General features: G+C 39.6%; 1 protein-coding gene across 1 annotated transcript; it reads left to right on the top strand.

Annotated features, from left to right (window-relative positions):
• The first annotated feature begins 29,182 nt into the window (after positions 1 to 29,182).
• On the top strand, positions 29,183 to 31,629 carry LOC122004323. The gene is made up of 3 exons (XM_042559230.1): positions 29,183 to 29,582; positions 29,624 to 30,864; positions 31,192 to 31,629. The coding sequence occupies exons 1-3, from the start codon at positions 29,183 to 29,185 to the stop codon at positions 31,627 to 31,629; spliced, it is 2,079 nt and encodes a 692-aa protein (XP_042415164.1).
• Positions 31,630 to 72,089: the final 40,460 nt, after the last annotated feature.

Raw genomic sequence — 72,089 nt, 5'->3', positions numbered from 1 at the left:
ATTACATAATTTAGAATTATGTATTATTTTTTGATGGTCATGACCCAAAAGATCCAATTTGATTAGATGTTATGTGTTGTAATTCATAATATGGCCTACGTGTTGTCATGTGATTGTGCGTGTTGTAATTTGATACGTGACCTGCGCGTCGTGCCTTTCTATTTATTTATTCCTATTGTAAATAGTTTAGACTTGAATGTAACTTGAGTTTCACTTTTGTAATGTACAAAATGGAGAGGTGGAAGGTCCACTTGAGACGGAGTTACGAGGAGGGCGCGAGCAACACAAGGTGGTCAAAGGAAGGAGCTTGAGAAGATGTTGACCTTAGGTTGACCATCCGATCTTCTCATTGGCTTGAGAAGATCGTAGTAGGGCCATGACTAATCACAAAATATTTAATTAATTGCTTGTGTGTGTATATGTGATGCATGCTAGATTAGTAATTAATTAGTGCCTTAACGATTAGATTAGATCTAAGTCGCGCACATGATGCACCTCCACGATTAGATTAGATCTAAATCGAGTATATGATATGTATCGTCGATTAGATTAGATCTCAATCGCGTCAACTCAAAAATGTTTACCATGCCGTGATACCTATCACTACCTCGATCGCATGTTGTTGTTGAATCTGCCAAAGCAGAGCAACACATATTATCTTGGTAGGGTACGGAGGGACAATCTTGGTCCCGCCTATCAACGCATGGGTGAGTAAAACTCAATTAGATTGAGTAACTAGTTAACTCAATTGGATCGAGTTTAACTGTAGGCATTTTCCAATGGTTGGTAGATAGGTCAAAATCACGTTTATATTAACTCTTGGGCGTATTAGCCAAAGCTAACTCGAGTTTTAATATAAATGCGGATCTTGATCCTATAAACAAGAGTTGCATAGAGATGTAATTGGTAATTAGTTACCTACCGATCATACTAAGTCTTGGGCGATTTATCCAAAGCTAACTCAGGGCATAGTATGATGTGGATCTTGTCCCACATGAATTATAGAATTCAGTGTGAGCATCATTTAATTAAAGGCCTAATTAGATGATTAATAGAATGTGATATTTATTTTTCTACATTTTTATGTTGTAGATAACCATGACGTCAAACACGAACTCTTTCTCCCTGCATTCTATCCTTGATAAGGACAAGCTCAATGGAGCTAACTTCCTGGACTGGTACAGAAATTTGAGAATAGTTCTCACTCAGGAAAGAAAACTGTACGTCCTGGAGAAGCCCATTCCTGAGGCACCTCATGCCACTACCACGCGAGATGATCGTGATGCTTACAAGAAGCATCAAGATGACGCATTAGATGTGTCATGCCTTATGCTCACGACCATGAACTCTGAGCTTCAGAAGCAACACGAGTTGATGGACGCTTATGATATGATTGAACATCTTCGTCAACTATATCAAGGACAAGCGAGACACGAGAGATTCGAGATCTCTAAGGCACTATTTCAGTGCAAGATGCAAGATAGGACTCCCGTAGGCCCATATGTACTCAAAATGATTGGGCACATAGAAAACCTATAGAGGTTGGGATTCCCACTTAGCCAAGAGCTTGCCACTGACCTGATCTTGCAATCCTTGCCAGATAGCTATAGTCAATTCGTTCTAAATTATAACATGAACGAAATTGACAAGCCACTGCCCGAGCTACTTAGCATGTTGAGAACTGCTGAACTCAACCTTAAGAAGGTTAAGCCCAACTCTATTCTGATGGTTCAGAAACACAAGGGGCAAGGGTAAGCCCAAAGGTAAGGGAAAGTCCCAAGCCAAGGGTAAAGGCAAGGCACTGAAACCCAAAGGAGAGGTTGCCAAGGATGCTACCTGCTTCCACTACGGTCAGACCGGGCACTGGAAGAGGAATTGCAAAGTGTACCTGGAAGATCTTAAGAAGAAGAGAAGTGAGACTTCCACTCAGGTATATATGTTATAGAAGTTAATCTATCTATTTTTTCATCATGGGTATTAGATACCGGATGTGCTTCTCACATTTGTACTAATGTGCAGGTGCTGAGAAATAGCAGGACATTGACGAAGGGCAAGGTGGACCTACGAGTAGGCAATGGAGCACGGGTTACTGCTATTGCTGTAGGAACTTATTCTCTATCTCTCCCCTCAGGGCTTGTACTAGAATTGGATGATTGTTGTTATGTGCCTGCTTTGACTAAGAACATTATATTAGTTTCTTGTTTAGACAAGAAAGGCTTTTCATTTATAATAAAGAACAAATGTTATTCAGTTTATTTAAATGATATGTTCTATTGTAGTGCATCTCTGATGAACGAACTCTACATTTTAGACCTTGAAAACCCTATCTATAACATAAGTACCAAGAGGTTCAAGTCAAATGACATGAACCAAACCTATATCTGACACTGTCGCTTAGGTCATATAAATGACAAACACTTATCCCAGCTCCATAAAGATGGTTTGCTAGACTCATTTGATATTGAATCTTATGAGACATGTGAGTCATGCCTACTGGGCAAGATGACCAAGACTCCCTTTAGTGGACACAGCGATAGAGTGACTGACTTGTTAGGACTTATACATAGTGATGTATGTGGATCTTTCAATGTCGCTGCTAGGGGTGGTTATAGGTACTTCATTACATTTACTGATGATTTCAGTAGATATGGTTATGTGTATATGATGACACATAAGTCAGAATCCTTTGAAAAGTTCAAAGAATTCAAGAATGAAGTACAAAACCAGCTTGGCAAGAGTATTAAGATACTTCAATCAAATCGAGGTGGAGAATACCTTAGCCATGAGTTTTGTGACTATCTAGCTGAGTGTGGGATCTTATCCCAACTCACTCCTCCTGGAACACCACAGTGGAATGGTGTATCTGAAAGGAGGAATCGTACCTTATTAGATATGGTACGGTCTATGATGAGTCACACAGATCTTCCTATGTATCTTTGGGGCTATGCTCTAGACACAACAGTCTTCATTCTCAACCGAGTTCCATCTAAGGCTGTAATAAAGACACCATATAGGATATGGACTGGGAGAGATGCCCAGGTGTCTTTTATGAGGATTTGGGATTGTGAGGCTTACGTTTAACGTCAAGTCTCGGATAAATTGGGATCCAAATCCGATAAGTGCTATTTTATTGGATATCCCAAGGAAACGAAGAGATATTATTTCTACATTCCCAATCAACACAATATAGTTGTGGCTAAGACTGAAATATTTCTAGAAATGGATTTTGTTTCTAGAAAAACTAGTGGGAGTACATTCGATCTTGAAGAAGTTCAAGATGTGAACCATAGCACTGAAGCCTCGATGGAAGTTGAACTGGAACCACAAAGTGTTGTGGATGATGTTGTTCCACAAAGAGTTGAGGAACAACAACCAGTTCAAGTAGACCTACCTCTTCGCAGGTCTGATAGGGTACGTCGTCAGCCTGAGAGATATTCATTTCTCTTGTCTGACCATGATGACGTTGTGCTCATTGAGGATGAGCCTACCTCCTATCAGGAAGTTGTGATGAGACCAGATTCCGAGAAATGGCTAGAGGCCATGAGATTCGAGATGGAATCCATGTACACTAACCAAGTATGGACTTTGGTTGATCCAACTGAAGGGGTCAAACCCATTGGGTGTAAGTGGGTCTTTAAGAGAAAGACTGACATGGATAGACTCATTTATAAGGGTCGCTTGGTAGCTAAAGGTTTCAAGCAAATTCATGATATTGACTATGATAAAACCTTTTCTCCAGTAGCGATGTTTAAGTCCATTCGGATCATGCTTGCTATTGCAGCATACCATGATTATGAGATCTAGCAGATGGATGTCAAAACCGCGTTTCTGAATGGAAACCTGCTCGAGGATGTGCATATGACACAACCTGAGGGTTTTGTAGATTCACAGCATACTAGCAGAGTATGCAAGCTACATAGGTCCATTTATAGACTAAAGCAAGCTTCTCGGAGATGGAATCTTCGATTTGATAATGCAATCAAATAGTTTAGTTTCATCAAGAATGAAGATGAACTTTGTGTTTACAAGAAGGTTGTTGGGAGCACAGTTGTCTTCCTTATATTGTATGTGGATGACATACTACTCATTGGGAAAGACATCCCTTTGCTGCAGTCTGTCAAGACTTGGCTAGGGACTTGTTTCTCAATGAAGGACCTAGGTGAAGCATCCCGCATTCTAGGCATATAGATCTATAGAGATAGATCTATGAGATTGCTTGTGTAAAATACCGAAAAATGTCGAATAAGGATAAGTGAATTTTTCGAAATTTTTAGAAATTTTTCGGGAATTTTTCGGAGCTCGTAAGGACGAGTTTACGGGGATGAAAATGGGGTCGGAAAAGCCTGTTTAGGCTACCCCATTTTAACGAGGAAAAGTTTATTTATTTTATTTCCTTTTCCTTTTACTTTTATTTCCTTCGTTGATACTGTGCCGTTCCTTCTCCTCGACTCGTGCCTGCGCCTCACGCTATTTCTATCCTTTCTTCTTCCCAAAACCGACGGCGCCGGTTCCTTTTCTTCCCTCCTGCATACAATCGCCGGCCGAAGGAAGCCTCCAGCGAATTTCCTCCCATTCTTCTCCTCTCCTGCCCGGTGCTCTAGGATTTTTGTTTTCCCTCTGCCTCCCTTCTGCCGACACTGCCGAGCCCTAGATTGGATTCACCGGCCTCTCCGATCTCCTCTGTGCCAGCCATTGAGATTCCTCGCACCTCTCCCTCACGCTGCGCCACCGCTACTGGATTGCCGCCGTCGATCTCGCCGGTAGCCACCACCACGGACCTGTGCCCTAACCACCGCCATCTTCTCTACTCTTCTTTCGATTTGGATGCACGACGCCGAGAGCCGCTGCCTGGGCAGTGCACATCTGCAGGAGAGAAGTCTGGGGTAAGGTTGTTGGATTGAGCTTGATTAGATTACAAGGTTAATTGATAGATTGTTAAGTTCAGGCATCACCCCAATTTATGGCATGGTTCAATGGCTTTGTTCTTAACAGCACGCTGGCACCTGCACTTGGTCTTCCATTAAATCCACAAGAAGCAAAGGAAGCTGAGAAAGTTCTTAGTGCATTACTGTCATGTATAGATATCTTGGTTGAGTTGGGGAACATTTGATGTAGAGGGCAGCATCCTTTTACCCTGCTTCAGTTGGCATTGTACGCGGACAATCCATAGCTGCAACCACAGACTTTTCAGCAGCTAGATCTCTGGCAAATTAAGGTAAGTTGGCTTGGATATCATATTTACATAGCATGAGGTTTCAGAGTTGGATTTAATTTAGGTAGGAATTGGTACATACATAATTGCTTATGTGTTTGAATTAGGTGATTGATTATGTTGATGATTAATCATGTGTAAATGGAATTAAGTTGGATTCTTGATCTAGTGGTGGATTGAAGATTTGGTAACTAAATCATTGTATCGTTAGACTTTGTTTAGGTGGGATAATGGTTATGTGATAAGGGTTTTTCCCTAAATTGGTTTGGAGGATTTTATTTGGCTATTTTAAATTTATTTGAAGGTGGCTAAATAAAAATATATATATTGGTGATACAGGACTTTGACGCGAGACGAGTATCTCGATTTGTCGGACTGGACCATTTCGATTGGAGGCGGGTACTTTTGACTTTTTGTCTTTGATATGCTTAGTAATGAAATTAACATATTGCATCAATTGTGTTTCTTATCTGTTTCGGTTAATCACTACCCAAATCTTGATACATGTTTGATTGATTGATTTGTTTTGCATCCCATGTATACTTTACCTGTCTATACATGCTTATAGGGGTAGTGATATACCATGCTTCACCATGTTCAGGACCTAGGTTTTTATACCTTCTGTGTACCTTTGATTCGATATGATTCGTTGACCTAGGGTGCACTTTTCTATATATATGGATTAGGTCAGGATGTTTATATGGTTATTGCCATGCATCATTTGCATGATTGCATGCTGTGCGATAGTCCGCTCCATTATTGTTGAGCACATCGCCAGTTACATGGATCTGCACACACCACCACTCATGGGTTAGTGGTCGATTCAGCAGTGTGTGTTGCAGTAGGGATCTGTTAGGCACCGTTGGTCCGCTCATGGGTAGTGTGACACAACGAGTTATCCGGCAGGGATTCCTCCCCGTCATTGTGTACTGAGAGTGCGCTCCCCATCTATGATTTGGGGTAGGAGGATAGGTGTACTCCGACAGCATCCCGTCCACTCGGTCACTCATGGAGTAGTGACGACAGAGTGCAGTGGTCACAACCCTACCCACTCGGCCTCACTTTTGTATGAGATGATCGACTGGGGTGACCAGGGCGCATCATTGGCATCATATGCATGATGCATTTATTGCTTGTGTTTGTGGTTGCTGCATATTGTTTGGATACCTATGTTTGACATGCACACAGGATCCCTATACCACTCGGACTGTTTGACCTTATACTCAGGACCTGGTTAGTACAGTATTCTCCTGTTTACTTCAGATGCATTTTTATCTTTCTTATCAGGAGACTGTACGCATGATTAGTGCTAGGTGTTGTTTCTTTACTTTGCATATCAATTGTACCTGCTGAGTGTTGGACTCACCCCGCCTCCATTGTTGATATTTTCAGGTTGATGCTGTCAGGAGAGAGTTCCAGTTGCTGGTCCCTGCAGACCTCGAGGATGTGATTGGTTTTTTTTTTTCGTTTGGTTCCCTTTCTGTTCTAGACTATTTGAACTTGTTATGTTCTGGATTTATTTACTTATGGACATGGTATAGATTTTATTATATCGATGGATTTGGATTTGGTTTTTATTCTACTACATGCCTGCCTGGACGGCAGAAGAGGTGAGTTCGTCGGTCAGAGTATTATTTTACTGTTTAACTATCTTAACTGCGTGGTTGTGACAGCCAGAGGCTGAATAGATTATATATAACTGCGTGGTGATGTTTTATTTTGTTGTTATTATTCCAGCCGCCTGTGGCTGAGGTATTTGTGAGATGTAGAAAAGTTTCAGATTGTCCACCGTACAGGGGAGATGCTGCCGAAATTTTCTCGAACAGGGACTCCTCTGGGGGCGTGACAGCTTGGCCTAAGTCAGAGTACATACATTGACAAGGTATTACTTCGGTTTGCCATGCATAACTCCAAGAAGGGATTTTTGCCGATGTCACATGGTGTGAGTCTTTCGAAGACTCAAAGCCCCTCTTCTAGAGAGGAGAGAGACCGCATAGATCAGATCCCTTATGCTTCAGCCATAGGATCATCATGTACTCCATGCTATGTACTCGTCCTGATGTCTCGTATGCTTTGAGCATGACGAGCAGATACCAGTCAGATCCAGGTGAAAGTCACTAGATAGCGGTCAAGAATATTCTTAAGTACTTGAGAAGGACTAAAGAATATTTCTTGATATATGGAGGCGATGACGAGCTAGCTGTAAAGGGTTACAGTGATGCTAGCTTCCAAACTGATCAGGATGATTATCGATCGCAGTCAGGGTTCGTGTTTTACATAAATGGTGGTGCTGTGAGCGGGAAGCGTTCGAAGCAAGACACAGTAGCTGATTCTACAACAAAGGCCGAGTATATTGCTACATCAAAAGCAACAAAGGAGGCAGTTTGGATCCGTAAGTTCATTACTAAGCTTGGGGTGGTTCCTAGCATAGCTGATCCTATAGAGCTCTATTGTGACAACAATGGAGCAATAGCACAGGCCAAGAAACCTCACTCACACCAGCGGACCAAACATATACTACGGCGCTTCCATCTCATTCGAGAGATTATCGAGAGAGGAGATGTGAAGATTTGCAGAGTACCCACAAAGGCTAACATCACAGATTCCTTGACCAAGGCTATGACACAGAGAAAGCATGATGGTCACAGTAGGTCATTAGGCCTTAGAGCTTACACTGATTGGCACTAGTGCTAGTGGGAGATGATTAGTTAGAGCCCTAGAGCCAATCATTTGATGATTGTTGTATGGACTTATTGTATCATATTCTTGTATATAAATAAAGATATTTGTTTTTGGTTATTATACTAACTTGTATTGGTGCCAAATAACTAAGTATAATAGTATCCTTGAGTAGAAGGTTCTTACCTATATCAATCGATTGGTTGAATCGATAGTGAGATGATATAGGAGAACACTACTCTTAATCATTCCAAGTCATGTAGGACAATGTTAATGCAACAAGACTAGCATGTAGGTCAACTCGATGACTTGATTTCACAAGTCATGGATATGGAGATATCAAGTTGACACATGGGTATGCATTAGAGAATGTATACTGAATGACCCGCTGTGAGAAAGTATCATGGATCATTATATGAGTGTCATATACTTTCTCATCTGGCTATTAGTATGACTATTAGTCCTTGGACCTGAAGTCACCATGGTTCCCTACATAAGGAGTTACGTACTTTGGCTTCGTCAAACGTCACCCGTAACTGGGTGGACTATAAAGGCGATTACTGGGTATGTAACAAATTATGCGGAGGGATGTGAGTGATGTAGATGAGATCTATCCCTCCTATATGACGGGAGTGACATCGATATTCTTAATAGAGTGAGACCACTAAGTGCATGGCCATGCCCAAATGAGTCAATATGAGATATTGAGCTCATTTGATTGAGTGAGTATACTTGGAGTTTAAGATTTAGATTGATTAGAGGATGACACGGTCTATGCCTCATATTGATCAATCTAGATGTCTAGGATAGAAGGACACTTGTCATATATTGTGAGGAGTCACAATTAGTAGTCACAAGGTGATGTTGGATCTCAACATTCTTATAACTTGGATAGTAATGATGTGTTGCTAGATACCGCTCATTACTTATGCTTCTAAATGGGTTTAGGAGCATTGCCAACGTTATAAGAACCTATAGGGTCACATACAAAGGGCAATTAGATGGAGATTAGGTTCATTTGATGAACCTAAAGGAGTAGGTTCATGTAATGAACCAAATTGGATTAAGAGTAATCCAAATTGAGCTAATTGAGTTGGACTCAATTTGGTTCATGTGTTAAGTGAGTCTAATTTGTACTTAGACTCATTTAATTAATTTAATTCAATGAATAGATATTCATTAAATTAAAATTTACTTGAACCAATGGTTAGATTAGATCAACCAAGGGAGAGAAGTGGTCAAGTTTGACTTGACTTAAGTAGGAAGATGAAGAGTCAAGTTTTGACTTGACTTTGACTTGACCAATGCCACATCATCAAGGCTTCTTCATTTGGTCAAGTTTGACTTGACCAAATGCCACCTCATGGAGGAGATCAAGAGACTTGACTCTTGATATTCCATGGGAGTTTATAAGCCTAAAGTGGCCGGCCACTTGAGAGTTACACAAGGTGAGAATTCATTCTCATTCATTTCTTCTTCTTCCTCTCCTTGCTTCTTCTCTCCCTCTCCTCCTCCTTGGCCGAGACCTTCAAAGGTGCTAGCACACCTTTTGTTTGGTTTCTCCATTTCTTGCTTGTGTGGATACACATAGAGGAGTATCTACTTTGATACTCTCGAGATCCGGTGAACCGTGGACGAGCGGGATTAAGCGAAGGGCTTCGCATCAAGGGTAAATTCTTATCTTGTAGATCTAAAGTAGATCTAGGCTTAGAAAACTCGTACGTGAAAGTTTTACGAAATTTTATTTCTTTGCACGGATCCGTGGCATGGGAATTTCGGGGTTTCCATAACGCAAAAAGCGGTTTTTGCGGCCCGAAAAACCAACATTCATCTAGTCCTCTTGATTATATAAATACTCTTAAATATTAATTTTATCCAATATATTGAGAGCAGTAATTTTTTAATATCAAAATCACTATAATATATTTAATCAATAACTTTTTTTAGTATTTTTACTAAGTCATCAGTTGATTAAAGTCCTGCTAATTGTCTTAGCTATAAAAAAATATATTATGTCAAATTAATATTTGAGATCATGGATATAATCAGGAGAATTCTATTGGTGCAGTAAGCATCAATGATTGAACTTAAATTGTGATGAATGACAAATATATTAAAGTTAGATATTATGTTATCAAACCTTATTACCAAGTATGCAGGACTTGATAGGTTTAGAGGACTTGACACCAAACTAAAATTTAGATAGGTCTGTTACACTTGATAGATGGTGGGAAGTCTAAATAGGTCAAGAAGTGACCCAATATCTGGTGGAAAGTCGGGTTGGCTCTGCGAGATCTGACCGCTGGTTGACGTCCAATTAGGTCTGCGGACCTAACAATTGATAGGAAGACCTGGTGGGTAAAAGGAGAGTCAAGTGATTCTATATAGTAAGTAAGGTAAATCACTAGAGGAGAATGATCCAATGAGGTCGAGTCCTAATTAGGGACTTTAGGTGCTGGTGCAATTTAGGTCAATTTTGAAAACCTAAACTGAGACCATGACTAGATTCTAGTCTAGATGACAAGATCTAAGTAAAATACTTATAATTGTGCTAACACTTTTTTGTAGGTTCTATTATTTTTCTATGCACTAATATATCTCTACAAGAGTTAGAAACAAAAGAAGCCTTAGATATTGTTCACATGAGGCACCTCAGATTAGTTTAAAGGCACCTCGAAGTAATTGGCCGAAGCCTCTATGCTGAAGGCATCGAGGTGCCTCAATGGTAAGGAGGCGCCTTAATGCTGGAGGTGCAGAGGTGCCTCAGGACAAAGAAGGTGTTGGTCCTAGTGCGGCTGGCAAGAGGGGGGGGGGGGTGAATTGCCTGAGAAAAATAAGCATATCCTTTCTTGTTCTTTAGACTTGATTAGTTAAGCATAATTAATTAAACAAAATAACAATGCATGAAATTAGCAACTTCAAAGAGAATAGTAATAAGATTAGATTTACTTGGTTATAACCTAAGTGGTTATTAATCAAAGATGTTGAACAAGCTCCAATTGAAATCTCCTTTGTTAAAGACGGAGTAGCCTCTTACAGACGTTGACAGTTTAGAAAAAGACTAGGAAGTGATTACAGAAGTTGTAGTTCAGTTGTTGTTTAATTCCTAGTTCTAGAGGGCTTTTTATTGTAAAGCCCGAACTCCATGCTTTCTAGAAGTTGGGTTACTTCTTTCTCTTTTACTTCTTCTTTAATTTAAGCACTACTCTACTTGGCAATAATTAAATGAATTTCTTTTAACCTCTAAAATGAATCAACATACAATGCATCAAATTAGCATACCTCACGTGCTAAAAGCATCAATTTGTAAAACTAATTAAGCATTTCTTCATTTTATTACTTTAGAATCTCATGCATATTCCTTAAAAGACATAGAATCATAATATCCAACAAACATTAACTAAAAACTAATCTATTTCATCACTAGCAACAGAAATACTAAACAATATCCAACATATGCAAAATTAACAATTTATAAAATCTTCTTAACAATGAATAGAAAGTAAACTCTCTAAATTTTCTTGGTAATTTAAAGAAAAATCTTATTATGTTCTTAGCAAATTCCAAAGGGTTTCCATAGTCCAAGCATCACACACACACCATCACGCATCCCCTTGTCGCCTTCCTTCACTATTGTTTTCCTTTTCCTTTATCTGCAGTAAGATGAAATGCAACTAATAAACAACAAGGCTTAGTAAGTACTACTTAGCTCACCAAAATCTCGAGATGTGCAAGCATGCTTTTAAAAATACTTTTCATGCTAGAATCTTTACTACTACTTACACTGATGGTACATGTAAACATGCATAAATACTTTTGTACTAATAGAGGAACTAAATCATGTTTAACTCAAGGAAACATGCATATACAAGCATTTAACTCTCTTAAACATATACAAGCATTTAACTTCCTTAAACTTGCTTTTTTCTTAACTTAACTTGAAACTTGGAAATTCTTCAACTTGAAAACTTTGCTAAAGCATATACTTGAAAATAAATAGCTTCACTTGGGATCCCTAAGGCGTAAGTACCATCTTATGCGCGTTCCCTAATAGGTTGGGGTAGCGAGGCACCAATCCTAAAAGAGCAGACCTTGGTCTACCAGGGCCAAGACCTTGGAATTGAACACCTTGATTTATTTACGACAATCTTGGAAGTCGGGTACTGACCTTTCAAAGTAAAATATCTTAATTACTTCTTCTTTAAATATCTTGGCATTTTAACAAGCACCTTGTGTACCAGAATCCCTAAAGTCTTGACTTTGGGATCTACTTAAGGCCTTGACCTTTTTCTTTCTTTTCTTTATCTTTCTTTTCTTTATCTTTCTTATACTTCTCCTAAGCCCACAATACTGATTGGGTATTCTTCCATATGCATCTACAAGTGATATCAACTAGGTAACACACAATCATGCATAGAACACAAAAGAAATCTGTACATATAATATTTCTACGACGAGAAATCAACGAAAAACACCTCTTACTACAGGTGAGCAGTACTTACTGTGTTATCTTGAACTTACTAACGCGAAACCTCTCTAGGATTCCGGTGAAACTTGAGATCCTCACGCTTTGCTTACGTCCACGTGTTCCTCTTGTCGAGACGAGTCGGAAAATATCAAAAGCTCCCTCGAAGCTCATCCTAGCCGGCCACCACAGGAAGCCCTAAGCTTTTTTTGTTTTTTTTTTCGCCCAAGCCAAGGAGGAGTCGGCGCACGGGAGGAAGAGGAAAGATTAGGTCGAGAAAATCCCATTATTTCACTTAAGTTCTTCTATTTATGCCTAGGGACATATTTATTTCTACATAAAATTATTCTACTCTCTTTTTTTTCAGCACACCCTTGTTGGGGCACCTTGTCATCCTAAATATTCTTAAGACTGTGCTTACTAAGGGGTTTCGGGGTTGAACCTTGGCTTGACAACTTTTTTTGCCGCAACTTTATTTCTTTTGGTAAAAATACCAAACGACCTCCGAAAATTCTATAAAAATACTCTAAAAATTTCTAAAAATTTCTAGAATATTTATAAAGCATTTCAAAATATTTATAAGCACTTTTAGAACTCAAAACAAGGAAATTTGGGGTGTTACAATTCCCCATACCTTATAAAAAGTTCATCCTCGAATTTAGAATAATTCTGGATATTTTTGTCTCATACTATCCTCACACTCCCAAGTAGCTTCCTCATGCTTCTGATTTTGCCAAATGACCTTCACTAGTGATACTTCTTTGTTTCTTAATCTCTTAACTTCTCTGTCCACTATTTGTGTAAGTATGCTCTCATAGCTAAAATCCTCCTGGACCTGTACTGACTGTGACTGAATCACTTGGCTGGGGTCGTGGACGCACTTCTTTAGCATGGAGACATGAAATACATCGTGTATTGCTGACATGTCTTGTGGTAAGTCCAGCTTGTAAGCTACTTTCCCAATCCTCTCTGTAATCGGGTAGGGTCCTATGTAGCGAGGACTTAACTTGCCCTTTTAGCCAAATCTCATCACTCCCTTCATAGGAGCAACCTTGAGAAAGACCAAATCCCCTACTCGGAATTCAAGTGGCCTACGGCGTGTGTCAGCATAGCTTTTCTGCCTACTCTGGGCAGTCTCGATTCTCTGTCTGATCTTCTGGATAGCCTGAGTGGTCTCATCTATCATCTCATTCTGAATACCCAACTCTACTTCCATTTCTTTCCTTTCACCTGCTTCTTGCCAGCAGATGGGTGATCTACACTTCCTACCATACAATGCTTCATACGGTGTCATCTTAATAGTGGTTTGATAGCTATTGTTGTAGGCAAATTCACCTAAGTACAGATACTTGCACCAACTGCCCTTAAAATCTAATGCACATGCCCTAAGCATATCTTCTAAAATCTGATTTACTCGTTCTGTCTGTCCATCAGTCTGAGGATGGAAGGCTGTGCTGAACTTAAGTTTGGTGCCTAGTGCATTCTGAACACACTCCCAAAAATGAGAGGTGAAGCGCCCATCTCTATTAGAAACGATGGATTTCGGAACTCCATGAAGTCTGATCACTTCCTTAACATATAGCCGTGCCAACTGCTCTATAGAGTAGGACACCTTGATGGCTAGAAAATGGGCAGACTTGGTCAATCTGTCCACTATCACCCATATCACATCATATCCATTAGTGGTTCTTGGAAGACCCGTTATAAAATCCATGGATATTTCCTCCCACTTCCACTCCGGTATTGGAAGGGGTTGTAGGACTCCTCCTGGTCTCTGGTGCTCCGCTTTGACTCTCTGGCATGTCAAGCAGGTGCTGACATATTTAGCGACATCTCTCTTGAGTCCAGACCACCAGAATCTCTGTTTCAAATCTTGATACATCTTGGTGGAACCAGGATGCATGGAGTAAGGTGTACTATGAGCCTCTTCTAGAATCTTCTTTCTTAGTTCCTCATTATTGGGGACACAAAGGAGGCTTCCCAGATAGAGGATTCCACTATTTGATACTCGAAACTCTGAATTTTCTTCTTTTTGTATCCCTTGCTTGATCTTTTGGATATCTGGATCCTCACTTTGCTTTCTCTGTATATCCTCAAGCAAGGTTGACTCTAAGGTCAATGCAGAGAGTTGCCCATAAATAACTTCAACTCTAAAGTCTGACAATTCCTTCTGCAGTGGCAATGCTAATGACGACAAGGACATCAGGGGTGCATTGGATTTTCGACTTAGTGCATCCGCCACTTTGTTAACTTTACTTGGGTGGTAGATGATTTCACAGTCATAATCTTTAACCAACTCTAGCCACCTACGCTGTCTCATGTTTAAATCTTTCTGGGTAAAGAAATACTTCAAACTCTGATGGTCTGTGAAGATTCTGCACTGAACTCCATACAAATAATGTCACCAGAGTTTTAGTGCAAAGACCACAACTGCCAGCTCAAGATCATGAGTGGAGTAGTTCTTCTCATAGTCCTTGAGTTGTCTGGAAGCATAAGCTATAACCTTCCCCTCTTGCATGAGTACATCCCCAAGGCCCATCTTGGAAGCATCACTGTATATATCAAAACTCTTGTCACTCTCTGGAACAGTCAGAATGGGGGCACTGGTCAGTCTTTTTTTCAGCTCTAGAAAACTTTGTTCACATTTGTCTGACCATTCAAACTTCCTATTCTTCCTAGTTAGGGCTGTTAGTGGAGAGGCTATTCTGGAAAAGTCCTCCACGAATTTTCTATAATACCCAGCTAAACCAAGGAAGCTTCTGATCTCACTGGCGTTCTTGGGCCTACACCAGTTGTTGACTGCCTCTATTTTGGCAGGGTCCACTTGAATACCTTCTCTAGAAATGATGTGACCTAGAAATGCCACCTGATCTAACCAGAACTCGCACTTTGAGAATTTGGCATAAAGTTATTTTTGCTATAGGGTCTGCAGTACTATTCTCAAGTACGTGTCATACTCCTCTGGGGTTCTTGAATATATCAGAATGTCATCGATGAATACGATGATAAATTTATCGAGGTATTCTCTGAACACTCTATTCATGAAGTCCATGAAGACTGCAGGAGCATTAGTCACACCAAAAGGCATGACTACGAATTCGTAGTGTCCGTATCTGGTTCTGAAAACTATTCTGGGTATATCACTTTCTTTCACTTTCAACTGATGGTATCCAGAGCACAAGTCTATCTTCGAGAAAACTGTGGCCCCTCTCAGCTAGTCAAAGAGATCATCTATTCTAGGAAGAGGGTATTTGTTCTTAAATGTTACTTTGTTCAGCGCTCTATAATCTATGCACATCCGCATAGATCCATCCTTCTTCTTAACGAACAACACTGGAGCTCCCCAGGGTGAATGACTAGGGTGGATGAAGCCTTTTTCTAGAAGCTCCTAGAGTTGTTCTTGTAATTCCTTTAGCTCTACCGGGGACATTCTGTAGGGTGCCTTGGAAATTGGGCCAGTACCAGGTGCCAATTCAATTTTGAATTCAACTTCTCGTGGGGGAGGTAGCCCAGGTAGATCTTCTGGGAATACCTCGGGATATTCACCAACCACCCGAACCTCCTCCTTCTTGAGTTCTTTCTGTTCCTCTACTTTCACTATGTATGCAAGGAAATCAGCACACCCCTTAGCTAACATCTAAAGGGCTATTAAAGAAGATAGGAACTTCTTGGTCCTCCTCTTTGGTGCTCCAATGAACTCGAATGGGACTTCACCCTCTGGACTGAATGTTACCTTTCTCTTACGGCACTCTACGATAGTATTGTACTTGCTTAGAAAATCCATACCCAGGATGACATCATAGTCTTGCATAGCAAGTACTACTAGGTCAACATATAGCTCTCGGTCTGAAATTCTGACCGGTACAACCTGGAGCCACTGGTTGGACTCCATGACTTCCCCAGAGGGTAGGGTCATCAAGAACTTGGAGTTCATGCTCTCTGTAGACACCTGGAATTCTTTGGCAAAGGGTACTGATATAAAAGAATGGGTCGCCCCAGTATCAAATAGTACAGTAGCTAAATGTTAAAAAATAACTACTTAACCTGTTACGACCGTGGAAGCACTAGCAACTTCCTCCTTAGTGAGGGAGAATACTTTGGCACTGGCTGAAACTAGTGGGGCTTCCAACCTTCCTTGACTGAGCTGGGGTCCATCCAGAGTTGCAGACATGTAGTGTAGCTGAGGCTTGCCCCCGTACTGCACCATCTGCTACTGGGATGTTTTGTACTAGTTAGGGCAGTCCTTGGACCTATGTCCTTCTTGCCCACAAGTATAGCATCCTGTGACACCCAAAAGACACGTCCCTGGGTGTGCTCTCCCACATTTAGGACAGGGAGGGTACTTGACTTGCTTACTCTCTGAACCCCCCTTCTGGCTGCCTGGCCACTGCTTCCGCTTATTGCTCTTGCCCTTCCAGTTCAGATTACTTGACTGGGGTTTCTGACCCCCTACTGTCTTGTCTTCTATCTTAACTGACTTGAGTTGCGTCTGTTGTACCTTAATGCTGTTCAGATAGTGCTCTGTGATTAATACACTACTGACCAGCTCTTCACCAGTCTGCGACCGATGAGTTCCACTACTCACATTAAGTGTTTTCTCTGGTCTCAGCATTCAGAGCATCAATCTGACTCGCTCCCTCTCTGTACTTACTAGCTCTGGGCAGAGACGAGCTAGCCTATTGAACCTTTTGACTGCTTCTTCCACTGGCAGGTCACATTGTCTGAATTCTATAAATTCTTCATAGTGTTTATTGGTGACCCGAAGATGGAAGAATTCTTCGTAGAACTCTGTCTCAAAGTCAGTCCAACTCATCTGGTTGGCTGCTCTCTTGCTCTTAATTCTCTCCCACCACATACGAGCATCTCCAGACAGGCAGAATGAGGCATACTTGACCTTCTCAACTTCTGGCCAATCAAGAAGCTCCATTGTGCTTTCTAGCGTCTTGAACCAAGACTAGGCATCCCAGGGCTTAGTCGTGCCCGAGAAGCTTTCCGGTTTTAGCTTCTGCCACTGGATAAGGTATGCTTCTTGTCTTTTAACTGTTGTGATGACTTCCGGGGCAGTTGGTGGGACCTCAGTCACCACTGGAGTCTCCACGTTTACAGTTGGGGGAGTGGTAGGAATTGGCTGCTGATTAGCCATCAGATTGACAATCACTTGTTGCTGCTCTGCTACTTATCTTTGGAGTTGAGCAACAACTTCAAAAAGATTGGTCTCAGTTGTTCTGGGCTCCTCGTTCTCCTGAGCTCGGTTCTTAGTACGAGTGATATGGGGACGTCCTCTTCTTTCCATCTAGTCATGCAGAGGGAAAACTTGAAATCATCACTATACTTTCTAGATATATCTTACTTAAGCATGATTCTTGACTTTAAACACATATGAGCAGTTACTTCTAAACATTTCTCTATTCTGCAAGCAATAAAGGAAAAATATAAAAGAAAGTATAAATACATTCTTACTTGAAGACAGCAAGGCTGATGCTGATGTGTGTGATGCTGGAGAATGGGAATGACTCTGATACCAACCTGTAACGCCCACCCTCCTAGTGTTCTCTAGGGTGAACGATACTTATCTATGAACTTTACTTAACCAGTGTTTCTTATGCTAATGATAATAGTACATAAAATTTTCCAAACTTAGATGTAGAACTTTTCCACTAATTTGGTTCTTACGATGAGTGACATCATAACATGCAGTTAAGTAGCATAAGTACCACAAGCTTCTTAATACATTCTTACTAAACATGCAACACATAAAGGATGCAAGTGATTTATTTCAACACTCAACTCATAATTCTAAAGCAGTAAAAGCATCTCTAACTATAATTGCATGCAAAGGGTCATAATGAATTTCTTGCACTCTTTAAAACTAATCTACATACAATGTATCAAATTAGCATACCTCACGTGCAAAAAGTATCAATCTGTAAAACTAATTAAGCATTTCTTCATTTTATTACTTTAGAATCTCATGCATATTCCTTAAAAGACATGGAATCATAATATCTAACCAACATTAACTAAAAACTAATCTATTTCATCACTAGCAACAGAAATACTAAACAATATCCAACATATGCAAAATTAACAATTTATAAAATCTTCTTAACAATGAATAGAAAGTAAACTCTCTAAATTTTCTTAGTAATTTAAAGAAAAATCTTATGTTCTTAGCAAATTCCCAAGGCAAGCATCACACACACAGCATCACGCATCCCCTTGTCTCCTTCCTTCACTATTGTTTTCCTTTTCCTTTATCTACAGTAAGAGGAAATGCAACTAATAAACTAATAAGCAACAAGGCTTAGTAAGTACTACCTAGCTCACAAAAATCTCGAGATGTGCAAGCATGTTTTTAAAAATATTTTTCATGCTAGAATCTTTACTACTACTTACACTGATGGTACATGTAAACACGCATAAATACTTTCGTACTAATAGAGGAACTAAATCAGGTTTAAGTCAAGGAAACATGCATATACAAGAATTTAACTTTCTTAAACATATACAAGCATTTAACTTCCTTAAACTCGCTTTTTTCTTAACTTAACTTGAAACTTGGAAATTCTTCAACTTGAAAACTTTGCTAAAGCATATACTTGAAAATAAATAGCTTCACTTGGGATCCCTAAGGCGTAAGTACCATCTTATGCGCGTTCCCTAATAGGTTGGGTAGCGAGGCACCAATCCTAAAAGAGCAAACCTTGGTCTACCAGGGCCAAGACCTTAGAATTGGACACCTGGATTTATTTACGACAATCTTGGAAGTCGGGTACTGGCCTTTCAAAGTAAAATATCTTAATTACTTCTTCTTTAAATGTCTTGGCATTTTAACAAGCACCTTGTGTACCAGAATCCCTAAAGTCTTGACTTTGGGATCTACTTAAGGCCTTGACCTTTTTCTTTCTTTTCTTTATCTTTCTTATACTTCTCCTAAGCCCACAATACTGATTGAGTATTCTTCCATATGCATCTACAAGTGAAATCAACTAGGTAACACACAATCATGCATAGAACACAAAAGAAATATGCACATATAATATTTCTACGACGAGAAATCAACGGAAAACACTTCTTACTGCAGGTGAGCAGTACTTACTGTGTTATCTTGAACTTACTAACGCGAAACCTCTCTAGGATTCCGGTGAAACTTGAGATCCTCACGCTTTGCTTACGCCCACGCATTCCTCTCGTCGAGACTAGTCGGAAAATATCAAAAGCTCCCTCGAAGCTCATCCTAGCCGGCCACCACAAGAAGCCCTAAGCTTCTTTTGTTTTTTTTTTCGCCCAAGCCAAGGAGGAGTCAGCGCACGGGAGGAAGAGGAAAGATTAGGTCGAGAAAATCCCATTATTTCACTTAGGTTCTTCTATTTATGCCTAGGGACGCATTTATTTCTACATAAAATTATTCTGCTCTATTTTTTTTAGCACACCCTTGCTGGGGCTCCTGGTCATCCTAAACATTCTTAAGACTTTGCTTACTAAGGGGTTCCGGGGTTGAACCTCGACTTGACAACTTTTTTTGCCGCAACTTTATTTCTTTTGGTAAAAATACCAAACGACCTCCGAAAATTCTATAAAAATACTCTAAAAATTTCTAGAAAATTTCTAAAGCATTTCAAAATATTTATAAGCACTTTTAGAACTCAAAACAAGGAAATTTGGGGTATTACATTTATAGTCTCCTGGGATGATGTTACCATTGGCTAACGTGGCTCGAAGGCGCCTTCAACGACATTTGAGGAATCCTGAATTGGATCCACGCAGCAACGATCACTTAACGACTTTGCCACGTTGGAAGCGCCTTCAATGTGCTTGAAGTCGCCTTCGATACTATTTATCCGAGGCACCCTCAAGTACATTGGAGCACCTTCGGCACTATATGTAGCAGCTTCGCTGCTAAAGCTCAAGGTGCCTTCAAAGTCATTGGCGGCGCCTCGAGCATTATCCATCCGAGCATACTTTTATTAATGTTCGCTTGGGTGATGTTCCAATTGTCTGGAATTGAGCTCACCCAAACCCAACTCCAACCTTCTTCTGAAGCAGGCATTCTCCCCGGTTTCTCATCCGTCGAATGTTGCACATGTCCTTCTTGTCTACTTTTGCACTCTTCTGCAGCTTCTCGTCCCTCAGATATACCGAGCCCGTCGACTCCCTTCCCATGTCATCCTTCTCGCCCGCTTCATCTTCTGCTCGACTTCTTATACTCCTAAGATCTAACTAGACTTGGTTGGCCACATTAAAAGTCAACTTGGGATACTAATAATCTTTCTCTTTTTGATATACAACAACTTAAGTTAAGTTAGGATAAACCCAAAATAAAATAAATAGTACTAAGTAAATGAATTTGCAATTATAACAAGAATTTGCAATGAAGTTCAAAAATACTCTCCCTTAACTTACTCCCTATTTCTCCCCTTTTGATCACATAAAAAAATAGGGAAAAATATGAAAAAAAAGCTATAAAAATTTTGAAAATATTTCTAGGGATTTGTGAATAGAATTAACAAGAAACACATATTTTTCAAGAATAATTTTCATAAATTTCTCCATTTTGCTAATTAATTCTCTATTTTGACAAAAATAATTTAAAAATAATTTTCTGTTTTGAAAAATCTTGAATTTTTTTTTTAAAATAAAAAAGAAGTAGTTAGATTAGTGTAAAAATTTCCACTATAAAAAAAATATTAATTTTGAATAGAATAATATGTTTAAGTAGAAATATTTATCATAATAATTAAATTGTTAAAAATAGAATCTAATTTCAAAAAATCATGATAATTTTGTTGAACATGTAAAATTTAATGTTTATCCATATAAAAAATTAAAGTTTTCAAAATTAACGTTCAATAATTTTTAATAATAAAATTTTATTTTTTAAAAAATTGTAATAATTCAAATAATATTAAAAAAATGTCAATTTTTTTTATAGAGAACATTATATTTTATCTTTAAAAAAAAATAAAATTTTCCAAAAGTATATCTGAAAAATATTTTAAATTTTAAAAATATATATTTTTTTAAAAAGTTCATAGAAAATACCTTAATAGTAAAAAATTTTCAAAAAGTTTTCTGTTATTAGATAATATTTTTATTTTGCACAAATAAAACTTTGAACAGAAAATATGACCAGAAAGTTGATGAACTAATTGATTTTACCAGAAATAACAAATTAAACAAATTGATTTTCTGTTGGTGCGGGAAGCATCCGACGATCGAACTCGTGTTTTGATAACGGCAAAGAATTCAAAGTTAAGATGTTTTGTAATCTAACAAGTCTACTTGAGAATGTCAGGAAAGTCCTAGCTGCGGTTAGGCAAAAGGGAAAACCCTAGAGGGTGGTAACCCTAGGTCATAGGGGGTGGTAACCCTATGCGGAAAGTCTTGGCAGGTAGATAGCTTCAGGCAAAAGTCCTAGGGGGTGGTAACCCTAGGTGGAAAGTCCTGGTGTCGCGAACGAGGTGAAAGTCTGGACTAGCCGGGAAGCGGATGTCCAAAGAAAAGTCCGAAGCATGAGCGATAAATCCGCTCGATCCGGAGGATCGGACTGGCAACAAGTAAATCTCCGAGTGGAGTAGGTGAGGACGCTTTCCGGAACAGAGGCGTCGGGTCGACCTAGGGTTTCCGGTAGGAAACCCGAAGTCGGATAGTCCGGAGACTATCAATATCACTTCTATTATGCGTTATGTGCTAACTTTGTGCTGCAGGGTATATTTGGGATTAATATATCTTGCAGGGACCAAAGTGCAAAGGTTAACCTCGGATGAACAGTGTCCGAGGCGCCTCCATGGAGCTTGGAGGCGCCTCGGGTGCAAAAGCTGACCAGGCTGCGAAGCTTCAAAGGAGGCACCTTGAAGGGGGATTAAGGCGCCTTGAGCAGGGTTTGAGGCGCCTTAAGCAGATGAAGTTCGACCAGATCAAGTTTGATCCGTGCGGAAGAATCGGCAGCATGGAGGCGCCTTGAACACCCTTTATAAGGGGGTTTCGACCAGCACTTCAGAAGATCAAGTCTTAAGTGATTCAAGTGCTACGTGCTGCTCCAAACGACGTTCCGAAGTGCTGCTACTTGTGCCCGACGACTAGGAGCTCCGAATCTTCATTTCTTTGTCGTTGGTATAATTATTTACTGTCGTTTATTGTACTTCAACTTGTAATCTTTTATCGAGCTTATAGTTGTTGCCCATCGGAAGCGATCAAAGATCGCGGGCCTTCGAGTAGGAGTCGCCTTAGGCTCCGAATGAAGTAAACGACCGTGTCTCTGTGTTTGTGTTTATTTACATTTTCCGCTGCGTATTTTACTCCGATAGTTTTACGAATCGAACGAAATAGCCACGAGCGCTATTCACCCCCCCCCCCCTCCCCTCTAGCGCGTCTCGATCCAACAATTTCTAGCTTGTATAGAAATTAATTTATTCAGATAAGCATGATTTTAATATGCAAAATAAATTATTTTTGACTGAATTAATTAAAAATTGTATATGATTTCTAAAGATTTTTCTAATTTGGTACTTGTGAAATCTAAAATACTAATTAAGGTCTTCGTAATTCTTAGGTTTTGAATTTCGAAGAATATTCAAATTTTTATATGCATAGTCATTTTTTAATTTTTTTATTTGTACTTTTAATTTTTAATTTTTTATTTTTAAATTATCATATACTATTACAGGACATGAATTTTCTAAGTTTAACTTTAGCTTAATATTTTCATTTTAGTTTTAGCATGTTTTTGAAAAGTATTTTTATAAATTTAAAAGATTCTTCAGAAAGTAAGACTCATAACTCACTTATCTCATTGCCTGATACTCCATCTTCATTGCTGTCTTCTTCTGAAGATCCTCTCCCTTCGTCGATGCTCATTTTTGAGGAGCTTTCATTGTTCCTCTGGTGGTCTGCTATCAGAGCTAATTCAGCATACTCTTCTAACTCTGATTCTGATAACGATGATTCATCCCATGTCATCTTCATGGTCTTGTGCTTCGATCTGGTTGGTCTTTTCTCATTGTCGGTAGGAAATGGAAATGTGGGGAAGCCCACGTTGCCCACTACTCTTAAGGAAAAAAGTCTCTTTTATCTCTCGGATAATTCCCATATAAAGAGTGCGTCCAAAGGTGGTTCACGAAGGGGAAAAAGAGAATGAGAGGAAGTTGAACATCCGAGGCTACAGGATTTGGTTCATGAAATTACGGAGAACTTTCTGATTCTGTGATTATTCTTCCCAAAGTAAGTCCTGCCATTACTGATTGCAAATCTACCAGAGCTCGTTGTAAGTGTTTATCATTTTAATTTATTTTAATTCATACATTTATAATTACCACAATGATATCAGAGCATGTGTTTGTTTTAAATGCATGAGAAATCCTCTTAAACCCTAGCCGGCATACCCTTATGTTCCCGAGATCGGCGACTGTGTGTCACGCCAGTGGAGCGCTGGAGACCGTATTATGATAGAAGAATGCCTATGGGAGAGTTACAGGTAGACCGATGACAGGGTCATAGGGTCACTCGTCGATGACAGCACCGCTGCAGAGCAACGTGCTTTGTCGGGCAAGGAGAGCCAGGCTTGCATCACAGAGGCATGCTGACGATGGCATTTCGGAGTTGGCAAAGGTATCCCGACTAGCTGACAATGTGTCAATGGTCGGGGCACATTGAAGAGCGCTAAAAATAACCTCTAGCAATGGCCGACGACGCGTTAGTGTCTGGGGGACGATGTGTCAGAGGCCGGTGATGCGATAATGGCTGATGAAGTGGCCTTCGTGGCTGGTGATTCGGTCACGGTTGCGTGAGGCGTGTAGCATGCGGTGTGCGAGGAAGAAAGCGGTGAAAAAAAAGGGACATGCTACGGTGAAATAATGAAGCCGTGATTTGAAGAAAAGTTTGATTTTAGAAAATAAAAAAAATAAAAAAAAACGAAATCTTTTGGTTTCAAATACACTAGAAAAAAAATTATTTTTTAATGTATATTTTTTTTTTCGATGTTTAAGATATATATATATATATATATATATATATATATATATATATATATATATATATATATATATATATATATATATATATATATATATATATATATATATATATAATACATTTTGGAATAAAATTACCTCAATTAATTGGTTGTCCAAGTAGACCCGATTTCGATTAAATCATTAATTGATTTAAACTAAACTAGTTTGATCCAAATCAGAAATATTTTGGGTTGATTTAATTGGACTTAGACCAGATTTGTTCTATTGGGTCAAATTTGATTAAATGGATTATATTTGTTCTAATGAGTCAGACTTAATCAAATGGCCATTGATTTGATCAAAATGACCTGAGTTTGATCAATAAATCTGAAATTGGATGAAATGAGCTTAGATTAAATAATAACACAACATAGGTCCAATTATATTAGTTTTAATAATGACAATAGACCGAGCTTAGGATCTGGATTCTTGATCGTCCAATCCGATGGGGCAGTAGACTAAGACTCCCGAAAATCAAGAAGATTTATTTTTCTTGATTGATTATATTGGTACTATGTCTGTATAAATTGAAGTAAGACGATTTTGTACTAGTTAGTCAGTTTTGTACTGACTATTTAATTTTAATTTTTCAGATGGCTAGTCATGATATACGATAATATGAGCTTTGGGAGGAGATTAAGGAGCTTGATTATGATCCAGTTTATAGAGTCGGATGGCTTATTGGTCGACTCGATTGGTTGTTCTAGAAACTCGAATGAAAAGAGTTTCCAGTCCAAGACAACACAGAAGATGGGCTCTGATCTATTCATTGTCGGAAAATCTTAGGCAGGTAATACTCCAACTTTGTGATGATTCTGAAGGGCACATCTTATATTCAGAGATGTATAGACAATTACTTTATTTCGCTTGGGGTCCTGAAGAATAAGAAGAGGATCCAGATGAGGATCTTGATGAATCCGAGGAGGATTTAGAAGAAGATCCCAAAGAATCAGAGGAGGATCCGGAAGAGTGTGTGGAGAATCCAGAGATGGATCAATTGTGGATCCGATGGAGAATCCTGAAGCTGTCTCACTTGAGATTGCCCCAAATGAGTCAAGACTAAAAGGGATAATATTGGGCACTACACTAGTGCCTGTCCTAGTGAGAGTGGTGGTAGCCTATCTAGTTTATTAGAGTTCTGTTATTATTATTATCATTATGTATGAACAATATTAGTCTATTTCAATCATGTTAGCTTGTTATATGTTAACAATATGCAGCATATTTATGTTAATGATATGTTCATTCATATGTTTGTTTATACTGTTTACTCTACATGATACATGATACTCTTTGATTAGTTTATTATGAGTTTAATAAATAATAATTAGTTCATTAGTTTGGATGTGTCTAATAGAATTGATCAATATTGATTTGATTGGTCATATGGATGATGAGTGAAAACATGGTTATCACTTGATTTTGTAAACCAACTCAAATTAATATTGAGTTAATCATAAATTGCATACATATGAATTACAATGAATAATAAATAATGTATTTATTTATGATAGATTATGACAACCAAAATTATTATAGTTAAACTAGATAAGGGTGAAAAATTTAACGGGATAATTATAATATTTAATTTGGCACCTCAGGATACAGTATGTACTTAAGGAACAAGAAGTTCTGAAGGTTGTAAATCAAGTTATGGTAGAACCTGTAGATGGTCCCACTACACAGCACAGACGAGATCTTGATGCCTATAAGGTATGGAAGAAAAAGGACTCCACTACAAAGGACATATTGATTAGTTCAATGATAGATGACCTAGCTTTTGAGTATGAGTCATATCTTTTGGCTCATGTAGTCTGGGCAACCCTTAAGGAGAAATACAGTGAAGTCTGAGCAAGCTTTGACAGCTGACGATCAAGTTTGACAGCTGACGATCAAGTTTGACAGCTACAAGAAGCGTCCGAATGTATCAATGGTTCAACACCTCAGAGAGATGTCGAACATGATTTGGGAGCTTAAAACTACTGGTCATGAGTTGACCGATGAACAACAGGTTCAAGTAGTTATTCATTCCCTTCCAAATTCTTGGGAGACCATAAAGCAGACCCTAACTCACAGTGAGAGTATCAAGACTTTCACTGACGTCTCACGTCATGTAGAATTGGAGGAGAAGAGAGTTGAATCCGTAAGGATTTCTGGACTAGCCTATGTGGTTGTCGGTTCTATTGGATTATCTAGATCCATAAAAAAAGGAATGGTTCAAGAAAGGAAAGGGAAAGAAGAAAGAAGCTATTACTATGAGACAAGGCCTAATCAAGAAGATATGAAAGACGACTAGAAAGAAATCTACAATCAAGTTGACTTGCTTTAACTGCGGCAAGAAGGGGCACTTCGCTCGACAGTGCACTGAGCCAAAAATGCAAATCCAAATATGTCTTCTTTTCTTGAGCATTTTGTTGCTAGTTCAGTGTTGTTAGCTGATTCTTATCCTTTGTGGATTATAGATTCGGGAGCAACCAACTATATAGCTCGGGAGCGAGTTACATTTGTAGAGTACCGTCGGGGTACCAACTGGCAACAAATGAATCTATATAGGAAGCAATGCAAGATTTGAAGTCAAAGAAGTTGGCACTTACAAACTCAACCTCTGTGGTGGTAGTGTTTTGTTTCTACATGATGTCCTGTATGCTCCTGAAATTTGACAGAATCTTATTTTCGTTACGTGTCTTCTTGATTTAGGGTATTGTATTAGTTTTACAGCCGATGTGTTGAACTTAAGATTGACTCTGTGTTAATTGGATATGATTTTTTAACAAATAATTTTATCGTTTTTGATGTAGAACCAAATGTCAATTGTCCAATTGAAGGTTATTTTTTGAACATTGCTTTAACTAGTGATGCAAATATAATTGATGAGGTTTTGCATGCTAGATTAGGACACATAGGATAAGAACGTATGAATTGATTAGCTAGAGAGGGTCTATTGGGCACTCAGGCTAAGATTCACTTATCTATATGTGAGCATTATCTTGATGAAAAAGTAACTAGGAAACTATTTGGTAAGACTATTAGAGCTAAACCACCATTGTAGTTAATTCATTCAGATATTTGTGGTTTAATGAATGTGAAGGCTAGATATGGAGCTTCCTATTTCATTACATTTATTGATGATTTATCTAATTTTTATTTTGAGTTATGAGTGATATAAATATTTTATTTGTTGAACTGGACTTGTATCCAAGTCCAAATTTATTGTATACAACTTTTTGGGTTTTAAGAATTAAATCCAAGTTCTTAGTGTTGGTACCTTAAGGTTGTTTTGATGTATTCAAACAAGTTAAGTGATACAACTCCGGATCAGCTCCAAGCCAATGAGACAGGACTGCAAGTCAAGATGTACGTCCCGAACCACGAGGAGCATGAAGAGGACTTACACGTGCTAGCTGAGCTGATAATGAAAACAAAGGTCAAGCAAGTTCAACATGTTGTACAAGCATTAACATCTCGTATCTTGGAAGGGCAGGCTATGGAGTTATAGTCGATGTCATGCTGAATGATCAACTTCATACAAGTCGACACTAAAATGGGCCAATTAGCTACGAAAGAATGGAATATCATGATGCAACATGTTCCTAGCCAAATACCATACTAGAATGGTGGAAAAACTCACCATTCTGGTTGGAATTGGTGTGCCATTTAATGCCACCTACATTTTGGACGAATTCCCAAGTTGGAGGACAGCTAGAGGGAGTGTGCATAAAGACTTGCATTCATCATCTTCTCTTTCCATGCATTGAAAACTACCATTTGTTGGAAAGGGAGTGTGCATGAAGACTTGCATTACTTGCATTCATTATCTTAGATCTCTTTCCATGCCTTGGAAACTACCATTTTCAGTTCTATATAATGTCTTGAGTAGATATCAAAGAGGGTAGCAAACATTATATTTTGAGAGAGTTTTCCTCCTTGTTGTTCTTCAGCAACTCTGCAGGGATTACGGGTGAGCACTTGTAATTCTCAGCACTTTTATAATATCGGTTCTTGGTTTTATTATAATCATTGGGTCGATATTCTCCATTGTTCTCATAATATTGGTTCTTGATTCTCTATAATCAACGGGTCAATATTCCATCCCTCCAAAATCTCCTTTGGACGATCCCGGAACTGAGTTCCAATCTTATTGTTGCTGGGTCTCGCGGCATTGTTCGTCGAGGTTCGCATCATCTTTGGTATCAGAGCCAAGTTCCAAATCAGGTTTATCTATCTTTCCTAGTGTTTATTTTGTTTTTATCATCACAATCTTGTTATCTTCATCTACTTTCTAGTATTGTTGCAAAAAAGAAAAGAAAAAAAAAGAAAAAAAAAAAAGGAAGAAAAAAAAAAAGAACAGAAAAGAAAGACAAAAAAAAAAGAAAGAAAAGAGCAGAAAAGAAAAGGGAGAACAAATATCGTTTGATTTGTTTTGATTGCATCTCGTGACGTGATTCTGTTTCCATTTGCATGTTTCTTTTCAACTCCGTTTACCATCTCCATTGTGCTGCTTTGATTTGATTTTCTCTATCATATCATCATTTCTGTTTGCTTCATATCTTCTTTCCATCGTTCCTTGATTGATATCGTAACCTCGATCCAACTGAGCCTAGAATCGGTATTCTGAGTTTGTTGGGTTGAATAAGTGTTTGCTTGTTTTGACTTAATTAGTTTCTCTAGAACTTTTTGGAGGAAAACAAGTGAGCAGAGAGAACTCAATTTTCTAAGCGAAACGCGAGTATTTTTGTGACATCCAACTGAGTGCAAATACGTGAGGGAGTGAGTGAGGATCCTCCTTTGTTCATAATATTTCAGTTGCAGCTCACTATGTCTCGAGAGCACGGTGGCAAGGTTGATCCAAGTGATGGAGGAGGGGCTGATCAAACTACAATCATGCGGGCTATGCAGCAACAATTTGAGCGCATGAATGTCGTGTTCAATGAGATTCAAGATCGGTTGGATAGGCATGAGGATCGGCTCGAACAACTTCAGCAAGAGCCATTACCTAGGCATCGGAGACCTGACCAGCGGCTACATTTTGCTCCAAATGTCCCAGATGATGACTATGATGATGGGGCGAGCAATGAAGTGGTCTCCAATGCTACTTGGAGGAGGTCTAGGGCTATCAGACCCGAAAGGCCAAGGCATGTTCAAAGGCAACACCGAGAAAGGGAAGCCGTAGATCGTAACATGGGCACCATCAAGCTGTCCATTCCTCCATTTCAAGGTAAAATGACCCTGATGTTTATATTGAATGGGAGAGGAAAGTTGAGCTGATATTCGATTGTCATAATTACTCGGAGGAGAAGAAAGTGAAGCTTGCTGCGGTGGCTTTTACCGACTATGCCATTATATGGTGGGATCAGCTGACCCTGAGTAGACGTCGAAACCGTGAGCTTCCCATCGACAATTGGGAGGATATGAAAGCCATTATGAGAAGAAGGTTTGTTCCATCTCACTATTATCAGGACTTACATTTGAAATTGCAAAGTCTGAAGCAGGGGTCCATGACTGTGGAAGACTACTACAAGGAGATGGAGATAGCCTTGATTCGGGCTAACATTGAGGAGGACCGAGAGGCGACCATGGCTCGGTTCATTTGTGGCCTGAACCATGAGATTGCCAATATTGTTGAGCTGCATCACTACATGGAGCTTGACGATGTGGTACACATGGCAATGAAAGTTGAAAGACAACTCAAGAAAGGAGTGCGATCATCTTCCAAGTATGAGGCTGCGAGTTCATCCCCTTGGAAGCAGAAGTGGGGATCATCAAAACCAATTGAGAAAGCAGTTTCAAAATCAAAGGGAGAGACGAATGTGGCCAAGGCACAACCTAGCAACAAAGATAGGGGTAACTCATCTTCCCAACCTCAAAGAAATCGTGACATCAAATGTTTTCGTTGTTTAGGATCAAGTCATATTGCTTCTCAATTCCTAAACAAGCGATCAATGATCATATTGGATAATGGGGAGATCGAAACTGAAGAGGAAGATGAAGGAAATGAGTCCACTCCATCAGTTGAAGATACTAGTGATATTGAGCTTGCTGTTGATGGCCAAGCTCTTGTTGTGCTAAGAGCTCTCCATATGCAAGCCAAAGAAGATGATGACGGGCTGCAAAGGGAGAACATCTTCTACACCCGCTGCCATGTGAAAGATCGGGTATGCAGTTTGATTATTGATGGTGGCAGCTGTGTTAATGTGGCAAGCAAGTTAATGGTGGACAAGCTTAGTCTACCTACCTTGAAGCATCCAAAGCCATATAAACTCCAATGTCTCAATGACAGTGGAGAAATGAAGGTAACCAAGCAGGTCCTTATTTCATTTACGATTGGAAGGTACACGGATGAGGTTCTGTGTGATGTTGTACTCATGCAAGCTAGCCATTTGCTTCTTGGAAGACCGTGGAAATTTGACAGACGGACCACACATGATGGGTATAAGAACCGCTACAGCTTCAACAAGGATGGTAGGAACATTACACTTGCACCTTTGACACCTCGTCAAGTATTTGAGGAACAACTCCAGATAAAAAAGTCCATTGCAGCAAGAGGAAAAGGTGTGGCTGAGATAGAAAAAGAAAATGAGAGTGAAAATGAAAAAAAAGATGGTGGACTAAGAATGAAAAAAGAGAGTGGAAAAAAAGAAAAGATTGAGAGTTCGGCCTTGAAAAAGAAAGAAGAAAGAAAAATGAGCTTCTATGCAAAAGAAAGAGAGATCAAAAGTGCTTTGAACTCCGATAGACCGATGATCTTGTTTCTATACAAGGAGGCCTATCTTTCTTTGGCTGACCATAATGTTTCTTTGCCTAGTGCTGTGATGTCTCTTTTGCAGGATTTTAAGGATGTCTTTTCCGAGGATATGCCACCTGGGTTACCACCCAAAAGAGGAATCGAGCATCAAATTGATCTGATTCTGGGAGCTTCCATTCCAAACCGACCAGCTTATCGAAGTAGTCCAGAAGAGACCAAAGAGCTTCAAAGGCAAGTCGAAGAACTTATGACCAAAGGACATGTTCGTGAAAGCATGAGTCCCTATCCTGTGCCTGTGCTGCTGGTTCCAAAGAAAGACGGGACTTGGAGGATGTGCGTGGATTGTCGAGCTGTAAGCAAGATAACGGTAAAGTATCGTCACCCTATTCCTCGCTTAGATGACATGCTTGATGAATTACATGGATCCACTATATTTTCTAAGATTGATTTGAAGAGTGGGTATCATCAAATTCGAATTAAGGAAGGAGATGAGTGGAAAACAGCTTTTAAGACAAAATAGGGGCTATATGAATGGTTAGTGATGCCATTTGGATTGATGAATGCTCCTAGCACATTTATGCGTCTCATGAACCATGTGCACGTGCATTTATTGGAAAATTTGTTGTTGTTTATTTTGATGACATTCTTATCTATAGCAAGAGTTTGCATGACCATATTGATAATTTAAAATGTGTGCTTGAAGCTTTGAGGCGTGAAAAAATATTTGCTAACCTTAAGAAATGCAACTTTTACGTAGATAGGGTTGTTTTCCTTGGATTTGTTGTTAGTTCCAGAGGCGTGGAAGTTGATGAGGAGAAGGTGAAAGCTATCAAGGAATGACCTACCCCTAGCACCATCACTGAAGTAAGGAGTTTTCATGGTTTAGCCGGGTTCTATAGGAGGTTTGTGCCAAATTTCAGCACCATCGCTTCCCCTTTAACGGAAATCATCAAGAAGAATATTGGATTTAAGTGGGGAGAGGCACAAGAGAAAGCCTTCAACGCATTAAAAGAAAAGCTAAGTACTGCTCCTTTACTACTTCTACCAGATTTTTCTAAGGTTTTTGAAATCGAATGTGATGCTTCTGGTATTGGTATATGTGCTGTTCTTATGCAAGAAAAGAGGCCAATTGCCTACTTCAGTGAGAAGCTCAATGGTGCAGCGTTGAACTACTCAACATATGACAAGGAGCTCTATGCATTGGTGCGAGCTTTGGAGACATGGCAACATTACTTGTGGTCCAAGGAGTTCATTATTCACACGGGCCATGAGTCACTGAAGCATTTGAAAGGCCAAGGTAAATTGAATCGTAGACATGCTCATTGGATTGAATTCATTGAAATGTTTCCTTATGTGATCCAATACAAGCAAGGAAAAGAGAATGTGGTAGCAGATGCTTTGTCACGCAGGTACACCCTTATCTCTACCTTAGGATCAAAGTTTCTTGGATTTGAGCACCTGAAGGAATTGTATGTGAATGATGCTGACTTTGCTGATATCTTTAAAGCATGCAAAAAGGGTGCATTTGATAAGTTCTATATGCTTGATGGTTACTTGTTTCAAGAAAATAGACTTTGCATTCCCCAAAGTTCTTTGCGTGAGTTGCTTGTCAGGGAGTCACATGGGGGTGGATTAATGGGGCATTTTGGAGCTGTGAAAACCTTGGACATTTTGAAAAAACATTTCTTCTGGCCTCATATGAAAAGAGATGTTGAAAGGATTTGCATTAGGTGCCTTGCATGTAAGAAAGCCAAGTCTAAGGTGCAACCACATGGACTTTATATGCCTTTGCCTATACCTAGCCACCCTTGGACTGATGTGTCAATGGATTTTGTGTTAGGTTTGCCTAGGACTAGGAATGGCCGAGATAGTATTTTTGTGGTTGTGGACCAATTTTCGAAGATGGCACACTTTATCCCTTGCCATAAAACTGATGATGCTACACATGTGGCAAATTTATCCTTTAGGGAGGTGGTCCGTTTGCATGGGGTCCCTCGAACAATTGTTAGTGATCGAGATGTGAAGTTCCTCAGCCATTTTTGGCGAGTCTTGTGGGGAAAACTTGGGACAAAGTTGTTATTCTCTACCACTTGTCACCCACAGACTGATGGGCAAACCGAGGTCGATAATCGAACCTTGGGAAATTTGTTGCGTTCTGCCATTGCGAAGAATTTAAAAGCATGGGAAGATTGCATACCATTTATTGAATTTGCATACAATAGGATTACGCATTCTTATACTAAGTATTCACCTTTTGAGATTGTTTATGGTTTTAATCCATTAACTCCATTAGATTTAATTCCATTACCTGTGGATGAGATTGCTAGCCTTGAAGGTCAAGCGAAGGCTGATTTGGTGAAAAGGATCCATGACAAGGCAAGGCAACACATGCTGATTGCAACCCGTGCCAACAAGGGACGAAAGCTGATTACTTTTCAACCTGGAGACTAGGTCTGGGTTCATTTTTGAAAGGAGCGATTTCCGAAACGAAGACAATCCAAGCTGAACCCACGTGGTGATGGACCATTTCAAGTACTGGAGAAAATCAACGACAATGCATACAAGTTGGATCTTCCAGGTGAGTACTAAGTGAGTTCAAACCTTTAATGTTTCTAATCTTTCCCCTTTTGTTGTTTTAGATTCGAGGATGAATCCGTTTGAGGAAGGAGGGGATGATACAACTCTGGATCAGCTCTAAGCCAATGAGACAGGACTGCAAGTCGAGATGTACGTCCTGAACCACGAGGAGCATGAAGAGGACTTACACGTGCTAGCTGAGCTGATAATGAAAACAGAGGTCAAGCAAGTTCAACATGTTGTACAAGCATTAACATCTCGTATCTTGGAAGGGCAGGCTATGGAGTTATAGTCGATGTCATGCCGAATGATCAACTTCATACAAGTCGACCCTAAAATGAGCCAATTAGCTGCGGAAGAATGGAATATCATGATGCAACATGTTCCTAGCCAAATACCATACTAGAATGGTGGAAAAACTCACCATTCTGGTTGGAATTGGTGTGCCATTTAATGCCACCTACATTTTGGACGAATTACCAAGTTGGAGGACAGCTAGAGGGAGTGTGCATAAAGACTTGCATTCATCATCTTCTCTTTCCATGCATTGGAAACTACCATTTGTTGGAAAGGGAGTGTGCATGAAGACTTGCATTACTTGCATTCATTATCTTCTCTTTCCATGTCTTGGAAACTGCCATTTTCAGTTCTATATAATGTCTTGAGTAGATATCAAAGAGGGTAGCAAACATTATATTTTGAGAGAGTTTTCCTCCTTGTTGTTCTTCAGCAACTCTGCAGGGATTACGGGTGAGCACATGTAATTCTCAACACTTTTATAATATCAGTTCTTGGTTTTGTTATAATCATTGGGTCGATATTCTCCATTGTCCACATAATATTGGTTCTTGATTCTCTATAATCAACGGGTCAATATTCCATCCCTCCGAAATCTCCTTTGGACGATCCCGGAACTGAGTTCCAATCTTATTGTTGCTGGGTCTCGCGGTATTGTTCGTCGAGGTTTGCATCATTAAGTTAGGTCATGTTGTGTTTAACCTTGTGTCTAAGTGTGCAGGAACTTAGGAGCACAAGAAGTCGAGCAAAAGATGCAGCTAGCGAGAAGGACGACATGGGAGAGAGCCAACGGGCTCGGTGCGTCTGAGGGATGAGGTGGTGTAGAAGAGTACGCGAGCAGATGAGAAGGAGGCGTGCGGCGTTTCCGAGGGACGAGAAACCGGAGCGAAAGTTTGCTCGAGAAGGCCGGAAGTTGGGTTCGGGTGAGCCCTATTCTGGATGGATGAAATCATCCAAGCGAGCGGAGTCGAAGCGGAAGATCCGGACCGAGGCGAGCAGCACCGGAACAGAGGGCCTGAATCGAAAAAAGTCAACCTTGTTGACTTTTAAGGTTCGGGTGCCCGGAACCTCTTTTTATCCACATTTGACGTGGATGTTGACTATTGCATCGGGGATAGAATTCTATCCCACTCCAGTCACCTGGAACCCTTCCAGATGCCCCAACCACAAGGCTATAAATATAACCTTGGTCTAGAAGTTAAAGAACAACAAACATTCTTGCATCAATACTTTTACACATCTTAGTTTTCATTTAGCTTCTCATTTTTTGTGCTTACGCTGCTGTAAAGAGGCTTCTCCACCTGAAGGAGAAATTAGTGGTACTCCATTCCATGAATTAACAACCTCCCCGGTTGTAACCAAGTAAATCCTCTGAGCCTCTGTCCTTTTGTTTATTTAATTGTTTTATGCAAGTGTTCTTTAAAGTCTGAGAAGGGTTCGTTTGTTTTGATTTTGTGCAGGGCTATTCAACCCCCCTTCTAGCCGGCCAACGGTCCCAACAAGTGGTATCAGAGCCAGAACACTTCAGGAGGACTAACCGCCAATCGAAGCACCAAATCAATGGCCGGACAGAGCATATACCCACCGAAGTTCAAGGGGGAGTTCGCTAGATGGAAAAAATGAATGTAGGTATTCTTTAAAATCGATTTTGAATTACTTTCAATAATGAAATTTGATTTTGTAGCACCCGAGGATAAGGAAGAATACCACTGGACGAAGAAGGAGCAGGTAAACTACGTAGCAAACGACAAAACAGAGTTTATCTACTGAGCGTCCTTCTGCCACAAGAAGTCAACTAGATCGGCACCTACGACTCAGCAAAGGAGCTTTAGGAGAAGTTCCTTGAGCTACACAAAGAGACGTCTGAAGCCAAGCTCACGAGACGAGACTTACTTCACAACCAACTCCCCAACCTACGATTTGAAGAAGATGAAACGATTGCACAACTTCACTCGAGAATTAAGGAGCTCATCACCGAACTTTCGAATCTCGGAGAAAAGGTAAGCAACCGAGATTCTCTAAGGTACGCTCTTAATACATTCCCTAGAAATACAAAATGGGCATCACTAGTAGATGCCTTCCATATCTTTAAGGACATAGAATCTATTACTGTAGAAGAATTTTTTTCAACTTTTGAAGTGCATGAATCGAGATGTGCAGGTATGAAGGAGCCGAAGCACAACATCGCCTTCAAGGCAACGAGAGACAAGCATGAGCCAGAATCCTCTCTGGATGACGAAGAAATGGTAATGATGGTAAAGCTTTTTAAAAAATTATTTAAATCAAGAAAAACTAACCATCCGTATAGTAGAAAGAAAAGGACAATCAGATGCTACCACTGCAATGAAGAAGGGCACATTAAGGGAAACTGCCTAAGTTGAGAAACAAGGATAAGGACAAAGGAAAGAAGCCTGTCCAAACGAACAAGTACAAGACTTTAAAGGTGACGTGGGATGAAACATCGTCCGAATCAGAAGTTGAGGCTTTCTCAGGCCCTGCGTTGATGGAAAGTCATCAAGATGAACACGAAGATGTTGGGACCGAAAAGTAGCTAGAGGGGGGGGGGGGGGGGGGAATAGCTCGTCGCGTGCTAGGTGCTCGTCGTTGCTTGTTTCTTCAGAGATATGCAGCGGAAATACAAGAAACAAAAACACGCAACGCTAACAAGGATGGTTTACTTGGTATCCACCTCACAAGAGGTGACTAGTCCAAGGATCCACACCTACTCACGCACCCTCCACTATGAAACACTCCTTTATGGTAACTACCAAAGGCGGAGAAGCCCTACAAGACTCTCAATACAAGAAGAAAGGGAAAGGTAATGGAATACAAGCACAAGCTTACAATGAGTACAAAAGCCCTAACCCTAGCTTCTTCTTCTTGCTTTTGTTCCACCTCTTGACTTGGAAGAACCTCTAAGAACCTTCAAGAACTGGCGATCTGGAGCTTAGTGAGAGCTGTGGAGTTGCTGGTGAATATCGTGATTGAACAGTAGAAGTTGTGCTGAAGAAGACGCACGCCAACGGCCTTTATCTGCGCTAACGGTCGGATCCCGATCGATTGGATTTCTCCCAATCGATTGGGGAGGCTTTGGATCGATCCACGGATCGATCCAGAGTGCCTCTGTGCTCTGGAAATTCACCTGGATCGATCGGCTGATCGATCCAGGGCTTATCGCGACATACAACACCTTCTCAATCGATCCACTGATCGATTGGGACCTCTGGATCGATCGGATGATCGATCCAGAGGTATTCTGTGCGCTCGCGACTTCCTCCCAATTGATCCACTGATCGATTGGGACGAAGGCTTCTCGCAGGGACACCCCAATCGATCCACTGATCGATTTGGCTCCAGCCAATCGATCAGCTGATCGATTCGGCTTCTAGTTTTTGCCTAAAACCAAGTCCTAAGCCTCCCAAACAAATATCCGGTCAACCTTGACATGTTGGTCCATCATGCCTAGCATCCGGTCACCCTTGACCTGCTAGGACTCCCTCACCAAGTGTCCGGTCACTCCCTTTGACCCACTTGGACTTTTCTTCATCTTGCCAAGTATCCGGTCACTCCCTTGACCTACTTGGACTTTCACCAGATGTCTGGTCAACCTTGACCCATCTGGATCTCTCCGTGCCTGGCTTCACTCACCAGGACTTCCAATCTGCCTAGCTTTACTCACTAGGACTTCTCTTCTGCCTGGCTTCACTCACCAGGTCTTTCATCTAACTTCACTCACTAGGATTTTCACCTGGCTTCACTCACCAGGACTTTCACCTAGCTTCACTCACTAGGATTTTCACCTGGCTTCACTCACCAGGATTTTCTTCTGCCTGGCTTCACTCACTATGTCTTTCCTTCTGCCTAACATCCGAGTTAGGACTTCCCAGTCAAGTATTCAGTCATCCTTGACCTACTTGACTCTTCTTCAATCAACCTTGTATTATCAAACATCGAAACCCAAACCAAGACTCAAGCTTGGTCAACCAGGTCAACCTTGACCTGAGGGATGTTGCACCAACAATCTCCCCCTTTTTGATGTTTGACAATACCAACACTATCACTTACAATACTACATGTAAGTTAGGCTAATCCCATAGCCTAAACCTTCTTCATGCTACTAGGTAATGAATACATAAGTTAAGCCCTTCATTCTCCCCCTAAGAGGGCAAACTCCCTCTAGGTAATGAAAGCCTAACTTACTCCCTTTCATTCTCCCCCTATTGGCACACATCAAACCATGCTCCATTTTTGGGCACACATCAACAAATTTACTTGTTGAAAACTCTCCCCCTGAAGAGTTGCTCATCGTTGTTCACAACTTCACTCGTTGTGATCAATACGATAATGAAGGTCCCATACCCTTCATTATCCTTAACCCTACATTCTCCCCCAATGTAGGCAAATGCCCATCCTTGAGCATTATCCACTTGTAACCACTTGAACAATGAGGATATTCACTCCCCATTAAAGTTCAAACGCTCAACCTTGAGCATGTTCTTAACGGAAGGTTAACCACCTTCCAAGGTTCATGAAAAATAATTTTCATGTCTTTAAAGAGTCCCTCCCCCTAAAGACATGGTGGTAACTTCTGTCATTGCACCAACAATGACTTGGAATCCCTAAAACTTTAGGAAACCCAATTTTAGAAGTTTTGAGGTTCAAATATTCAAAATTTGAAACAAACCTCAACCTAAACTTCAACTTAGCCTTCCTTAACCAATCCATCCTTGTTTTCCACATGAAAATACCCTTTTTATGTATACAAATGTATTTTCAGGGGTTTGGAATGGTTACCTTGACTAAAATAGGTTCAAAGATGCTGAAATCAGGCCTTCCCAGCCAAACTCAGCAACTTGGATCGATTGGAGTTGGGTTCCAATCGATTGAACCTTTCTGAATCGATCCACTGATCGATTCAGGAGGGCTGGATCGATCGGTGGATCGATCCAAGAAGTTTCTGTTCGTGAGAAGCTTGCTCTCAATCGATCGCCCGATCGATTGAGACCCTTCAATCGATCGGGTGATCGATTGAGGTCTGATAGTTACTGAAATTCACTTTCTGTGAATTTCAGAAGCCCCTAGAAAAATCTACAAAATTCCAAAAATCGTAAAAATTTGTGTAGACATTATTTAGGGTATATACTATCAAGGGAAGAATAGTTTTCTAAGGAAATACTTCATATTTTCAAAGATTGACACAAACTTGAAACCTTGTAAAAACTTTAGTGTTTTCTTCAAGTTTGTGTCTAACTATTCAATGGTGATTATTCTCAAAAGATAGCCTTCACCAAGGTTTTCCAAAATTATTTTAAAAACATTTTCAAAACCAATATCCCACCATATTCCTTGGGCTTAATGCACATGACTTGTACATTAGCTTTCCCAATGATGGGAAAACACATAACTATGTGTTTTGATGAACTTAAAACACAAAAGAATGCACTAAATCAACATCTTGAGTTTTTTTCATCATCCTAACATCTCACTTGTATCTAATGTGCACTAAAATACATACAAGTCATCTTATTGGTCTTTGTGAGATGTAAAGTTTTGTTTTTCCCTAATTTAGGGATCATGCATATCTATCTAGGCATTTTGTGGATATTGAACATCCACTTAGGATGTTACTTGTTAATACCACTTATTGACAACACTTGTTGAAAACACTTGTTGAAACACTTGTTGATAAATGCCATTTGTCCTTACTTTTAAGGAATTAAACATAATGCATGATAATGTTATGGCATACATCAAAATGAAATAGCTTTCAAAAGAAGGATTCCTATAATTACATGATGTATGTATGACATAACATGGTATTTTTGTATTTTTCATAATAAGTCATGAATAAAAAAATACAAAACTAAATATGGTGTCATGGCATGTGATGGGCAAACATAACATGGCAAGGTTTAGCATAAATAAAATTACCTAGATTACCTATCTAAGTATCCTTAATCTTAGCTAACTTAAAAATTAAACCTAGATTGCCCAAAAGTGCTTCAAGAAAATGCCAAAACCTATATTGGCATTTCTAATTCTCTTGATTAATTTTTGCCAATTGAAATTAAGCGTATTCCTCAAATATTGACAAATTTCACTTTTCCACAAGAGTAGCACTTTAAATTAAGGCTTAGCTTGCCTTTAATTTCCTAAGAACATACTAAAATCTCAACTTGGTAGTTCTTATGTTTTTTCAAATTTTGCCAATTTAAAATAAAATCAATACTTCTCCAATTTGGCACATTTTACTCTTTCAAAGAGTAAATCATAAATCCATTTCATTTTCAAAGGTTAATAATAACCTTGAAAATTCTCCTTGAGTGTCAATTTCTTCAAAGTTGGGTTAACTACCCTTCTTCTTAGAGTTGACACTCTCTACCCATCTATGGGGTAGAGAAGATGCTCCTAGGAACCCAAAACCTATTGGTGCTCCTTGGATGCTCTAGGTATTCATTAGGGATAACTTCCCTAGATAACTTCCTAGTGACCTTGTTTGGCTTCTTAGAAGCCTTGGTCACTTTTTCTAGGTCAACTCTAGGGATTGCTTCCCTTGTGACCTTGTTTGTGACTTTCTTAGACTTCTTAGAAGCCTTAGTCACATTTATTGCAAAAATACTCTTAGGGATGACCTCCCTAGTATTTTTGACTTGACCACTAGACCTAGGGTTGGTTCCATAGCTATATGGAACCCTATGGTATGAAATTTCATCCTTCTTAGCATTTGGTTTGTATCCCAACCCTCTATGGCCATTGGATGACTTTGATACTCCTAGACCTAGATTTTTGCTCTTGGACCCTTGTGTCATATTTGTGATTTTTCTAAGGGTCTTCTCTAAATTATCAAGTCTTGACCTCAAGACTTGATTTTCCTTCCATAATTTTTCAACCTTAGGTTTTTCACTAAAACCTTGATTTTTCTTCTTCTTAGGCAAATACCTAGAATCCCTAGGGTTCTTGCCTAAATTTCTATCTACCTTTCTAAACCTAGGTTGAGAGGTTTTAGCATGATAAGCTATATGTTTTTCCTTAATCCTATCATGCTTCCTATTTTCATGGTAAACAACATTAAAATGATATAAGTTAGACCTATCATGTTTTTTACCATGATTTAAAGGCGAAGGCTCAATAAAAGTTACCTTTCTTTTTACCTTGGAGGCTCCCCCTTGACTTGAGCTTCCTCCTTAAGCCTTGATCACCTTCTTCCCCTTAGGGCATTGACTTCGGTAATGCCCCTTTTTATTGCACGAGAAGCACACAATGTGCTCCTTGCTCTTCTTTGTTCCGGGGATAGTCTCATTGGGCTTCTCCTTGCCCTTTTGTGCCACTTGGCTCTTCTTCTTGGCCAATTTAGGACATTTACTTTTGTAATGCTCATGTTCCCTACATTCAAAACATATGATATAATTTTTATTATTTATTGAAATATTTATACCTTTGCTTGTAGGGGTGGCATCTTCTCCATATGATGTGGATGTGGAGGCTTCCTCTTGATCCGAAGATGATACTCCTCCATTTGATTTTGCTTTACTTGTGGAGGTGGAAGCTACATCATCCTCTTCTTCTCTTGACCCAGATGTGGAGGATTCTTCTTGCTCTTGTTCCGGTATCAATGAAGATTGCTCCCCCTCAATCCTAGAGGTGGAGGCTTCACCTTCTTCTTCATCTTCATCCTCTTGGTCTTGATCCAATGAGTCACCCTCTTTGGATTTTTCTTGAGTTGGTACAGTGGAGGGGATCTCATTAATTGATGCCAATTTGCACCAAAGCTCCTTGGCATCCTTGAACTCTCCAATTTGCTCCAAAATGTGACTAGGCAATAGATTGACCAAGAGCTTGGTCACCTTGTCATTGACCTTGCTCCTTTGAATTTGCTCCGAGCTACATTTGCTTTTCTTGAGGACTTTTCCCTTGGAGTTCTTTGGAGCTTCGAAACCTTCCATAAGAGCAAACCATTGCTCTATCTCCACCATCAAGAAATTCTCGATCCTTGATCTCCAAAGATCGAAGCTTGTAGATGTGTATGGTGGAGCCACCCTCGTGTCAAATCCAAGTCCATCTTGGAATTGCATCTTGAAGTTGGGCTTCTTGAATTCTTTGACTTTTGATGAGTTTGCTCCAACTTCTTCACCCTCTAGCTTTGCTTGTTTTGTTTACCCCTTCCGGCGATGATTCCGGTGAAGAGCGACCTCGCTCTGATACCACTTGTTGGGACCGAAAAGTAGCTAGAGGGGGGGTGAATAGCTCGTCGCATGCTAGGTGCTCGTCGTTGCTTGTTTCTTCAGAGATATGCAGTGGAAATACAAGAAAAAAAACACGCAACGCTAACAAGGATGGTTTACTTGGTATCCACCTCACAAGAGGTGACTAGTCCAAGGATCCACACCTACTCACGCACCCTCCACTATGAAACACTCCTTTATGGTAACTACCAATGGCGGAGAAGCCCTACAAGACTCTCAATACAAGAAGAAAGGGAAAGGTAATGGAATACAAGCACAAGCTTACAATGAGTACAAAAGCCCTAACCCTAGCTTCTTCTTCTTGCTTTTGTTCCGCCTCTTGACTTGGAAGAACCTCCAAGAACCTTCAAGAACTGGCGATCTGGAGCTTAGTGAGAGCTGTGGAGTTGCTGGTGAAGATCGTGATTGAACAGTAGAAGTTGTGCCGAAGAAGACGCACGCCAACGACCTTTATCTACGCCAACGGTCGGATCCCGATCGATTGGATTGCTCCCAATCAATCGGGGAGGCTTTGGATCGATCCACGGATCGATCCAGAGCACCTCTGTGCTCTGGAAATTCACCTGGATCGATCGGCTGATCGATCTAGGGATTATCGCGACATACAGCACCTTCCCAATCAATCCACTGATCGATTGGGACCTCTGGATCGATCGGATGATCGATCCAAAGGCATTCTGTGCGCTCGCGACTTCCTCCCAATCGATCCACTGATCGATTGGGACTAAGGCTTCTCGCAGGGACACCCCAATCGATCCACTGATCGATTTGGCTCCAGCCAATCGATCAGCTGATCGATTCGGCTTCTAGTTTTTGCCCAAAACGAAGTCCCAAGCCTCCCAAACAAATATCCGGTCAACCTTGATATGTTGGTCCATCATGCCTAGCATTCGGTCACCCTTGACCTACTAGGACTCCCTCACCAAGTGTCCGGTCACTCCCTTTGACCCACTTGGACTTTTCTTCATCTTGCCAAGTATCCGGTCACTCCCTTGACCTACTTGGACTTTCACTAGATGTCTGGTCAACCTTGACCCATCTGGATCTCTCCGTGCCTGGCTTCACTCACCAGGACTTCCAATCTGCCTAGCTTTACTCACTAGGACTTCTCTTCTGTCTGGCTTCACTCACCAGGTCTTTCACCTAACTTCACTCACTAGGATTTTCACCTGGCTTCACTCACCAGGACTTTCACTTACCTTCACTCACTAGGATTTTCACCTGGCTTCACTCACCAGGATTTTCTTCTGTCTGGCTTCACTCACTAGGTCTTTCCTTCTGCCTAATATCCGAGTTAGGACTTCCCAGTCAAGTATCCGGTCATCCTTGACCTACTTGACTCTTCTTCAATCAACCTTGTATTGTTAAACATCGAAACCCAAACCAAGACTCAAGCTTGGTCAACCAGGTCAACCTTGACCTGAGGGATGTTGCACCAACAGAAGAAAGCTCTTTCGAAATGAGCATTCAGAGAGTCGATGAAGGGGGAGCGATATCGGAAGAAAGCAGCAGTTCAAGGGGAGCCACGGACAATGAGATCAACAAGGTATGTTAGGTACGATCTCTTCCTCCTGATAAAATGTTTAAATTTGTTAAATTGTTATCCAAATGTTGTTGCAAATTATAAAAAAAAATTAAAGAATTAAAAGTTATTCTAGCAAAATCTTGTCCATTAGAAGATTTTGATAAATTAAAGCTAGAAAATGATAATTTACAAAAAGAAATAAAAAACTTGAAAAAACATAGATGCACATATAGTATAAGTATTAGAAAATATAAATTGAACTGGTATTTTAGATATCATAAAGGATAAATTAGAAACATTTCAAAGAAATATGTCCCTAAGAAATTCCTAATTAACCCAGTTGGAAGGAACCTTTATTGAGTTCCAAAGTCTTATCTTAATTAAAGTATAATTGGACTTAGGGCTTTCAGAGAGTACATTAAACATTTAATTTCCTTATGAGGCTTTGTCTAGAAAGTGGTTGTTGCTCCAATAATCAAGAAGGTCTAGTGTCTCGCCATATCCTGGAAGCCAAATATTGAAATAAAATATTTAATTAACTAACTGATAAAGTATTAAAATTGAAATTAGATAATGCTTTGAATAGTTACTCAATTTGTTTTGGAAAATTCTTAAATTTTTCTATGTAAATCTGTTTAAACTTAGAAAAAAAATTCTCATTTTTTTAACTTAAAGTTTTTTAAGTTATTTTATAAACTTGTGCTTTACCAAAATGTATTTTATATGTTGCACAATTTTTTTTAAAAAAAAACTTAGAAAATTTTTTTCTCACTTAGAATTTTTTTTTTTACTTAAAGTTTTTTTAAGTATCAGATTTACTTTACCAAAATTTCTACAAAAAATATTTTTTAAAAATTTATTTAACTAAGGAAATTATTGATTGTTTCACAAAAATTTTTACTTAGATTTTTTTTAAAATTATTACATTTTTAGAGATATCAAAATTATTTTCAATATTTTTAAAATCTTGATAAATTTTTCAAAATTTGCAAATCAGAGTTTTATAAAAGTTACCCTTAGATTTTTTTTGGTATCCTATTTTTTATGTGATCAAAGGGGGGAGAGGGGAAGATTAAGTCTAGCGGGAAGTAGATTTTTAGATTTTTTTTTAAATTTTTGCACTTGAATTACAAATTTATTGTTTTTATTTTATATTTATTTACCCTAACTTAATCTGGGTTGCTCATATCAAAAAGGGAAAGATTGTTGGTACCCCAAGGTTGTTTTGATGTGTTCAAACAAGTTAAGTTAGGTCCTGTTGTGTTTAACCTTGTGTCTAAGTATGCAGGAGCTTAGGAGCACAAGAGGTCGAGCAAAAGACACAGCTCATGAGAAGAACGTCACGGGAGAGAGCCGACAGGCTCGGTGCATCTAAGGGACGAGGTGCTGCGGAAGAGTACGCGAGCAGACGAGAAGAAGGCGTGCGACATTTCCAAGGGACGAGAAGCCGAAGCGGAAGGTTACTCGAGAAGGCTGGAAGTTAAGTTCAGGTGAGCCCTATTCTGGATGGCTGAAATCACCCAAGCGAGCGGAGCCGGAGTGAAAGACCCAGACCAAAGCGAGCAGCACCGGAGCAGAGGGTCCGAATAGAAAAAAGTCAACCTTGTTGACTTTTAGGGTCTGGGTGCTCGGAACCTCTTTTTATCCAGATTTGATGTGGATGTTGACCATTGCATCAGGGATAGAATTCTATCCCACTCCATGCGCCTGGAACCCTTCCAAGCACCCCGACCAAGGCTATAAATGCAGCCTTGGTCCAGAAGCTAAAGAACAACAAGCATTCTTGCATCAACACTTGTACACATCTTTGTTTTCATTTAGCTTCTCATTTTCTGTGCTTACACTACTGTAAAGAGGCTTCTCCACCTGAAGGAGAAATTAGTGCTACTCCATTCCTTGGATTAACAACCTCTCCGATTGTAACTAAGTAAATCCTCTGAGCCTCTGCCCTTTTGTTTATTTAATTGTTTTATGCAAATGTTCTTTAAAGTTCAAGTAGGGTTCATTTGTTTTGATTTTATGCAGGTTATTCAACCCCCCTTCTAGCAGGCCAACAGTCCCAACACTTAGATCTAGTGGTAAAAGTTTCTAACCGTCCTTTGAGTTTGTTAATTTCATTCTTTAATATTGTGTTTTCCTCCTAAAGTTTTACATCTTGATTTGGATTTGTGCATTCAATCTGTTCCTTGAGGTGTTGATTTTTCTTAAGGAGCATTTCATTTTGTTTTTCATATTTAATTAATTTTGTATTTAAACATGCAATAATTTTAAAGAATCTTTTGTTTAAAGTAAAGTATACCTCATCGGAACCTTTGGAAACGAGTGCAGACTCGTGGCTTGATTCGGATTCTGACCCGTCTTCCGATTCGCTCTCCGATTCTGATTCGTAAGCCATCAGTGCGAGGTAGTTGCTATGCTTCGGTTCTCCATCGTCTGATTCATCTCTGGATGGCTCATCCCACGTCTCTTCTAGGGCCTTCTTTTTCTTCAGATTTGGGCAGTCAGTCTTATAGTGCCCCTTCTTGTTGTATCTGAAACAGGCCACATTCTTGTTGTTAGAGTTGGAGGTGGAGTTGGTCTTCTGCAGGTACTTTTTGCTAAAATCTTCTTTCTCCTGGTGAACATCTTTCTTACCAAGTTTTCCAGGTATTCTTCATCCTCTAAGTCTTAGTCAGACTCAACTTCAGGTTCAAGTTTGGTTCTAGACTTTTCTTTTGAGGAACCTGCAAAAAGAGCAACACCTTTCTTGACCTACTTTGAGATGGTCTATTCATGGAGTTCAAGTTCACAAAGAAATTTATCCAATTTCAATTTAGATAGGTTCTTCAAAATTGTGTAGGAATCCATGATGGATGTCCATACTGCATTTCAGGGAAACATATTTAGGGCATACCTTATCAGGTCACGGTTCTCCATCTGGTAGCCGATGGTGTGAAGTTCGTTGATAATGCCCTTTATTCTTGCATGAAGTTGACTTGTAGATTCTCCTTTCTGCATTTTTATGTTAAATATTTTGTTTAAATAAAGATCCCTTTTTGTTACATTAACATCGTTGGTTCCCTCGTGCAATTCGATGAGTTTATCCCACATCTCCTTCGCATTTTTGTGTGGACCAACGCGGTTCAGTTCTTCCTTTGTTAGCCCGCACTGGAGTGTGTTGAGAGCCTTGAAGTCGATCTGAGACTTCTTCTTCATTTCAGGATTCCAATGTTTCGGGTCCATTGGGATTCCAGCGTTATCGACGGGAGTCTTGTAATCTTTGGTGATGCTGAACCACTAGTCGAAGTCGGTCTTCAGATATACCTCCATCTGCTTCTTTTAGTACGGGAAGTAGTCATCATTGAATAGGGGAAGACGAATGGTGTTGTATCCTTCAAGTTGTGCCATTTGAGTGATGAAAAGATAAACTCAAGAAGGTACCGAGACTTGGTCTTAGATTAGTAGAGTTTAAGATATAAATATAGAAAAATTTGAGAGGTGTTGCACCAATGTCAAATTAAAACCGAATGAAAAAAATTATCTAAATAGGTAAAGTTTTACCAATTCAAAATAGAATACGAAAAAAATGATTCCCCCGGCTTGATTGGTGTTGCACCAATTCAGAGCAAAACCTGCTCTGATACCACTTGTTAGATCGATAGCACGTGAGAGGGGGGGGGGGGGGGGAATCACGTGGTTTCCACCACTTTTCTTTTTATTTCAAAAACAGAGTAGAGTATACAATGAAAAATTAAAATGAAAAGTTAACACCAGAAAACGCAAGTGGTTTACTTGGTTTGGAGCCTTCAGCGACTCCTACTCCAAGACTCAGGTCCCACAGACCTATCGATGGGTAATCTACTAAAGACCTCTCTCGGTACCCTCGGAAGAGGGAATCAAATATAGAGAGTAATTCGGATAAGTGTAACAGACTACACTTTCCTTTTGTAGAATGTAAGTACAACAGTAAAATTTGTTATCGACACTTAGAGTTTAAATGTGGAAGTGTTTGTGTGTTAATGTTGGTCTATCAGCCATGATCAGAAGTCCTTGGAATAGTCATCAGGCACAGTATCTTTGCAGCAGAGTCGTAGAAGAAGCCTGGAGCAATTGGAAGCTTAAATGAATGCGCATTAGCTCGTATATCCGTGTTGTTGTGAAGGCTTCTTGAGACTGCCTTATATAAGGCATGGAAGGCGCCTTCCATCACCATGGAAGGTGCCTCCAATCATCATGGAAGGTGCCTCCAATGAGGCAAACTTGATCCTGAATTGTTTGACATTTATCCGCTACGAAGTCAAAAATTCATCTTGCATAAGGTGCCTTTCATAGCCACGGAAAGCGCCTTCTATAAACAGTATGAAGGTGTCTTTCATTTTCGTTGAAGGCGCCTTCGGACATTGCTCATCCGAAGGTAATTTTCTCCTTTTTGCCTTACAAAACAATGTTAGTCCAAAATAACCTGCAAAACAAGTATTATGACAATAATAATGAATAAAAAGTGTAGTAATTAGTTCTTGTCCTCCCAAGACCAGGAACTAGTCAATGTCTCAGTTTAGGGATCCCAAATGAACCTAAATTGGACCAACGCCTACTATTCCTTCAATCGGGATACGTCCTCACTTGGTCACTCTCCTCCATTGACTTTCCTTAATTTACCATCTTGCCAGACATCCAGTCAGCCAGTCGATCTGTCTGTACTTCATGCTAGTTATCCGGTCGACGCATTGACCTAGCTAGACTTCTCGCCAGATATCCGGTCAGCCCGTTAACCTATCTAGACTTTGTACCAGCTATCCGGTCGGCCCGTTGACCTAGCTGGATTTATCACCCGATATTTGGTCAACCCGTCGACCTATCTAGACTTCGTACCAGCTATCAGGTCGACCCATTGACCTAACTAGATTTCCTGCACACTTAATCAAGTGGTTAGATCACAACAAAACCTAACTTAACTTACTTGTCATTCATCAAAACCTAAGTTAGACCGTTAGTACAAAACTGCACTAACAAATTGTCCGGTCTAGATTTTGAGTTTCATTGAAACTCTAGGTTAGACCTACACCTATTGTTCCCTCTTCAAGGAATGTATCCTCACCTACTCCTCTCAGGAGAGATTACCTTTTCCCAAAATGATCATCTAGACCGTTTGGACTTTTACTCAATGTCTTAGGCATCAAGACTTCATGCTAGACGTTCGATCCCCAACCCATCCAGTCTTAACCCTGGTCTCCACGACCCCTTGGATTTTCACCTAACGTCCTCAACTCTAGGATTTCGCCGAACATCCTCAACCCACCAAGACTTTGCCAATCCCCCGGACTAGGAATTCCTTATCTAATCATAGCTAGGACTTTTCACCTGCCTAACCGCAGCTAGAACTTTCCATCTATCTAGCCTCAACTAGGACTTTCCTTTACCTAAGATAACTTAGAGTTTTCCAGCACACTCAATTTAACTTGTTAGACAACAAGAAACCTTAACTTTGAACCCTTTTCCATAATTAAAACATAGGTTCGATCAGTGGTGCTTCCTGCACCAGCAACCTCCCTCTTTTTTATTATGACAACATAATTCAAAATTAAGTTAAGCATAACAAGAAATAATGTAACATAAGTAAAGAATTTGATCATAAATAAAAATATTTGATAATTTTAATAAAGTAAAGATGCTCTCCCTTAATTTAATCCTCAATCTTTTGAAAAAAAAAACATATGTTTAACTTAACTTTTAACCTTTCTCTCCCCCTTTGACATAAATAAAAAAGAATACTAAGTAGAGAGAAAATTGTTTAACTTGTAAAGATAATACTTAATTTTAAAAAAACTATCTTTTAATCTTTTTAAGCTCCCCCTAAAATCTTCACTTTAACTTTCTTTTCAAAAAACTTAGTTTTAAAAAAAAAATCTTTGCTAAAAATTTAGCCAATTACTTAAAAAGAATTTCATTTAAAAAAACTTTAGCTAAATACTTAGCTTTCAAAAAAGAATTTTCTTTGGAAAAAATACTTAGCTTAAACTTACTTAACTCTTCTTTACATCAAACTGATCAAATCTTGACCAAAGAGGAACTACACCACAATCTCCCTAAACAGACAATTGCAACTACGTTCTCCATACATTGTCAAACACTAAAACTCAAACATAAAGACTCAATCTTAAGCCAATTCAAGCTTGGTCAACCTGGTCAACCTTGACATAGGGAAATTGCATCAACAATCTCCCTCTTTTTGATGTTTGACAATACATTTAAGTTAAACTAATCTCATAGCCTCAACTTCTTCTTCATGCCAAAGCATAAGAGTTTCCTTCATCCTCCCCCTTAACATGAGGGTTTCATAATCTCCCCTTGTGAACATGGAGAATTTCCTAACTTAAATCATACATTCTCCCCCTTTGGCATACATTAAAAATTCTCCCCCTGAAGAGTTATCCACACATTGTTCAACAACCTCATTTGTTGTTCACAACACCACAATGAAGATCTCATACCCTTCATTGTGTCCAATGCTCACCCTTGAGCATTAATCCATCATTCAATGCTCATTCCAAAGCATTTATACTCAAATAATGAAGATATCCAATCTTCCATTATTTTCTAATGTTTAAACTTAAGCATTCATAATAATGAAGGTTTCCAACATCCCATGGTTTTATTAAAGATAATTACATGTCTTTAAAGAGTAGCTCCCCCTCAAAACATGCTCTAAGTTTCTATCATTGCACCAACAATAACTTGAAAATCCTAAAACTTTAGGAAACCCACAATTTGAAATTTTGAGGTCTAAAATTCAATACTGAGACTAAACCTCATCCTAAACTTTAACTTAGTCTCCTTTAACCAATCCAATCTTATTTTCATCAAGAAAACTACCGTAAATGATTATAAATAAATTTCTTAGGGTTACAAATTGTTAACATGACTAAACATAGCTTATTCAACTTAAATAAACTTATTTAAGCTAAAAACTAAATCTTAAGCGCTTAAACCAAGCCCTTAGTCACTTAAGACTAGCCGTAATTGATTAAAGTTGGGATTTAATCTATTCCCGAGTGTTAATCGATTGCTGTAATTGATTAAGACCTTTAATCGATTATTGTAATTGATTCGGTGAGCTACTATCCTCATGGGAATTCGCTTAATCGATTGACCCGATTGATTAGGTTGTGGTAATCGACTAGCCTAGTCAATTACCATTTTTGATTTCTGAAATTGATTTCAGTCAAATTTCATAAATGCCCCAAAAATTCTACCAAATTCTAAAATTCATGAAAATTTATGTATACATTATTTAAGGTATATACTATCATAGAAAAATAGTTTTCTAAGAAAATACACCCCTTTTTCAAAAGATTGACACAAAATTGGAAATCCTTGAAAACTTCAATGTTTCTTCCAAGTTTGTGTCCAACTCTTCAATGGTGATTGCTATTAAAAGATAGACTTCACCAAGGTTTTCCAAAATCATTTTGAAACGATTTTCAAAATTAATTTCCAACCATGTTCTTTGGGCTAAATACATATGACTTGTACATTAGCTTTCCCAATGATTGGATAACACAAAACTATGTGTTTTAATGAAATTAAAACTCAAAAAGATGTACTAAATCAACATCCTGAGTTTTTTTCATCCTATTAACATCTCACTTGTTTCTAATGTGCACTAAAACACATAGAATTCACCTTATGATCTTTGTGAGATGTGGATATTGATTTTGCCATAATCTAAGGCATCATGCATATCTATCTAGGCATTGTAGAATTTGATCATCCACCTAGGACATCACTTGTTGATAAATGTATTGTCCTTAATTGCAAGAAACTTAAATAATGCATGAAAATGATTATGACATACATCAAAATGAATAAGTTTCAAAAGAAAACTTACTATAACAATATGATGTATGTATGACATGACATAGTATTTTTGTGTTTTTATTTTTTATAATAAATATGAATGTAAAATATGATATCATGGCATATGATAGGCAAACAATCCTAGTAATTTAGCATATATATATATAAATTAATCCTAAGTTTCCCTTTCTTCCCAAGAGAATGCCAAAATCCCAACTTGACATTTCTTTGACTCTATCTATTTGTGCCAATTTTAATTAAGTCTAATTCCCCATGTTTTGGCACATTTTACTATTCAAAAGAGTAAACACTTAGACCTTTTCATTTTTAAGGAGTACAACTACCTTGAAAATGTCCTTCAAGTGTCAACTTCTTCAAGGTTGGGTTAACTATCCTTCCAATTAGAGTTGACACTCTCTAGACCCATCTAGGGTGTAAAAAACACACTCCTAGGAACCTAAAATTAATTGGTGCTCCTTGGGTGTTCTAGGTATTCACTAGGGATAACTTCCCTTGATACCTTCCTGATGACCTTCCTAGGCTTCTTAGAAGCCTTAGCCATGCTAGACTCCTATAGGTCAACTCTAAGGATAACTTCCCTTGTGACCTTCTTAGTGACTTTCTTAAACTTCTTAAAAGCCTTAGTCACATTGGTCCCTTCAAAGTTAACTTTAGGGATAGCCTCCCTTGTAGCCTTGACTTGACCACTAAACCTAGAGTTGGTTCCATAATTATATGGAACTCTATGGTATGAAGTCACATCCTTCTTGGCTTTAAGTTTGTATCCCAAGCCTCTATGGCCATAGGATGGATCTTGCTTTCCTAAACCTAGATTTTTATTCTTGGACCCTTGTTCTTCATTTGTGATTTTTCTAAGGGTCCTTCCTAATTTATCGAGACTTGATCTCAAGACTTGATTTTCACTCTTTAATTCCACAAATTTTGATTTTTTTTTATTAAAACCTTAAGTTTTTTTTTCTTAGGCATATATCTAAAATCCTTAGAGTTATTACCTAAGTTGTTATCTACGTTCCTAACCTTAGGTGATGTAGTCTTAGCATGATATGCTACATATTTTTCCTTAATTCTATCATGCTTTCTATTTTATTGATAAATTACATTAAAATGATATAAATTATTTCTAGCATGCTTTTTATCATTACTTGTGCTTCCTCCTTTAAGAGCTCCCCTTGACTTGTGCTTCCTCCTTTAAGCATAGTCAGTTTCTTCCTGTTTGGACATTGACTCCGATAATGTCCATTTTGATTGCAAGAGAAGCACACAATGTTGGATCGAGACGCGCTAGAGGGGGGGGGGGTGAATAGCGCTCGTGGCTATTTGTTCGATTATCGGAATCGTAAATCATTCGTAGAGTAATTAAAGCAGCGGAATAAAGGAAACAAACACAAGAACACAGTTGTTTACTTCGTTCGGAGCCTAGGTCGACTCCTACTCGAAGGCCCGCGATCCTTGATCGCTTTCCGTGGGCAACAACTATAATTTCGTATGAATATTATAGATTAATTACAAAATGTAACTGCAATTAAAATTATACCGACAACAGTGGTAGAAAAGAAATCTGAGCTCCTGGTCGTCAGAATGTTGCAACAGCACTTCGGAAGCAGCACTTGAGCAGAACACAGCAGAATGGAAGCTTGGAAGTTGTGTCTTTAAGCTGCTGGTCGAATCCCCTTTATAAATAGTGTTCAAGGCGCCTTAAACCCCTCCAAGGCGCCTCCAGGCTGGCCGCATCACCCGCGTGGATCAGAACCGACCTGGTCGAATTCTATCCTGTTCAAGGCGCCTCCAACCTCTCCAAGGCGCCTTCATCAACTTGTTCAAGGCGCCTTAAGCATATCCAAGGTGCATTGAAGCTTGCTTCGCAGCCAGCTTAGGTTTTGCACCCGAGGCGCCTCCAAGCTCCATGGAGGCGCCTCGGACACTGTTCATCCGAGGTTAATCTTTGCACTTTTGTCCCTGCAAGATACATTAATCCCAAATATACCCTGCAGCACAAAGTTAGCACATAAACAGAAATATTTTACAGTCTCTGGACTGTCCGAGTCTGACTTCAGGTTTCCTACCGGAAACCCTAGGTCGACCCGACGCCTACTGTTCCCTCTACGGGGAACGCGTCCTCACCTACTCCACTCAGGAGATTTACCTGTTGCCAGTACGATCCTCCAGATCGACTGGACTTTTGCTCGGCACTCGATGCTTCTGGACTTTCTGCTGAACATCCGCTTCACCGGCCAGTTCAGACTTTCACCTGGTTCGCGACACCAGGACTTTCCACCTAGGGTTACCACCCCCTAGGACTTTTGCCTGAAGTCATCGACCTGCCAAGACTTTCCGCATAGGGTTACCACCCCCTATGACCTAGGGTTACCACCCCCTAGGGTTTTACCTTGCCTAACCGCAGTTAGGACTTTCCTGAAACACTCAGCAAAAGCTGTCAGATAACAAAGCACCTTAACTTTGAATCCTTTGCCATTATCAAAACTTAGGTTCGATTGTCGGATGCTTCCCGCACCAACACACAATGTGTTCCTTACCTTTGTATACCGAGGGACCGACTTCCTTGGCCTTCTCCATGCTCTTGGGTGTCATTTGATCTTTCTTCTTGGTCAATTTTGGACATTTACTTTTGTAGTGTCAATTTTCCCTACACTCAAAGTAAATAATATGACTTTTATTTTTACAAATTGGAATAGTTATACCTTCTTTGCTTGTAGGGGTGACACATGATCTTCTTTTTAATCTAGATGTAGAGGTTTCTTCTTGATCCAACATTGATCATCCACGCTCCCCCTCAATCCTAGAGGTGGAGGTCTCTTCATCTTCATCCTCGGAGGTTGAGCATCACTCAACTTTTGAATCCTCATGCACTTCAAATAAGGATTACACTCCTTTGTCTTTGCCCTTGTGCTCTCTTGAGGATGGATGTTCTTGAATTTCTTCTTCTTCTGATGTTGAGCACCTCTCAACCTTGGAGTCCTCTTCTTCTTGGTCAAATGAATCTTCCTCTTTGAATTCTTCTTGATTTGGTGTAGTATAGGGGTCTTCATGGAGCTTGGCCAATTTGCTCCAAAGCTCTTTGCCATCTTCAAATTCTCCTATCTTGCTCAAGATATTGCTTGGCAATAAATTGACCAACAATTTGGTCACTTTGTCATTGACCTTGCTTCTCTTAACTTGTTCCTCACTCCATTTGCTCTTCTTGATGAGATTGCCTTTATCATTTTTTAGAGTTTGAAAACCTTCCATTAGAGCAAACCATTGCTCTATCTCCATCATGAAGAAGTTTTTGATCCTTAATTTCTAAGAAACGAAGCTCGTTATTGTGAATGGTGCACCCTTGTGTCGAATCTGAGTCCATCTAGGAAATTCATCTTGAAGTTGATCTTGTTGAAATCTTTGACTTGTTGGCTTTAGTGCTTCAACTTCTTCTTCCTCTAGCTCGTTACCCTTCCAACGATGAGTCTAGTAAAGAGCGACCTCGCTCTGATACCACTTATTGGGTCACTTCGGATCTAAAGGTGGGCCACTTAGTGCTTCAACTTCCAACGATGAGTCTAGTAAACAGCTTGTCGCACTTTGATGATGATGATTTATAGCGGAATAGGCTCGAAGCAAGCTCCCAATTCTAACACAAGGATTTACTTGGTATCTACCTCAAGAAGAGGTGACTAATCCAAGGATCCACAATGAGCACACTCTCCTCTAAGAAACAATCTTTCTTGGAACAATCCAGAGGTGGAGAAACCTCGTACAAACTCACACAAGCACACAACTCAAAACAAGATGTAAATACACAAGTATATAAATGAAAAACCTTCTTTCTTAATCTCTTGTTGCTTGTAAATGTCGCTTTCTTATGTTTATGACAGGGGATACAACTATACTGTAAAGAAATCTACCCCAATGCATCTTGCATACATATAGTATAAAAAACGGAAAATTATGTACAATTTGAATCGTTCTCAATTAATCCTCGTTACTGTCCATAGAAGAAGTAATAGGTAGGGATAACAGATTTGAACCCGTGACATTTTGTACCCAAAACAAACGCGCTACCAAGCTGCGCTACATCCCTTTTTTTCAATTGTCGGGCAGTCTCATTCTACAAAATACCTGTCTTGTTTTACATATCTTCTTGTAAGCTTGGAAGTGCAGCAACACCTTAGCCCTAAGCTTCCAAGAACTGACGGAGAAGATCGTGTGAGCGCTACTGAGAACAGTGCTCGAAAAACCCTTTTCTAGTGTTTCCGTTGGCGCCTTAATTGATTAAGAATCCCCTTAATCGATTACCATGTCAGTAACCTACATAAATGACTATATTTTCAACCTTAATCAATTATCCTAGTCGATTAGGTATTGCTGAATTGATTAGCCAGATCGATTCAGCAACATTCTATTAAATTGTGAGACATATCTTAAGCGATCAACTTGATCACTTAAGCTTCAAACAGAACCATTCTATTCGAAGTATAAAGGCACCTCACTTACTGTGTCTAATCGATTACACCAATCGATTAGGAAGTCTTTCTCGTGATTCCAAGCTTAAGTGATTACCTTAGTCGCTTAAGTATAGTAATCAACTAACCTAGTCGATTACCAAACTCTAACTTCCCAACTGAAGTCTAGGGTTCGTTTACCCAACATCCGGTTAACCTTGATTGGTTGGAACTCCTCTTTACCTAGCATCTGGTCAACCTTGACCTGCTGGAACTTCTTCATCAAGTGTCCGGTCAATTCTTTGACCCACATGGACTTTTCTCCTTGTGCCAAGTATCCGGTCAATCTCTTGACCTAGTTGGACTTCCAATCACAAGGTATCCGGTCAATCTTGACCCACCAAGATTTCTACGTGTCTGGCTTCACTCACCAGGACTATCATATTGCCTAACTTCACTCACCGGGACTTCTTGTTAGAGCCCTGGCAGTTGGTTAGAGGGGGGTGAATAGCTTGAAATAAAAAAAACGAATAACACCTTCCTTGAACTTTATAGATTTATTAAAATAAACACTTGCATAAAAGGAATTAAGAAACTAATTAAAGAAAGAAGAGGCATATAGAGGTTTACCTAGTTTGCAATCAGAAGATTACTAATCCAAGATCCTGAAAGCCCACTAAAGTCTCCTTTAGGCGGAGAAGCCTCTTATAGCAGTCAAAGCACATAGTTACAAAGTTAAACTCAAATGTAATTGTTTACAAGTGTTCTGTTTAGCTTCTGGGATCAAGACTATATCTATAGCCCTAATCGGGGTGCCTGGAAGGGTTCCAGGCACCTGAATGAGGATAAAATTTTATCGACATCACACCGAATCGTGACAGCGTGCATTTAGATAAGTTTTTTGTTCCAAGCACTTGGACTGAGCTGAATTAGCTTGCAACCGCGGGCTCACACTCGGGGCGCCTTGGCTGCCTCAGGTGATCAAGTTCAAGCGCTCGGAATAGCTTCGGGCGCTCGGACCAGGGTCAACTCGGAGTTGACTTCCTGTCCGGGTCTTCCACTCCAGCTCCACTCCGGGTGATTTCGGTCATCAGGAATAGGGCTCACCTAAACTCATTTTCTGGCCTTTTTGAGTAACTTTCCACTCCGGCTTCTTGTCTCTCGGAATCGTCACACACTTCCTTCTCGTCTACCAGCGTACTCTTCCGCAACGCCTTGTCCCTCTGATGCACCAAGCCCGTCAACTATCTCCCGTGTTGTCCTCGCTAGATACATCTTTTGCTTGACTTCCTATGCTCCTAAGTTCTGCACACTTAGACACAGGACATCAAAATATAACAGGACCTAACTTGACTTGATTGATCACATCAAAACTACCATGGGGTACTTACAATCTCCCTCTTTTTAATGTGAGCAACCCCAAGTTAAGTTAGGTAAACCAAAAATAAATAGTAATAGAACTGGCAAGTACACATTATGTTGCATTTAAGAAAAAAATGTGCAAAAATTAATGTACCCTCCCCCTAGACTTAACATCTAGTTCTCCCCCTTTGATCACATTAAAAATAAGGTATTTCATGAAAATAATTTTAAAATAAATTTAAATCATAGTCTAAGGGATAAAAATAAGGTGATTATTATCCAGAAAAATCATGAACTTTATAAAGCTAAAACAAATTTCAAAAAATCTGGATTTTTTTTTACAATTTATAAATCATTTATAAAAAATAATTTTAAAATTATTTTTATTATATAAAAATTCTAAGAATTTTTTTAACTATTAAGATTAAATATAAAAAGCTGAAATAAAATTTTCAAGAAAAATTGAATTAAATTGAAGCCGTAATAAATTCTTTTCTATATAAAGTTTCATTTTCACTAAAATTTCCTTAAAAATGGTTTCTTACCTCAAAAAATAATAAGAAATTTTATGATAATGGAATAAAGGAAGTATTTTTACAAACAAAATGAACTTTCAAAAATTTAATTTTCAAGAATTTTTAATATTAAAAATTTATATTTTGATAAATAATTCATAGAAAATTCAGTAATAGTCAAAAAATTTCAAAAATATTTTTTAGATAGAAAAAATGATAAAGTTTTATAGAAAAATAAATTTGGGGGAAAATAGCACTATAAGATATTTTTAAATTGAAAAATATAAATTTTGTTAAAAATTAAAAGAAAAATAATACAACAATCAAAAAAATTTTTAAAAAAATTCATAGATGAGTAATAAAATTTTCTTTCTCAAAAAATTAAATTCTAATTAATTTATAACAAAAATCATGAAAAGAAATTTATTTGATAGTTCTAAGCAAATAGAAATTACGATATGCAAAAAAAAAATTAATTTATGCATGATTTTGGAACCTAAAATAGGTTCCTTCCAACCGGGTTAATTAAAATTTTTTTAGGAATATACTTTAGTGATAATTTCTAATTTGTCCGTGATGATATCTAAAATACAAATTTAATCTATTATAAATTCAAGCTGGTTGAACATGTGAGCATGCAAGATTTTTATTTCAATTTTAAATTTTTAATTTTCATTTTCCATTTTTATCTTCTCGAAATCCTCTAATCGACTATACATTGCTAAAGTTCCTTTTAACTCATTATTTTCTTTTAATAATTTTTTATTTTCTATTTCTAATTTACAAGAACTTTTTGACAACATTTTTATAAATTTAAATAATTTATCCGAAGGTAGAGATCGTACTTGACTTACCTTATCGATCTCAGACGCCCCCCTTGAAGAGCTTCTTTCTTCTGACATTGCTCCCCCTTCCCCCTTTATCGATACTCTCGATGCTCATTTTTGATGAACTTGCTTTGTCTTCTTCTTCTTGGTAACTTTCCATCAGCACAAGTCCAACGTATGCTTCGATTTTTAATTTTGATGAAGCCTTTTCTGGATTGGTCTCTTGTCTTTGCTTGTGTCCTTGTCCTTGTTCTTTAGTTTTGGGCAGTTGTCTTTCATGTGCCCTTCTTCATTGCAGTGATAGCATCTTACTCTTCTTTACCTTCTTTTACCCTGCACTTCATAAAACTTATTAGTTTTAAATAACTTTTTAAATTTTCTTACCATAAAGACTATTTCATCATCATCGAGAGTCGTTTCGAATTTTGATTCGTCCATTTTTGCCCTTAAGGCAATGTTGTGCTTGAGTTCCTTCTTCATATCTGCACATCTAGTTTCATACACTTCAAGTATAGAAAATAATTCTTCTAATGTACTTATTTCTAGATCCTTAGAGATGTAATAATCATCTACTAAGGTTGATCATTCAAGATTCCTAGGAAATGCCTTAAGGGCGTACCTTAGCGAATCTCAGTTGGTTACCTTTTCTCCGAGATTTGTGAGTCCAATGATGAGTTCCTTGATCCTTGAGTGAAGGTGTGCGATGATTTTGCCTTCTTCTAGCCGAAGGTTGCTGATCTGGTTTCAAAGCAGGTCTCGTCTCGTAAGTTTGGCTTTGGACGTACCTTCATGTAGCTCCAGGAATTTCTCCCAAAGCTCCTTTCCTGATTTGTAGGCGTTGATTCTGTTGACTTCTTGCAAATGTAGCATGCTCAGTAGATGAAATTTAGCTTGTCCATTTGCTACGAAATCTGCTTGCCCCTTCTTGGTCCATTGATATTTTTCTTTGTCTTTTGAAGCTACAAAACCATATTTTAATGTTAGTAATAAATCAAAAATTATTTTGAAGAATACCTCCGTCTTTCTTTCTAAATCACGAATTCCGCATCGAACTTCGATGGATAAATACTTGGTCTGGCCATCTATTATGGTTTGGTTGGCAGTTAGTCCTTCTGAAGTGACCTGACTCTGATACCACTTATTGGTCCCCTGGCGGCCGGCTAGAGGGGGGGGAATAGCCTGAAATCAAAAGGAATGAATAACACCTTCCTCGAATTTTACTACTTTATTAAAATAAACACTTGCATAAAAGAAATTAAGAAACTAATTAAAGAAAGAAGATGTACAGCGAGGTTTACTTGGTTTGCAATTAGAAGATTATCCAAGACGTTGAAAGCCCACTAAAGTCTCCTTCAGGCGGAAACCCTCTTACAGCAGTCAAAGCACACAATTACAAAGCTCAACTCAAATGGAATTATTTATAAGTGTTCTATTTAGTTTCTGGGATTAGGACAGTATTTATAACCTTAATCGAGGCGCTTGGAAAGGTTCTAGGCATCTGGACGTGGATAAAATTTTATGTGCATCACACCGGATCGTGACAGTGCGCGTTTCGATAAGTTTCCTACTCTGGGCGCCTGATCGGGCTTAACCAGTCTGCGACTGCAGGCTCACACTCGGAGCTCCTTGGCTGCCCTAGGTGATCTAGGCTCCCGAAGTTTGGGCGCTCAGACCAAGGGAAACTCAGAGTTGACTTCCAGTCTGGGTCTTCCGCTCTAACTCTGGTTCAAGTGATTTCGACCATCTAGAATAGGACCCACCCAAACCCATTTTTTAGCCTTCTTGAGTAACCTTCCTCTTCGGCTTCTCATCCCTCGGAACTGCCACACGCTTCCTTCTCGTCTGCCAATGTACTCTTCCACAGCACCTCATCCCTCGGATGCACCCAACCATCGACTCTCTCCCGTGTCATCCTTTTCGCTAGTTGTGTCTTTTGCTCGACTTTTTTTGCTCCTAAGTTCCTACACACTTAGACACAAGGCATCAAAACATAATAGGACCTAACTTGACTTGGTTGATCATATCAAAACTACCACGGGGTACTTACACTTCTCATCTGCCTAGCTTCACCCACTAGGGCTTTTCACCTGAATTCACTCACCAGGATTTTTCAACTGTCTGGCTTCACTCACCAGAACTTCTCATCTGCCTAGCTTCAATCACTAGGGCTTTTCACCTGGCTTCACTCACCAGGACTTTCCATACTAAGTGTCTGGTTAACACTGACCCACTTGGATTTTCATCTTCTGCCAACCTTTCCATTGGACTTGCCCTTGCCTAACCTTCAGTTATGACTTTCCCAATTAAGTATCCGGTCAACCTTGACCTACTTGACTTTTCTTCACATCAAATTGGTCAAACCTTGACCAAAGGGGAACTACACCACAATCTCTCCAAATGGACAATTGCAACTGCAATCTCCATACATTGTCAAACGTCAAAATTCAAACATAAAGACTCAAACTTGTGTCAATTCAAGCTTAGTCAACCTGATCAACCTTGATCTAGGAAAATTGCACCAACACTAGGTTCACGAGTTTGGCGGTAATTTCATTATCTTCTTTCGAGTCAGATTCACCTTCAGACTCATGTTCGATTTGGTACTTCTTCCTAACTCCTTTGTCTTGCTTATACCTGCAACCAACGCAATACCTTTCTCAATCGGAAGTGCATTAGTTTGTTCGTGAAGTTCAAACTTAGAAAATAATTCATCTAACCTAATTAAAGAGAGATCCTTAGAAATTTTATAAGCATCCACTATGGATGCCCACAAAGTGTTCCTTGAAAAAAATATTAAGGGCATACCTTATAACGTCATGATTTTTTACCTTATGACCAATTGCGTGGAGATCGTTGAGAAGGTCTTGAATCCGAGTGTGTAGTTGACTCACCAATTCACTATCCTATATTTTAATGTTGTATATTTTGTTTAAAATTAAATATCTTTTGCTTACCTTTGTGTCAGAGGTGCCCTCGTGCAGCTCGATTAACTTTTCCGGTAACTCCTTGATGTTGTTGAAGGGGACAACCCGGTTCAACTCTTCTTTAGTTAAGCCACATTGGAGGGTCTCCGTTGTCTTTGCATCGGCTTCAATAATCATACAAGTTGGTGTGTCCCATTTGTCGTAGGGGACGAAAGTTCCATCTTCGGTGGTATGTGTGAATCCCATTTGGGTGATTATCCATATTTTCACCTGCGTTGCGAGGTGGTACTCCATTCGACTCTTCCAGTAAACAATATCTTCGTCGGAAAATAGTGGTGGGCGTGTGGTATTGTAACGTTCTTGGTATGCCATTTTAAAAGAATCTTGCACGTAATAAAACAAGGAGACTTGTCCCAAAACTTAGTCTTGGATTAGCAGTGTGGTATGAAGAACTTATGAAAAACTAAAGAACTAGTGGTGTTGTACCAACTTCGAGAAATAATAAATTTGAGTGAGAAAAATTATCTGAAGGGGTGATAGCACAGATTTTGATTGACTCCAAAAATCTCAAAATACAAAAAATCAGAAAAAAGACATAAGAATATATTCACTATCGAAAAAATAAAATTTTTTTTTGCTCGAATAGTGGTTTCACCAATTCAGCCCGTCTCTACTCTGATACCAATTGTAGGATCATTGTGCTAAATGGGAGTGAATAGTGTTCATGACTTTCACGTTCATTTTAAAGAACTTTGGAGAGACAAGATGCAGCGGAATAAAGAAAATAAAAATAAGACAATGCTAACACGACCAAAATTTACTTGGTTCGGAGCTTGTGACGACTCCTACTGCAAGGCCCGCACGTGAAAGCACTTTCATTGGGCAATCACTAATCAATCCAGAAAGTTACAAATGTAATTATAATGTGAATAAGTAACTTCAACAATAATAAAATGATACCGATAACTTGGAGAATCATATCTGTAGTGTAGTCATCATCGGAGCAGTTTTTGGGCGTCGTAGAGGTCTTTTTGAAGTAGCGAGCAGAAGCGAAAGTTGTTTGCGTTGATGTGTTGAAATTGCTGGTGAAGCCTCCTTTTATAGAACCGTCCAAGAGCCTGGAGCCCCTCTCGGGCGCCTAGACTGTGTTAACACGGTGAGACTTCATCCCTAAAGTTATCTACGTCTAAGCACCTAGACTGCTAACGTGGGTCAATCAGTCATCGCGCTCCAACTCAGCGTGTCAATCAAATTTTGATCGTCCGGGTGCTTGGAGCACCTCTAGACTCCCGGAGCGCCTCTAGACTCCCAGAGCACCTCTGAGCGCCCGGACCGCCTGGGTGCCTGGCTAGGCACCTGCCCAGGGCTTCCTCTTCGATGAAACCTGTTCGAGTGCCCGAAGTAACTCCGAGTGCCCAGAGTCCGGGCGCCGGGACCAACTTTTTGCCAACCTCTTTTTCTTGCAAAATAAAGTTAGTGCAGGCAATAACATATGAAGCATAATAAGTTTTGACAACTTTCAGACTGTTCGGTCCTGACTTTGAGTTTCATTGAAACTCTAGGTCGGACCGATACCTACTATCCCTTTTTCGGAAAACATGTCCTCACCTACTCCTCTCAAGAAATTACCTTTTGCCATAATGGTCTTCTAGATCATCTGCACTTTTGCTCAATATCTGAGACATCAGAACTTCATGATGGACGCCGAATCCCTGACCTGTCCAATCTTCTACCTGGTGTCCGCGACCCTCAAGATTTTCACCTAACATCCTCGACTCTAAGATTTTGCCCAATATCCTTGATCCACCAAGACTTTGCCTAGTCTCCTGGACTAAAACTTCGTTGTTTAACCGTAGCTAGGACTTTTTACCTGCCTAACCGTAGCTAGGACTTTCCACCTGCCTAACCGTAGCTAAGACTTTCCACCTATCTAGCCTCAACTAGGATTTTCCTTTGTCTAAAATCACTTAAGACTTTCTTGCACATTTAGTTCAACTTATTAGATAACAAGAAATCTTAATTTTGAACTCTTTTCTATAATTAAAACTTAGGTTCGATCATCTAGTGCTTCCTACATGAACATTATCCGCAATAGATCTACCCTTGATGAAGGCTACCTAAGCTGGGTGAAATATATGTTGAGCAACATCAGCAAGTCTGAGGATAGGATCTTTGAAATTATCTTGTAGAATACTGTGCAACATGATATAGGCCAAAAGTCCTCAACCCTACTTGCTTGTGGCACTTTAGGGACTAGTGATATAAGGGAATGATTTCATTGCTTGAGTAATTTGCTATGCCTGAAAAATTCATTAACTGCTGCAATCAGATCATGTTTAATGGTGTCCCATAGAGTGCTTAAAGAACTTTGCTCCATATCTGTCCAGTTCAGATGCATTCCTATCACTAATGCTAAAGAGGGCCCTTTTGATGTCATCTTTAGTTGGCATTTGCTGCAATGCTTGCTGCTGGTCCGGATTCAAAAAATTCCCAAACACAAGGCAGGCCGGCTAGAAAGGTGCTCTTTGAATGCTGGTGCTGAGCAAGCTCTGAAAGGTTTCAACGAACTCTGTCACAATCTCATTCAAACTGGTTGTGTTGCCTCCATTTCTCTTTTCCAACGCTACAATTTCTCTACGCCTATTTGTCCTCTTCACTAATGCATGGAAGTATGTTGTGTTCCAGTCTACCCCTTAATGTATTTGTACTTAGTTTTTTGGGCACAAAATAGCAAAATCAGCTCTACTTAATTGATCAGGACGCTTCCGAGTAAGTTTATAGTTAATTTCAAATGTGCCAGATGTATAGTCCAGCTGTTGCATTTAGTGGAGCTCCTCTTGTGCTTGGCATGCTTTCTCCTTAATATGCTGAAAGTGGAATCTGTTGAACTGCTTGAAAACTGCCTTTATGCACTTCAGTTTTTGTTTGAGCCGGCACTATGTCGTGCCACCATATATGTCTGAATTCAAGCTAGCCCACTTCTCATCAACCACTGTGTTGTATTCCTCATTCATAATCCACATATTATAGTATTTAAAAGGCTCATTGGCATGTTCCTGTTCTCCCATAATGGTCACAAGGAATGGTGTATGATGTGATAAGTGTCCAGGTGTAAGAAATTCAGCCACTCCTCTCATGCCCTGTCCTGCTCAAGCCACGTTTTGTTGACCATGCACCGATCCAGGTTTGTAAGAGACCTCAGTGTTTGACCAAGTATATGTGCATTTGATCTGTGGAAGATCCTCAAGCCTGTTTTGTATCACAGTCCTGAAAATCAGCAATCTGATATGAAGTGATTGGCATACACCTTGTTTATCCATAACTGAAAGGGGTGAATTAAAGTCTTCAAGTAGGATCCAAGGTGCTTCAAGATCAGCTTCGTTCCCATTCAGTCCTTCCCATAGGCTCCTCCGATTATTTATTGTGAGCAGGCCATATAAGAAGGTAACAACAAGAGATTGTTGAGTTTTAATTCACATTATTCTTTATACTTTTAGTCCCACATTACTAAGCCAAGAATGTTGGAAGGCCTTATATATGGAGTTCTTCCATCCATGCTTAGCAATGTTAAGCTGAGCCCAAATCAGGTCGTTTCGGAGGATTCGAGCCGAAATCCATAAACCGGGCGCGACGCACGTGATCATCGCGCGCAGGAGGGGGGGGGGTGCAAATCCCCAGCTTGTGGGCCTCGCGCTTGCGGGTGGCCTGGCCTGTTTTTGCCAGTTTGGTGACCTAGTTTATTTTTGTTGGTCCGGTTTGGTTCTGTCCCTCGCACCTGGTGGTTCGGTTCTTTCCGCGCGAGGAAGCGAAGCAGCGCGATGACATCTGTTCGGTTCTGTCCGCATCGCGTGAGGATGCGAAGCAGCGCACCCGCGCGTGAGATGAGGAAGCAGAAGCAAAGCGTGCGTCGCTTCCTCTGCACTGCTTCAAGTGTATAAATACACTTCCTCTGCTCCTTCTCAACTCACTCCGAAAAAAGCAAAGCATTCCTCTGCTCTCTGCTTTCTTCTTCTTCTTCTTCTTCTTATTCTTTCCATGTTCTGAGGCTTGGTTCTGCGATCTGAGGTTGAGTCCGAGTGCAGCGTCGTCTTGGAGTGCACCTACGAACGGCGCGAACGGTTGTCGGATCTTGGGAGGATTTTGCTGGAGAGCCTCTGCACCATGGGCGGCAATAAATTCTCTAAAGACAGTCGGCAAGCCCAACGCTTCAACCGGAGATACACAAATTCTTAACCCTACTCTTATTACCGTTTATTGCATGCTTGTCATTTATTGGTGCAATTATAGATTACTGTGTTAGCGTAATCATATCACAACAATTTTAGAGAATTTATTGTAGCATCAATAGACATGTAGAATGATAGGGTAACGGGGTCTGATGAGACTAGCGCCCGACCTGAAAGATTTTTCGAGCAAAGCTTCAGACGTTAGCAACAACGGATGAAATTTTGGCTTACTACGCTAGGGCTATTCTCCGTTATAGAAACAGATCCTCCTTCACCTGATGAAGAGGAACCTGCCTATAGTGCTGCCTTACAGAGGTTTAAGCAAAGAGATTATCTCTGCCATGGGAGGATCCTGTCTGCCCTCTCAGACGCACTATTTGATGTGTACTGTTCAACCTCTTCAGCTAAAGAGCTGTGGAAATCTTTGGATAAAAAATACAACTCCGAAGATTCTGGTTTAGGAAAGTACATTGTGGCAAAATTCCTAAACTTCAAAATGGTTGAAGGCAAATCTGTAATTGAGCAGACACATGAATTCCAAGTTCAAATTCATAGTCTTGCCGAAGGAGATATGCCATTACCCGAAAAATTTCAGGTCTTATCAATCATCAAAAAATTGCCTCCGAGTTGGGATGATTTTGGCATGACTCTTAAACATCGGAGAGGTAAAATATCTCTAGAAGATTTGATGATTGCCTTAAATATCGAAGAAGAACATCGGAAGTAACATAAAAATGATGATACAAGAATGCCTATGGATTTTATTCCAAAGGCAAATGTAGTAGTCTCATCTGATAAGAAGAAATTCAAAAATCAGAAAATGAAGAATAAGATGAAACCCAAACCAAAGGTTCAAAAGAAAAATGTAACCAAGCCGTGCTGGGCATGTGGACAAATTGGACATTATGCCAAATTCTGCCTTAAGCGAAAAGACAAGGAGAAAAACCAAAGCAATACGTCCAACATCAAAGCACAAGCAAATGTCGTGACTGCTAGTGATGACACCTGCAATAGGTTTGTTACCTTCAAACCCGAACTAAACTTGATCTATCAACCTAATGAATGGTTAGTTGATACAGGTGCAAATGTGCACTGTTGTGCTCATCGCTCTACCTTCCTTACTTATCAGGTAATTGAAGGCACTTCCGTAACCATGGGGAACCATTCTGCAGCCAGGGTGTTTGGGATAGGACAAGTTGACCTGAGGTTCACCTCTTGAAAAGTCGTGTCACTGCATGAGGTGCATCATGTTCCAGCGGTCCATCGGAATTTGATTAGCGGGTCAAAGTTAGTCTGTGCTGGTTATGAGTTGAACTTTAAATGTAATAAAGTTGTACAGAACTGAGAAGAAGCAAGAGGCAACGTGTGTCTACGGATTTAGGTCAGGACTTTATCACCTATAATATAGAAGGTGACCCTGTGACATATAGAGATGTTATGGCTTCTCCTGAAGCTAAGCACTGGAATGAGGCCATTAAAAATGAAATGGACTCTATTATCTCTAATGCCACTTGGGAGTTAGTAGATTTACCTCCTGGATGTAACACTATAGGATGTAAATGGGTGTTTAAAAGAAAACTAAAACCTGATGGGTCAGTAGATAAATTCAAAGCCTGCCTAGTTGCTAAGGGATTTAAACAGAAAGAAGGGATTGACTATTTTGACACTTATCCTCCTGTTACTAGAATTACTACAATCAGAGTGTTGATAGCATTGACATCCATATATCATCTTGAGGCTCATCAAATGGATGTCAAAACGGCATTCCTTAATGGAGATCTTGAAGAAGAGATATATATGGACAGCTTGAGGGACATGTAGTTTCTGGAAATGAGAATAAAGTCTGTAGGTTAGTTAAATCTCTTTATGGTTTGAAGCAAGCCCCAAAGCAGTGGCACGAAAAATTTGATAGTGATATGCTATCGTTTGGCTTTGAAATGAATGACTCTGATAAATGTGTGTATGCTAAAATGAAAGGTGATAGTTGTATTATCTTATGTTTATATGTAGATGATATTCTACTTTTTGGTTCTAACCTTTCTATTATTAATGAGACTAAGGCCCTCTTAAGTGGTAAGTTTGATATGAAGGATATGGGTTGTGCTAACATGATTTTAGGGCTGAAGTTGACTCGATCAACTGATGGAATAGCAATTTATCAGTCACTCTATATTGAGAGAGTATTAGATAAATATGGCTATAGCCAAGTTAAATCTGTAGTCACACCGTATGATCTTTCAAAAACTCTCCACAAGAATAAGAGTGGTGTGGCAGTGTCTCAATTAAGATACTCACAAATAATAGGTAGTCTAATGTATTTAGCAAATTATTCTAGACCTGATATTTCTTTTGCTATATCGAAATTGAGCAGGTTTACCAGCTGTCCGGACAGAACGCATTGAGATGCATTAGACAGAGTACTCAGATACCTAAAAGGTACTATATCCTTGGACTTGTGGTATGGGAGATTCCCTACAGTCCTGGAGGGATATAGTGATGCTAGTTGGATAGAGGACACTGCTGAGTGTAAAGGCGTTACTGGTTATGTCTTTACACTTGGAGGCGGTGCAGTTGCTTGGAGGTCTATTAAACAGACGATTATAACTCGTTCTACATTTGAGGCAGAATTATGTGCTTTGGATACCACAGTAACTAAAGCTGATTGGCTGAAGGGTCTTCTTTCTGAAATTCCCTTGATGATGAAGCCAATACCTTCTATTTCAGTACACCGTGATAATCAAACAACAATAGCTCAGATTAGAAGCTCCAAGTATAACCAGAAATAGAAGAGACATGTACGAATACGATTAAGTCTATTCGTGAGTTAGTGTCTCTTGGAGTGGTGTCATTGGATTTTGTAAGTTCAAAGGACAATATTGCTGATCCACTTACTAAAGGGCTTGATTCTGAGAAAATCAAGAGATCCAGTAAGGGAATGGGACTGAGGCCTGTCCTGGATTCATCTATAGCAGCAACCCAACCTATCTGATTGGAGATCCCAAGAAGTAGGTTCAATGTGGTATAAACAAGTTATAAGGATGAATCATAATCATCAAATTGATTGAGATGTAATCTCATAGACTCTTCCCTGGATAGATGCTTGACTGCTAGTAAGGATGAGCTTAGGAGCTCTTAATGAGTTCAAGGTCTTAATGACAAGATGCTTGCAGTACATCCTTGAAGAACTCACCTATGTAAGTGTAACTGTGGGGCCGCAGTGTGGGGGGTCTAGGCAACTCTCCTTAGCACTTATGAAACAAGATTCGGTGGCATGGCCGTAATGCACCAACCCAGAAGGATTCAACCGTCGCCAGTGATGAGTTGTTACCAATTGATCTTCACATATAAAAGGTTTAAGATCAAGACTCAGTTCTCTTCAAACCTATGTGAATAAGATTGGTGTACTTAGGTGAAAATTCAAACCGGAAGGTATTTTCACTAAAAGCTCATTGCAACCAAGCCTCAGAACTTATCTTTGTTTTCGACTAAAATAATTTGAATTAGTGGGGGATTGTTGAGTTTTAATTCACATTATTCCTTATGCTTTTAGTCCCACATTGCTAAGCCAAGAAGGTTGGAAGGCCTTATATATGGAGTTCTTCCATCCATGCTTAGCAATGTTAAGGGGACTTATACGCATGCGTGGGCTGAGCCCAAATAAGGTGGTTTCAGGGGGTTCGAGCCGGAAATTCATAAACCGGGCGTGACGCACGCGATCATCGCGCGCAGGGGGGGTGTGCAAATCCCCAGCTCGTGGGCGGCCTGGTCTGTTTTTGCTAGTTTGGTGACCTGGTTTATTTTTGTTGGTCCGGTTTGGTTCTGTCCCTCGCACCTGGTGATTCGGTTCTGTCCGCGCGAGGAAGCGAAGCAGCGCGACAGCATCTGTTCGGTTCTGTCCGCGTCGCGTGAGGATGCGAAGCAGCGCACCCGCGCGTGAGATGAGGAAGCAGAAGCAAAGCGTGCGTCGCTTCCTCTGCACTGCTTCAAGTGTTTAAATACACTTCCTCTGCTCCTCAACTCACTCCAAAAAAAGCAAAGCATTCCTCTACTCTCTGCTTTCTCCTTCTTCTTCTTTCCAAGTTCTGAGGCTTGGTTCTGCGATCTGAGGTTGAGTCCGAGTGCGGTGTTCGTCTTGGAGTGCACCTACGAATGGCGCGAGTGGTTGTCGGATCTTGGGAGGATTTTGCCGGAGAGCCTCTGCACCGTAGGCGGCAATAAATTCTCTAAAGACAGTCGGCAAGCCCGACGCTTCAACCGGAGATACACAAATTCTTAACCCTAGTTTTATTACCGTTTATTACATGCTTATCATTTATTTGTGCAATTATAGATTATTATATTAGTGTAATCATATCACAACAGAGATTTCTGCATTACCTTTCAAGTAATGTCGGCATGGATGTACTACTCTGTCATTACTGCTGTGTCGAGGTTTACTTTCTACGGATCCCAAATGATTAGAATTCTGATTCTAGAAGAGCCATCCCATATATAATGTTGGACCTACAATTGCCGGAACCTTCTTGATTTCAAAACTTGAAAAGCTTGCAAAGTTAGTTTTGTCTCCATGAAACAACTGCTACTCTATGCTTCAGAAAAAAGTTCTGTATTTTTTTCTATTTGGGAGCTTGGTTGAAACTTCTCATATTCCATGAGGCTATCTTCATATGGAGGTAGACAGTTATGATCATCTTGCCGCTTGATTTCTAGTTTGGATTCCATCATCCATACCATTCGCATCCCTAAGCAGGGAGAAGCCAGATTGCCCAACTATTGTTCCTTGCTGCTTGCATGTTAAAAACCTGTTTTTCCTCTAGCCATTAGCATCTTTTGTTGTCAGGCTAATAGGGGTTGATGGCTGCTAGTGACTTGCTGATTGTTGGCTTGTGCTTTGTCCATATTACCCATATTAATTCCCTGTTTAGCTCCTTTTGTCTTGGTGTCATTTGCTCCCGGTTCATGTAAGCATTGGTGATAATCTGATGCAGGAGACCAACTCAAGCACCTGTTTCAGTAGTACACTGATGCGTGGTTGGCTTGCAGGCAACTGTCTTTTTGCTGCTCTAGCACGGGTTTGCACTGTTTACTGTTCCTGATCGGTTTCAGTAGTACACTGATGCGTGCTTGGCTTGCAGGCAACTGTCTTTTTGCTGCTCTGGCACTGTCCATATTACCCATATCAACTCCCTGTTTAGCTCCTTTTGTCTTGGTGGCATTTGGTCCCGGTTCATGTAAGCATTGGTGATAATCTGATGCAGGCAATCAGGGGCGGATCTAGGATTTTAAATGTACGGGGGCCATATACTAAGTGATTTACGGGGGCCATATACTAAGTGATGAAAATAATTATTAAATGTATTATATAATAATGACTTCTCCAAACTTTATCGTACGAAGATTCGACCTGAAAAGGTGTGCTATAATAAAATTAAAATTTACCAATACACCAATTACACATATGTTTTAAGTTAGGGTAAAATAATATATATACTAATAAAATTTTTTAAAAAAACTTCTCTATAAAATTATGTTAATAAAAAATTTTGGGGGGACCGTGGCCCCCTCATGTCCTAAGGTAGATCCGCCCCTGCAGGCAATGCTGAGACCAACTCAAGCACTTGTTTCAGTAGTACACTGATGCGTGCTTGGCTTGCAGGCAGCTGTCTTTTTGCTGCTCTAGCACGGGTTTGCACTGTCCACTACTGTTGCTGATCAGTTTCACTTGCTGTGCCAAGTGTGCAGCTACTCCCGCAGCTATTTTTATCTAGCACATGCATTGATGATGAACAACTATTATTTCTACTTAAAGCTGACTCTGATTGCATGGAACTGGCATCTTGTTCCTTCTCATTTTCCAATTTTGTGTTCTTAATATTATGAATGTCCCCTGATGGGTCCCTTGATGGAGCTTCAGCTGGGCTCTTAAAACTGGCTGCACATCGAGCATTCTATCCATTTTCTTTAGCATTCCTAGCCCCCTTAGCCATATTTCCATTGCTTTGATGGTTTGGGATTCCTTGGCATTGAGAGTGATCCTTTGCTGACTGTTCAGAGGGGCCCTATCAATTATGCTAGGTATACCTTATAGATGACTTATAACGAGAAGGGCATTAGCCTTTTACGACATTATCGAACCTCACCTCTATTAATATCCATGCCGAGCTCTTCAGGACAACTCCAAGAGAACTAAC

The sequence above is a fragment of the Zingiber officinale genome, chromosome 7B, assembly GCF_018446385.1.
Source record: "Zingiber officinale cultivar Zhangliang chromosome 7B, Zo_v1.1, whole genome shotgun sequence".
Taxonomy (NCBI): Eukaryota; Viridiplantae; Streptophyta; class Magnoliopsida; order Zingiberales; family Zingiberaceae; genus Zingiber; species Zingiber officinale.
This window is presented reverse-complemented; position numbering and strand designations above follow the sequence as displayed.

Coding starts and splice junctions, on each gene's coding strand:
- LOC122004323 (XM_042559230.1), top strand. CDS start 29,183: ATGTCTCGAGAGCACGGTGGCAAGGTTGATCCAAGTGATGGAGGAGGG. Junction 29,583..29,623: donor GTCCATTCCTCCATTTCAAG/GTAAAATGACCC, acceptor GGGAGAGGAAAG/TTGAGCTGATATTCGATTGT. Junction 30,865..31,191: donor CACCTTTGACACCTCGTCAA/GTATTTGAGGAA, acceptor TCTCTTTTGCAG/GATTTTAAGGATGTCTTTTC.